The sequence below is a fragment of the Eupeodes corollae genome, chromosome 1 (assembly GCF_945859685.1).
Source record: "Eupeodes corollae chromosome 1, idEupCoro1.1, whole genome shotgun sequence".
Lineage (NCBI taxonomy): Eukaryota > Metazoa > Arthropoda > Insecta > Diptera > Syrphidae > Eupeodes > Eupeodes corollae.
The window spans coordinates 294,901,982-294,974,070 of record NC_079147.1 but is presented as its reverse complement, the minus strand read 5'-3'; the positions used below and the strand labels follow the sequence as shown (position 1 = coordinate 294,974,070).

At 33.0% G+C, this 72,089-nt stretch overlaps 4 protein-coding genes across 5 annotated transcripts; 2 read left to right on the top strand and 2 right to left on the bottom strand.

The window, feature by feature from the left end:
* The first annotated feature begins 22,173 nt into the window (after positions 1 to 22,173).
* LOC129941896 (uncharacterized) lies at positions 22,174 to 23,712 on the top strand. Its single transcript, XM_056050665.1, has 2 exons — positions 22,174 to 22,407; positions 22,473 to 23,712. The coding sequence occupies exons 1-2, from the start codon at positions 22,287 to 22,289 to the stop codon at positions 23,615 to 23,617; spliced, it is 1,266 nt and encodes a 421-aa protein (XP_055906640.1). The 5' UTR covers positions 22,174 to 22,286; the 3' UTR covers positions 23,618 to 23,712.
* Positions 23,713 to 28,506: 4,794 nt separating this feature from the next.
* LOC129951510 (uncharacterized) lies at positions 28,507 to 49,976 on the bottom strand. Its single transcript, XM_056063707.1, has 3 exons — positions 48,672 to 49,976; positions 29,723 to 29,897; positions 28,507 to 29,666 (listed from the first exon to the last, which is right to left on the bottom strand). Exons 1-3 carry the CDS (start codon positions 49,929 to 49,931, stop codon positions 28,540 to 28,542), a joined length of 2,562 nt encoding a protein of 853 aa, XP_055919682.1. The 5' UTR covers positions 49,932 to 49,976; the 3' UTR covers positions 28,507 to 28,539.
* On the top strand, positions 37,762 to 39,325 carry LOC129942374 (uncharacterized). The gene is made up of 2 exons (XM_056051272.1): positions 37,762 to 38,054; positions 38,124 to 39,325. The coding sequence occupies exons 1-2, from the start codon at positions 37,796 to 37,798 to the stop codon at positions 39,245 to 39,247; spliced, it is 1,383 nt and encodes a 460-aa protein (XP_055907247.1). The 5' UTR covers positions 37,762 to 37,795; the 3' UTR covers positions 39,248 to 39,325.
* Positions 49,977 to 59,261: 9,285 nt separating the features above from the next.
* Positions 59,262 to 70,425, bottom strand: LOC129940692 (aldo-keto reductase family 1 member B1-like). Of its 2 annotated transcripts, XM_056049111.1 has the most exons (5): positions 70,206 to 70,425; positions 60,443 to 61,069; positions 60,162 to 60,370; positions 60,025 to 60,078; positions 59,262 to 59,310 (listed from the first exon to the last, which is right to left on the bottom strand). In XM_056049111.1, exons 1-4 carry the CDS (start codon positions 70,278 to 70,280, stop codon positions 60,033 to 60,035), a joined length of 957 nt encoding a protein of 318 aa, XP_055905086.1. In that variant the 5' UTR covers positions 70,281 to 70,425; the 3' UTR covers positions 59,262 to 59,310; positions 60,025 to 60,032. The 2 variants fall into 2 exon arrangements, with proteins under 2 accessions (XP_055905086.1, XP_055905087.1); XM_056049112.1 differs by lacking the exon at positions 60,025 to 60,078.
* Between the last annotated feature and the right edge of the window lie 1,664 nt (positions 70,426 to 72,089).

Genomic DNA, 72,089 nt, shown 5'->3' with positions numbered 1-72,089 from the left:
AAAATAAGGCTGTGTTTTGAAAATGTTAGACAAGATATTTTTATCCACATCCTTAGTGAACTGAAATTTTTTATTTAATGCGAAAGAAAGAAGTTCAAAAGATTTTATGAACCAATTAATTAGATTCTCAAAAATATGTTTAAACATTTTTGATTATACCTTGTTTCCTAATGTTTAGGACAGTTAAAAAACGGTTGGGGTGCTAACTGAACTGATAACTTCTTAAATAGAAATTTACGGAATTTCTAAGCTTCTTCTTGTCCTGTATGTATAAGTTTAACATTTAAAATATTACCACGTCCCTCCATAAACGCGTTAAAAAACGGTCTTCGGTTTTTCTGTAAGATTGAACACAACGTTACAAAGTGTATTATATTTTCATTCCCAATCCGATTTCAAAAATAATTAGTTTTGCAATCGCAAATGTGGTCGTCCCAGAGTTAGATTCCTCATTTACGGTTAAGAAATTAAAATCATCCCTTACAAAAATGAAAAATAACAAAGCGTCTGGTTTTAATGGTATCTCGGTTGCGTTCTTTAAATATTTCATTCTAAAGTTTTTGGAGTACAAGTTTCTTTAAGAGAATATATAGTGAGGAGAAAGTTCCTGAAATATGTATATGCCCTAAAATTGCAGCTGCTCTTAAGAAAGATGAACAATATCAGCCAGAAAACTGTATGGTTTTAATTGTGTTAGTTAAGTATTGGTTAAATTTTAGTTAAATTCTTCGGCCAAGCGATTAATTGATACAAACAAATGTTTATATACTTTTTTTGTTGAACTGAAAGCAGCACTCGACACAATCAATAGGCAACCATTGATCTACAAGCTTTCAGTAATAGTTATCAACGAAATTCATAAAATTGCATGAGAAGATGCTTGAGAACAATGTTGCATTTGTCCACGATGGCTCAAACAAATCAAGAGACTTCAAATTTCAAATAGAAGTTCCTCAAGGCTGTGTTTTAAGTCATTTGTTATTTTCATTATTTATTAATAATGTTGAAAATTACAACCCAGAAATTATTATACGATAGGTGATGTTGATATTAAGGTCCTCCTTTATGCAGACGATCTCTTTATCATGTCAGTTCATTTTGGGATCCCAAAATAAATACCACGAAGTGTAAAAGTATGGTTTTCAGAGCATACAATAGATCTAAAGGTTATCGTCGCAACTGGTCTCTCGGCGTCGTTATTATCGAAGTTGTGGAAAAACTAGCTTGAAACAGTTTTCAAATTTAAAGTCTTCAATGTTACAGTGAATAACTGCATTTGCTATTGCATATTTTATTACGGTTGTTATGAGAATTTTGAAGAACTAGAAAATGTCCAAAGATATTTTTGCAAACGAATTTTCAGGCTATCTAGAACACCCCTTATTATACCATCCATACGGAGTCTGGCTTACCTTTCATTTTTCTAAAAAAAAACTTAAAGGCAAATAAGGATTACATTATAAAGGTAATAAGTCTATTCCATCAGAAACGAATAGTGGTTACAGCCCAGTCAAAAACTAGCTGTTTTGAAAAAGTTTCCGGTCACATTGTGAACCGATAATTTTGAAGAATTAAAAATGTCTTGCATAAGCAAGAGGTTATTTCAGAATTTTATGGAAAAAGTTTCTTTCAACGTCAAGGAGTGCTTATCGAACGTAGCTAAACACAGTTATTTCAGAGAGTAGTTTTCAGTTTTAGAAATGAGTATGATTTTTAAAATCAGAACTGAAATACTGGAATTGAATTAAGGACCTTAAAAATCTGTTTGTAAGCTTTGAAACTTTAAATTTTTCCAAATTTTCAAAATCAAACATAACTAAACAGTTTCAAAAATCATAAAAATCTATCCAAAACATTTACATATATTATTTTGTTATATTTGGTCTTCAAAATAATGACAAAAAAAAACACCTCATTTCCAAGTTTTTAATTTAGAGTCGAGGAAAGACAGATAAACAGGAACTCAAGATTAATTTCTAGAAATAAACCTAACCTAGAGCCCTTACTTCGAAACCATTTGATAATCCTAACATGGGATCAAGCACCAAGATTTCACATCAGAAGTTTTTTATAATGTAGTTTTATTTCAAAAACTTTGAGATATTGGACATATTGCATATGTATTTAAACCTTTTTGCACTAAATTTTAAGCCCAAAACTTACTCTTCAATTCCTCATATTTAGTTTACTTTATTTGATGTAGTGTTTCCAGGTCAACGACGTCAAGCCAATACCAAAAGTTTTCATAAGTTTTTTAATGAAAAGTGCTTGATGTTGAGCAAATTCGTTAAAGTTTCTTAGACTTCCATTCTTTCTTGATTGACTAAAACCTTATTCATTCAATTTTAGTTAGATTGTCCTAAAAATAGGGAAATTGAAAATCGTTATTAAGGAAGTGAGAAAGAAGGAATCTTAAAATTTGCATTAAACAGCAAACATGTCAAACCTTTTTAGATTTAAAATAAATACCAATCTCACATGCTCTTCTCCAAAATCACTTTTTTCCAAAAAAACATTCTTCAAATATTTTTAATACTGACTAAATATTAAAAGCAAAAATATTATATTTAGATACACATTATGAGCACCAATTTTAAACACATAATAATATTTTTATATATGTAATTTAAAAACACTCAACATTATTTATTTCCCTCAGACTCGAATTTTTTAATTTCAAAATAAAAAAAGGAAAAATATGTTTAACATTATAAAATAAAATTATTACATCAAAATATCTATATAATATAAAAAACATAAAAACAACAAGGCCCACAACATTTCCCCTCTTATAATATTTCTATTTAATCTACGATGGAAATGAGAAAATTAATTTTTCAATCTTTTGGGATATTTTGTGTTTAATCATGAACATGATTGATGGGATATTTAGAGCAGAAAGATGTGTAACATCTGCAAGGTGTCAAAATTCTGGCAATCTAATGGACTGTGATCATTTAGATTACAGAAGTGTAAAAGGGGGAGTTGGCTAAGACAAGAAACAACAAACAAAGGAACCAAAAACGCAATAGAAAATTATGTTTTTTAAAGTACTTTATGTTAAAAGAAAAATATTATTGAAAAGTTGGATAGTTTTTTGAGTGGAAATATTGAATTAAACGAACATCTATTAAAAGATGAAAACTATACCCATATCAAAACTATCAGTTACACTTTTTGAGATTACAATATATGATGTATGAGGACGTACTACTGACAAAAGTGTGCCTATGTTTATCTTTGAAATGATTTTGAACTTCTGACTTAATTTAATTACAATTGTGTATGGTAATCCATTTCAATTTGAAATGATACAAAATTGTAGTTTTGGTCTGGTTAATTAATAAAATTAATTTAAATCTTGTCATGTACTTAAAACTTTCAAGCTCTCTAGTATAGAGACCAGGAAATGTCTCTTGCAATAAAGCCATATTCGCTTGAGTTGTGTGGCATGTTGCACGGTCTTGTTCAAACCACATATTCTGTAAGTCGTGTTCTTCAAAAGCAGGAATGAATTCAGGAAAAGTTTGTTATCATATGAAAATAACGCTTCTAATTGACGGTGACAGTCGTTTCATTGTCGTTTTCGAAGAAGTAAGGTCCAATCACAGCTCCGAAACAAAGAGCGCTAGGGGAAGGACAACTCTAATCCGGCGAATCTCCGGTCGATAAATCTTCTGCTAAGTATCAGTAAGGTATTCGAGAAGGTTATAAATACAGCTCCAAGTGGGCTGAGAACAACAATATAATTCCAGATAATCAGTTCGGCTTTAAGGCGGGACATGACACTATTCATGCGGTGTTTAAGCTTCTTTCTGATATCCAGTCGAAGAAATCTCAAAGACAATGTACGGGTGCTTGTCTGGTTGACAAAAGGGTCGGTAAAAGGGTCTGTATCTAAAGTTAAATAGACTTGACATAAATAAACCACTGTTGTATATGCTTTTTGATATGCTAAATGGTAGACGGTTTATTGTCAGAATTGGCAAGTAACATCTACCAAAATCTTTGATATTAAAAATGGGCTTGGACAGGGAGCGGTTAATTTGCCAATCTTGTTCAGCATTTACACCAGATAGCAAGTCTGACTCAGGCAAAAGCGTACGCCGACGAACCAAATGCGTACAGAACGGCCTCAAAAATTGAGGTTATCAAGACACTTTTGCAGCGTGACTTCGACAAGATTCAGCAATACTGCGATGACTGGAATTTGAAAATAAACTTTCAGAAATACGAAACTATTCTGTTCAGGACTGCGCCGTATGGAGCTTCAAGGGATACGAGAAATAATTGGAAAAATCTAGTGATAGTTGGACTAAATCGACAGCCATTGGCGAATAAAAGTGTAGTATCTTGGCATCTGGTTAGGTCAGTACTTGTATATTTCGACAGATATATGTGTGCTGCTCTGGCCAGAGCTAGGGGAGCCTTTTCCCTGACAAAACGGTTCTTTTTTAGCAGCCGCCTTACCAGCAGAGTGAAGGTGATTTGATACATGGCATTTATCCGGCCGACATCTCAAATGGAAAAGATTCGGTTATTTGAGAAACAATATCTGAGAAGTAGCCTTCGACTACACACAACACCAGAGACGGAGTACAAACATTACTATTCCAACCAGGTTCTATACAACAGAGCAAACATAAAAAGAATAGATAATTTCTTGCTGAAGCTTGGTAGAGGTCACATTGTGAGCGATGTCGTCGACTAACAGCTTAATTTTTAGAGCTTACTACCCCAACAATGAGTACTACGAAAGAGCACGTTTAAGTGGTAACATTCCGCCCGAAACTTTTCTTATTTACACATTCGACGGCTGATACAGGATATAGGTAGGCGGTTCCGCTAATCTATCACGTCATTTACAGTTGAGATGTCCTCGCACTAGATAGAGACGAGCGCTTCAATTCAGTAGGACTGTTCTTGATAGGGACCGAAGAGATAGGGTGAGGCAGGAGAACCAGTTTTGGGTGATTCAAATTGAGAGAGTCATTTAAAGTTGTCTAAATAGTTTCGTCTTGGCCGGCTTACATAGGTTTAAGGATTAGGTTAGGGATAGTCAGGGTGGCACCAAACAAAGTTTTAAGTAGCTTAAGTATTATAATGGGTTTTGGTTTTTTTTTAATTTAGTTTTAAGTTTTATATAAAATATAAAATAAAAATTAAAAATAAAGATAAAGATACCAAGTTTTTTTTAAGTTCTCCTTATTTAGTATTAAAATTGTTCCTAGGCCCAAAGGCAGTAGTTATAAGATAATGGATTAACTTAGAGCACCCGCATAGGGCACGCATGCCCATGAACGACGAGGAATAGACGCATTTTCCTAGGTACGATGATGCACAGGCCTTACAATGTCTGTAATTAATCAAGTCTCCAGGAATTATAAATTCCTTCACAATTTTGTCATTTGCTTGCGTAGTTGGACGATTATGTAACCATAATCTCCTCTTATAGCACGGTATGTGGCTGTTGCAGAATCACCATTTTTGTAGTAGGTTTTAACAGTTTTTCGTAAATGTCAGACTTTCAATTGAAATCAAAATTGGTTTAACAAACTAGTTTGACAGATGTCAAATTCCAGCAATATACTTTTGAAACCACAGAATAGATAACCCGTTACCCGTCCAAACACTTCTATTCGTTGTACTGATCTAAGCACGCGTAATTTTAAGACCTTAAAAGAAATGAACACGTTATTTGCTAAAAACATATAGCCTTAGTTTGAATTCAAATTCTACAAGTTTCTCAGGTATCAGTTTAAAGTTAAAAAGTTAAATAACAAAACTCTTATAAAAGGCTTTTTAGGGATATTTATGTACATTTCTGAAATAGTTTTATTTACTTACAACCTTTTGGAACTATATATGACAAATGTTACTTTAATAAGAAATTTAAAAGTTCACATTAAGCATGACATTGAGAAGCTTATTTTCTTCAAGAGTTTATTTTTAATATTTTGAGATCAAAAATGAAATGACCCGACAGATTCCTTTGCAATTTTTTCTAATTTTGTTATTTTCAATTTTGTTTTAGTAAGAATAATTTTATTCGGGAACTAATGACCCCGGAACTAAATATCCGGACAAGCTCTTATTTTCTCTTAACAGTATTTAATGATCCAAAATATATAATTTTTTATTTGAATTTTTAAAAAAGCAGGTATGCATTTTTTATATACTAACTAAGTGCACACTTAGTTAACTCTATAACGATTTTCAAAAATAAAATTCAAAAATAAGGGTTTTGATAAAATAAATGCAATTCATATTTTTGAAGATAAACAGACTCATTGGAAACTGGTTTGATAACTTGTAGGTAAAATATTTGCAGTATGTCATAAACCATTCGAAAATCCTCATTAGTTGTTAACCTTCACTGTCATTACAAAACTGAACCATTTATGCACATATTTTTTTGATACGTGGTAAGAATTTTACAAAACTCGAATTCATAGTGTTTAATAGAAAATTTAGGACATTAAAAAATACCACTTGACTCGAATATCTTGGTGACGAATAAAAATATTGACTTCAAAGTTATTTCATCGAAAACTAAAAAACAAAATTAACTGATACCAAATACTACGTAATTCCTCTAACCACCCGAATATCTCGACAGACAAACTTTAGTTATAATTTTTAAAGTTCCTTAAACGAAAATTTCGATCATTATAACCATCATTTTTTTAGGGGACTACAATGGATAGTTATCACGGCCTCGTTTTATAACTTTTATTTTTGATTGATTTAAGAATTTCTCAAAGTTTCAAAACTTTTCTGTGATTCTAAAAATCTGAGCTTCCACTAGTTCTAAATGGTTTTTGATTTTTTATTTTCTGTGAAGTAAAAACGTTTGAAGACAATATTTCTAATTTTTGAAAAGCTATTTGAGTCGAAAGTAAATTTTTACCAAATTTTTTTTAGGTTCTTATTTTTTTTTAAGAAATCTGTCAATTAAATTTTTTTCGAAATTTTATTGAATTTTGAAAATAATATTTTTTAAAAGATAAAAGTAGTTTAAAGCCAATATCCCAAAGTTTTGAAAATATTTGAGTCGAAAATCATTTTCATCAATTTTTATTCATTTTTTTACGGTTTTTATTTTTGGTAAGAAAACTGTCAATTCGATTTTTCTCAAAATTTTTCCGAATGTTGAAAACAATATTTCTTATAAGATAAAAAGTTTAAAGCCATAATCTCAAGTTTTTGTAAAGGTATTTGAGTCGAAATTCAATTTTACCAACTTTGAGTAGTTTTTTTAAGTTTTTATTTAAAAAAAAATCTATTTGATTTTACCAGATGTTGACGTTATTTGTCAGAACAGAAACAGAATTGTTTTTGAGATAAAATAATGTTTATAGTTAAATTTTTGAGGTGTCAATTTTTTTTTTTGTTTTTTTTTTTTTGATTTATAAACAAAAAACCGTTATTTGGATTTGTTTTCAAAAGTATACTTGTTTGGTATCACGTTACAATATATAATAAAAACCTTAATTCAAGTCTCTAGCGTCATTGGTTCGTGATATATTGAGAGTTAACCAAAATGTTCACCTTCTTTTTAAACTGCTATGGTTAAAACCCCAGTCAAGCAATTTTCTTGAGAACCCTTTCTGCATCTTTCTGCCTTATTATCTGTATAACAAAATTTGTTTGAAGTCGATATCTTTACTGGTTCTTGAGATATGGACAGTGAAAAAAACATCGCAAACGTACGGACGTACATCTTTCTAAAAATCTTTTATTTCGACTCTAGGGACCTTGAAAAAATTTTCAATTCGACAAATAAGACCCATTACAATAACTTCCTATGAAAAGTTCATAAAAATCAAATCTCTGTCTGCAAAGTTCAAAAACCCGAAAACAATATATAAATTTTCGTATTCAGTCAAAAAGAAAAATACAATTAATTTTGAAGGTTTTTTCAACAAGTTTATGTTTTTAAAAAACACACAAATATTTATTTGTTTAAAACTATGAAATTCTAAGATCGTTCTAACAATAAATCGTAGAAACGTGAAATTAAAAAAAAAGACAACATTAAAAAAACTTGTGATTTTCGAGGTCTATTAAAGATTTTAAATACTATACATAATTATAACAATCTACACAGGCGTACCTACAACCTCTAATAGGTCACTTCAAATGTAATCTCAATTTCGTTTTCAGAGTGTAGTTTGACAGGCATAGCATTGAAAAAGATTTTGTCCATCTTGAAACACCTGATTAAAAGTTTTTTCCACAGAAAAAATATTTTAAATTTTGTTCACAAAGTCAAAATAATTGAAACAAAACAATCTCTTACTTTGCGTCGTCGTTCTTTTTATGCTAGGCACGTAAATCTTTGCAAAAGCATCAGATAGAACACCCGTATAGTTAAAATAGATAATGTACCTATAGGTTTGACACAAACTGTGCAAATAAGTCACACAATAAAATTGTGCAGCTGCCAAAATTAGAAATAAATAAATTGCTTTTTTTTATCCGAAACTTTAAGGGAAATATATTTATTTGATTTTGTTTTAAATAGTGTTTTCTTATCTTTTCAAATACTCAAGACATAAAAATACACAAACATCTTGTAATTTTTTCAACAGTATTGCATAAATTACAATTATTACTAAAATAGACAATATGCATCAAATATTTAAATTAGAAACTAAATATATTTAAGGAGAATCTAATTTAAAACAAAAATAAATGGGAATTCCCAAATAAGTACTCATAGACTTTATGGTTTTCTTAGCTTCTTTCTTTTGTAATCTTGTTCAAAAAGAAAGACCAATTTTATGTTCTTCAGAGTGTTGATGACATAATTTTGACACCAAAATGTTATTTTTCTAATTAATCGTTTTTAATTATGAGTGACAAGCTTTAGATACATATTCATACTAATATTAAAATATTTTTGTATATTCTTGTAGATACAATTTTGTTTTGGGGAAATTCGTGTTGGTAAATAATTGAGCTAATTTGTTTAGTGCAGATTTTTTAAATGGGGGTGTGTAGAAAATTATGTGTGTGGGAGGAATGATGCGAAAATCTTCTTTTCTTAAGAAGAAACGTTTTCATATGATTTTTACTTTTCATATTATTTATCATATAAAAAGCCTCAAATATACATATGTTCGTCGAATTTTGAGGAATAAAATTAAAATGCTGATTGTAATTTATAGAATCTATTTAATTAACTTTGAAAGAGCGTTTGAATAACATAAAACACTTTTATGCGAATATTTAAAAAATATCATCTTGTTCGCAAAACTAGATTTACGGATTATCAAGTTATTCATACATTTGATTAAGTTGTGAATAAATTAAAAAAGTTTTTGACTACCAATTATTTTACATTTAAATGAAATTTATGAAAAACGTAAGGCTCAATTAGTTTTGACGTTAAACAAGTTTCAAAGAAACTCAATAATATAAACGTAACTATGCCAAAAACAAAAATGTACATATTTTTTCTTATTTTTGTTCCACTTTCGAAATCAAAAAGGAACGAGCATTGAAGTTGAATTACTATAAAGTTTGAGTTATAAACTTATAACTTAAAGGTTTTTACATTTTGTTATATAACCGTGACGTGATGGTTAGTACATTGGACCGTTTTATCAGATGTCTTGGGTTCAAACCCTGACTGTACCATCTACAATTATTTTTCAAAGGTACTGCCTCTTGCGAAGAATTGACAAATCCTCCAAGAGTAATTTTTGTCATAAAAAGGGATCTGTCAAATTAGCCGTTCGGATTCGGATTAAAACTGTAGGTGCCCTTCATCCCTGATAGCACGCAGGAATGGTTGGGAGTTGTAAGTCACTAGGTCCTTGTTCTCAACGGACTGTTATGTAACCCAATTTATTTTTATTAAATGTCGACTTTTGTTATATATCCTAGAAAACTGCGAGAGCATCATTTGATGACTGTGAAAAGCACATTCGATAGCACAAACTTTTTAAATTACGACTTTCTTAAAAGTACTTTGACATGAGTTCCTAATCGAAAAAGGAAATAATAGCAATTTAGAGTTAAGATTTAGTAAAAAAATCCTTACTATTCAAACTTTGGTGTATTTTCTGTCCAAGTGAACAAGTTTTTCTTTTTTTATTATTTACATTTTTTGTATTTCTCAATTTTCGACATACGTAAATATGTCATTAAACTGTTGTGATCAAAAAGTAGTTGAATGAAGCTCCAACTCAAGAGAAAGTTTGCTCTTAAAGGTTTCCGAACAACTTCTAAGAACACCATACTTTGGGAAAATTTGTTTGTATTAAATTTTAACAATTCTTTAAATTCTAATCATTTTCCACTTGTTTGCGTTTATAGGAACAAAATAATAAAATTTGTTCGTTTTCATCAAAGATGATATTTTTTAAATATTCGCATAAAAGTGTTTTATGTTATTCAAACGCTCTTTCAAAGTTAATTAAATAGATTCTATAAATTAACTAGTTTAAAGAAACTAAAGTTATTGAGTTTTAAAGAAACTCAATAATATGGGTGTAAGGAAACTTAATAATATAGATTACAAAATTACAAGTCTTCATAGAACCTTCGACATTCGACAATTTTCTTTACGGTTTTTAATTTGCTGAATTTATTGAATCCAAAATCCAAGCTCTTGGACAAGACTTATGAGCAGTGCCCTGGCTATGACATTAAAATTATATTGGGAGATTTTAACGTCAAGCTAGAAAGAGAAGACATGTTTGATGGCACAATCGGGAGATACAGCCTGCACGACACCACCTCCGACAAAGGATTTAGGCTGATCGATTTCGCTGCGGGGCGAGACGTTCTGGTAGCTACTATGCAGTTCACGCATCTTGATATCCACAAGGGGACATGGAACTGTCAACCAGATTGACCACATTGCGATCGACGCATGACACTTCTCCAGTATACAGGATTTCCGAGCATTCAGATTGGCCAACATTGACTCGGACCACTACCTCGTTGTTGACGGCTCGGATATCCCTATCCAAGCCAAAACAAGAAAGTATTGTGAGAAGTTTCGCAGTTAGACGGCTACAATCGCAAGAGACTGCCATGTCCTTTTTCGATCGAGTCTGACTTCATTAAGCATTGAAAACCAGTACTTTGCAGCCATAATAGATGCCGCCTCTAGGTTTCACACGGCCACCACATCGAAACCCCTGGTTTGACGACGAATGCCGGCAAGCGCACGCAGCGAAACAAGAGCCATACAAAACGGCGCTGCACAAAAGGAACAGAGCTGCTACAAGCCATGAACCGAAGCCTGTAAATACGATCAGGGGAAAATCGTAGGGGAACCGCAGTCTATGTTGAGAATATGGAAAGACCACTTCTCCAAATTATAAAACGGCGATGATGAACCAAATTCCGCTGTAAGGGAGATAGAACCACCTACCTGACCTTGACGAAGTGAAGATAGCCGCGTATGACAGCATCTATAGGGAAGAGCTCTACAAAGCAATGTCTAGTTTTGGCATCCCTATCAAAAAAACGAAGAATAACTCTTGCAAATCGCTGCTTCTTTGGACTTAAAAGGCAATTGAGAAGTAAAGTACTCTCTCGGGCATCTAAAATCACCATCTTTAAGTTTGAAGTTCTTTGAAGTTGTACGTACTTGCTTATTACCCTTTTTCATGTGCTTTTAAAAACCTTTCAAATAATCCGTTTACCATAACTGTCGGAAAAATTATCACCGATAATCGCTTATCAACGATACTCTGCTCTATATAATTTTAAGGGGTGTGCTCTTTCTAAGGTTCTCTTAGCACTAAATAAAAGTTGAGTATGTCCGTCACAAGATCTCACTGGCTGATATTAACTTTTCAAAGAAAAACACGGCCTTTTCTTTTAAAATTGCGATAGTTTTTAAAATTAAATTTCTTACTGCAAAACATTCTATTTATTTAAGACACTTACAAAAACGATGATAACCCAAAAATATTTCTTAAACATCTAAGCATCTGGACGTTGTACATTAAAACTTTAAAAACGCCCACATTATTGAGTTTCTACGAAACTAGTTTTACGGCAAAAGTTATTTTTAAAGAGTCAAGAGTTTTCAGTTCATCAGAAATTCTTGATCTTAATCTAATTTTTGAAAAACTTTAAACTCCAAACCTCTTTGTATTGCATTAAAAGTAGTTTTAAACATATGCGTGTGAAAAATATTGTATAAGAGTTTTTTCTGACAAAATAGAAATTGATAATTTTGCCCATTAGTGCAACTCGTTAATAGCTGCTAACTTAGTGGTGTTTTCAATGATTTTTAAGAAAATATTTTTAAAATTTTGACATAAAATAAACAATGCTAATGTACTCTAAGTAGCGTATTTAATTCATTCACTTTTCCTAAAGTTTCATATTGATTTGAAGATACATTCCTTAGTAAATTTAAAGTTTTTTAGTTCAAAAATCTTTCCAAAATATAGATAATTTTAAAAATATTACGTACACGCCACATTGGCATATTATTTTCAATTTAATTTAAAACACTGACTCACCAATAACCAAAAAAGTTGTCCAATGTATTTCCATTTTTATTCAGTTCAACAGGCTCAACAACTTTGACATCAGGAAAACTGGAAAGTTCCCTTTCCCGTGATCCCATTTCTTCAGCTGATTCTTCAGCAATTCCACTATCATCTTCAGTATCGGTAGCTTCTTCATCGACTGGATAGAGTTTTCTATCGTTCCAATGGTTTCGACGTCCAATTCTTCCCGATGCATGTCGTGGGTTAACATTTAAAAAGTAATCCATACTCACTTTTCAAAACAATAGCAATAAAAAAGCACTTATTCACAATTCAACGAGTATTTTAGGCAGAAAATTATTTATATCAATCTAGCACAATATTTCCAAAAATATTCACAATACCAGCGAAAATTTTAGCGAATCTTTTTCAAGCTAAAACACCTAAACTTGCACTTTTATAGATATAAATCACATAAAAATAATTATTTTACAATTAAATTGTACACGATTTTAGTGCGAGGAAAATTTATATAAAAATATGAATAAATTTATTTAGTTAAATTTTGCACAAAAACTCAACGCGCTGATGCTGCTGATCTATTTCACAAGCAGTCGTCCTGCCAATTTCTAAACTCGGCGAATAAAATTTATATTTTTATTTTATAAAATAAAATTCGTTGCTGCTTTTCGCAGCTTCTTTTTGCGTGTATTTTCTAGATCCGTTTGTTCTAACACAAAATGCTCGTTTCTAACTTAGAGAATTTATTTCACACTCAAAAATTCGATGGAAAAAAAGACGCAGAAACAAATTTTGTTTTAATAGTCTACACACGACATAAGACGTCACAGGTAGTATAGTGTAGTCGCTATTCTTCAGATTGTCTTGAGATCACGCAAAAAAAAAAAAGTTGTTGTAAATTATATGATATAATTAGATATTTTCTTCTTGTGTATACAACAACAAAAAACAAATGTTTTTGCAAAATTATGACAACAGGAGCGAATCTGAATATCGTTCCAATTATAGATGACACTGTGCGATTGAGTATGGAGACATTGATCGTTTCTGTACACGGATTGGAAGATATGAAACTATAAAGGCTAACCAGAGTTCCACCGCCAGATCCACACCTAACTCGATGCCAGAAATTGATGAAGTAAAATGCCATCAGAGAGAGTGCAACACACTTTGTGCAATTAGCAGATCTTTTGGCTTAAATTACAATAAATTTTTGGCACTTTGATTTATTTTTGTATATTGAAAGAGTTCGTTTGTTTCTGTCACATCGAATTGTAGATAGAATTTTGTTTTCATTTAAATATTTATTTTTAATTATGCTTGATTTTTGTTTTTCTTTTTTATATAGTTTTCGTTTTATAGTTTCGAGAGAAAGAAAATTGTATTGTTTTATATAAATTTTATTTTATTTTTTCATTTTATTAATCAGATTTCAATGTCACCACAAAATAAGAAAGTTTTTCTATCTGTCGACCACATTAATTGTTCATAAACTAAAAATGTTTTGTGATTTTGAAACAACTATAACAGCTTTAATAAAATAGAAAAATTAATGTTACAATGCGTTTACCTTGGCATTTTCCTTGAATATATCGAATATATAGTTTTCACTGATCACCAAACAGGTGTAAGACATTAATCTTTTGATTCTATGTTTTTGTAAGGATTATGCGCCAAACAGGAAAACAGGTGGCACATTACGTATTTTCTAATAATTTTGTTTGGTAAAAATAATTTGGTTTTCAAAAATACTCATTATTTTCATACATAGAAATATTTTTGTTTTCCTTTAAATACTACGATGACTCAGATTAAGCTCATTGAAATTGAATTTCATTTAAATTTAAAATTTTCAGAAAATAAAACAAAAATCATTTCATCATGTTATTTGTTTCGAGGAATATATTTCTTTGAGTTTTATCTTCTTTGAATTTGATCTCAGTTTTTAATGTTTATGTTTCCTTATTTATTTCAGATTAAAATGAATGCATTTGTATTTCACTGAACATGCCGATTTTCTCTGTTTGACAGAGAAAACAGGATTTAAAAAACCTTGAAGTTACAATCTCAAAAGATTGAGAAATGTCAACATTTTGAATTTGACAAATCGGACAGATTTTTATATAACCTAGATGCTAAAAATTTTTAAAGATTATATTGAACATCCGCTTAATGGCGACGAAGCCTACAATCCACCCATCGCAGTGCCGACAAATCCATTTGGTTAATGATCTGCAGTTCCATCCAACCAACCGAAGTCAAACAAAACTGCCGGTGATAAAAGTTTACAGGCGGGGCTTTTCAAGCACGTGGGATTTGATCTGTCTAGCGTTTTTTGTGAACGACTGAAACCATTAACAGAAGAACTAATTATGCAAGTGTGGTTTCAGGCCTGAAAAAAACTACCATCAACCAAATTTTCACTCCACGCCAGATTGTGGAATATAACATCGATACGCATCATCTTATCATCGATTTCAAAGTAGCCTATGACAATGGCAACAGGAACGTTACCGTTGAGTAACGAGCAGTTACGGGTGCCTTTTGCGGTATTAAGTCTGAAGCGAACAAGATAGTTCTTGTGATTAACGAGGACAAAACGAAGTACGAGGTGTGTCCAAAAAGTAACCGGTATTTTTAAATTTCGCGGGTTATTGTGTAAAGTATGATGCTAAAGTTCGACGTGTTTTTATGAGCTTGGCGGTATTTGCTTGTTAAAACAATAGAAGAATATTGAACAGACCAAAAAACAATCGCATGAACATCGCTCAGGAGTTATTAAATGACCTCAACGATGATCCAAGTTTGCTTGAAAGGGTCATAACTGGTGATGAAACATGGGTGTTCGGTGAAAGCATCCAATGTCACCAACAGCGAAAAAAACACGCCAAGTTCGATCAAATGTGAAGGTTTTGCTTACTGTTTTCTTCGATTATAAGGTATAGTGCATCAAGAGTTCCTACCACAAGATCGTACGGTTAAGAAGGAGTATTACCTTGAAGTTATGCGACGTTTGCGTGAAGCAATCTGAAAAAACGCAAAGATTTGTGGAAAAATAATTCATGGCTTTTGCACCACGATTACGCACCTGCTCACTCGTCGTTGCTGGTTCGTAATTTGTTGGCCAAAAAAATACCGTACTCATGCCCCAACCTCCATATCCATCGATATGGCTCCGAGTGACTGTATTCTGTTTCAAAAGTTGAAGAGGCCCATGAAGGGACGGCGTTTTTCCTCGACTCAAGGACATATCAAAAAGCGAATATGAAGAGTGCTTCAAAGATTGGAAAAAGCGCTGGCATTTGTGTATTATATCTGGGGGGACTACTTTGAAAGGGACCACATTGATGTAAACGAATAAATAAATATTTAAAAAAAAAAAAAAGAACATTCCGGGTACTTTTTGAACAAACCTCGTATTTACTGAACTTAGGCATTGATTGATATAACTTCGAGGTGGTAAATTAATTTATCTAAATGGGTACTGCTGTTAACTATGCAAATGACATCTTCGCTGAAATTAAACGCAGCGGTAATCTTGCTAATAGCAGCTTCTTTAGGCTGAAAGGGGAATAAGGCCGTGTCGCGAAGTACTAAGGAGACGCAGTACAAAACCTTGATCATCTTACTCTTACTGTATTGTGCAGAAGCATGGATTCTTTCCAATCACAAACTATACGAGCTATACACCGACAGTAGGGTATGTATAGAGCGAATGAACATCGAAGCTCTAGCCCGTATGATACTAAACGCTAAGCCTATGGGAACCAGAAGTAGAGGCAGATCTCATCTCCGGAGAAGTGATCAAGGTGAGGCCGACGCACGCTGGCTTGGTATTCAAAACGGGAGACGACAAGGTAGAGCTCGAGAGAGCTGGCGGGATCTATTATTTAAGGCCCAGGTAAGGAAATGAGGAAAATTGAAAATAAGAAAAGCCTACCTTTAATTTCGAATTGTTCAAATTAGATTTTCAATGGAAAAATATATTTGTCACTATGGTCAAAATATTAATTGGTTTTAAGTTTTATGCAAATGTTTTGTAAGCCCTTGAGTCACTTCTTTCTAGCCTATTGTTAGCCAAGTCCAAATAGACATTTCACATCTTAATAATTCACATGTCAATCGAAATTGGTACAGATTCTGAAGATATCGTTAATAACAAATTACAAAAAGTTCCCAGAAGTCTCAAGTGAACAGAAACAGTTAGTTAAGTTTTTTGTCGACAACATGCTTGAAAAAAAATTCTCAGGTAGACTTTGTAGACGTACTACTAAGGTGCTGATGTCAGAGGTTCGTTAAGGTCATAGGATATGTGGTGAGATGGTAAATAGAAGAAACTAGGGCTTCTCAGGCTGCAGGTGTTATAGGCTTTTCACACCAAGTCCAAAACCTGGTTTTCGCGAAATTATCGATTTTGGCCGAAAACCTACATCGAAAACTCAGGTTTTCCCATACATTTTTGGTAAACCACAAGTTTTATATAAAACGTCTTAAAAACTAGTAGCAATTCAAAGTTGAACTAAACAAACAAACCTTTCGAAACATTCAGCGCTCAAATTAATGTAAACAAAACAGCTGATGGCTGCTGTCAAAACAAATATTTCATTTTGAAATAAATTTAGTCGTTGTAAGTGATATTATTTATACAATTTCCTTACAAAATAAGAATTATTGCTTTTTGTTTTGTATTTACAGAATATGGTGCCAACATCAAGAAGATCCTTAGTGCGTTGGACAAGCCAGGCGAGTCCTCAAAGGTAGAAGCCAAAGAGATAGTCATGAAGAAATTGCAGCCCATCATAACAGCTTCAGTCATCGCTCTGGATGAGTGTAATTTTGGTACGAATCTGGAACTAAGAATTGACCTTTTCTGCTCCGGCTAAAAGGACCTACTCGAAATCGATCAGAATCTTCTCAGCCTCGCCTATAAGTTGCTTGGACGGCCACAATATATTGCGGTTCTGAAGGCACATTTCGCCAACAGAAGGAATAGTCATAAGCTCAGTATTTTGGACTGAATTTGTTGTGAAAGAAAAAGAAAGTGTTTTAAATAAAATTAATTTTTATTGTAAAAGTTTTGTTTGTTGTTGATGCTATGATATATTTCATAGACAATTAGCTTCTCCTTAGTGAATTGTTCGGACCGGGATGACGAAATCCCATTCGTTCTTTTGGAGCTCGTATAGATCATTGTCTTTCTGAAAATCTGCTTGATAAGTACCTACATACATAAGGCTTCAGTTTATATCTTGCATTTCCAAATCCTTTAGTTCATTGCAGAGCTATCGAAAGTTCTGCGGCTTATTCTGAAATTTTGTTTGAGATACTCATCATCGTTTACTAACTTTTCACGTTCCCGAAAAGTACTGGCATGTACCTGCATAAAATATACATAGCTTCGTATTAGTTGAATTATTATAACAATGTCGATTACAATTTTCAATTGCATCAAATAAAGCTTTTCTTTTCTTTCGAAGTTCCAGGATTTGCAAAAGAAAAAGACGTTTTTTTATGATAGAGGATTGAAAAAAAGTTTAATAAAATCTTCATATTATGTTCAACTTTCTTTTTATGGATTTAAATCAATTTGAATTGCTTAGAATTTATTTTATTTTCACAAATAATTTGAGAACAACAACATTCTTTACTCAAAATTTTTTTCATCAATACAAAATTTGACAGTCGCTGTTAAATAAATTTAAATGTCAAATGGAAACGTGTAAATATTCGGTTTGACGATTTTCGGGTTTTCGAAAACTTTTTGCCGAAAACCTGGTTTTGGGTTTGTAGAGAGAGTAGTAGTCAACTGAGCCAGAGAGAAGCCGATGTATGATCAAGACTTCTCTACGTTCCTATAATGAGTTGAACTTAAACAGACAGAGGTGATCTCGGTAAGGCGTTAAGATCAAAGGATTTCCATATGGAAGGTATTGAAGTGCAAAACGAAGAAATCTTCGTTGGATACTTTCTATTCTTGATATGTGTCACGTAAAGGTCTGACAATTCTTTGAACCATCTTTTGACAAAACCAAATACAAGATTGACATTATAAATTATTTCGTCAATGTGAATTTCACCTCACGACCACATAAAGGGCCGAGATAGCTTATGTTTTCTACTGTATTTACGGGATGATGAAAGAACATTATCTGGCATTTGCCAATGTTGAGCTCTCAGGAATGTTGGGTACATTAGATTGAGAAATTGTCAAGATCTGTTTAGAGCAGAGATAAGTCGTCATGAATTGCAATGGTTTTGAAAAATTTAGTATCATCAGCGTAAAGAGATATTTGACAATATTTGATGATGTCAAATATCTCTTTACGTAATACATGATGTCATGTATTATAAAGATCAGACATGTCATGTATTATAAAGATCATACATTATATTGACGGCTTTCAAGGTAAGAAGTAATCCATTTCATAAAAAGAGTTTCAAAACCTAAGGTGAGAAGTTTGAACACTGTAACATTATGAGAAATGTTGTCCAACATATTGCTTAAGTCAGTATAGACTAAGGCTCTTAGAGTGCTCGAAACGAACTCTTCCAAGTTTTTGGTGGTAGATCTATTTTTTAAGAAATATGGTTATATATGCGCGCGTTAATTATGACTCAAAATTTAATATTTGCTATTATTAAATTGGCACGACCAGTACGAAAACGTTGTCTCAAAAATGAATACATTTTTTCGAAGTATCTATAGGTATAGATACTGTCTTTGTCCAGCCAACAAATTTCGTAGCTTTTTCAATTCATTGAGATATCAATTTTTTGTAAATAGTCAAAAAATTTAAAAATTATTTCTCAAAAACTATATTAATTTCACAGAATCAAAGCCCATGGTTCTTCTTTTTGTCTGATAAAATTAAATTAAATTCAACCAAAACTTAAAACGAAATTAATTCGAGAAACAGAAGATTTAACCTTTAGTAGCAAGGCCTTAACATATTAATTAATGTTTTTCGCTAATGAATTAGTAAATTGTTTTTGAAAGTATGAAGAAACTAGGAATACAGGTGAAAATACAAATACAAAAACGAAAAACTGAATTTATTGGTACTAAAATAGCCTTGCTAACAACTGCGACAAACGCAAAATAATTTGACGTTTATTAACGTTCAAGAATAATTGGTTAGTTGTTCACTATTCTGTTAACTTTTGTTTTTCAAAAGAATACAATCATTTAAAGAATAAAGAATTTATGCGTCGGAAAAACTTTAAATCATCTGCAAATAAAAGTGTACTAGAATTTGAGAATATATCAGCCAAGTAGTTGATAAATATTAAAAAAAGAAGGGGACCAAGATGGCTTCCTTGCGGGACAAATGAGGTAACAATAATTGGACAAGAGAGCACTTGATCAATACAAACGAATTGTGCACCCCTTAGATAGGACTGCAACCATTTCAACATATTTGAGTGATAACCAAATTGTTTTAGTTTTTCAATCAAAAAAGTACTAACTAACTAACTATTTCTACCAAAAGCCTTCGAAAAATCAGTATAAATAACATCAATTTTTGTAGGCTTTTTCGAGTTTATTTAAAACGAAATTGAAAAAGATATAAAGATTAGTGGTTGTGGATCTTCCTGTAATAAAGCCATGTTGAAAAGGTGAAATATGCTTCCTAAGGAGAAATGTCAGCTTTTCCCATATAATTTTCTCCAAGAGTTTCGGTAAACTTGATAATTTACAAATAGGGCGGTAGTTATATAATTCAGGGGCTCAGATATAGCAAGTGTACATTTCTTCAGAATGATTGGGTGAATTTCATCAGAGCCTTTCTTGCAAACGTTATTTAAATTCAAAAGACTCTTTGATTTCCGAAATATTAATTTTTAACTGTCCTATGTCAACCTTATAACCATAATTAGAAATTGATCTGAACTAGATTTCGAATAATTTGATTCAAAGTAATGGGCAAACGAATTACAAATATTTGAAAGATGCGAAAATTAAGAACCAAGGTAGTTCATACTGCTAGAAATACCATTAGACAATTTTGTACTAATAATAAATGACCAAAAACATTTTTCATTAGTTTCTATGTTTGATTCAATCGATAAAATGTAATTTTTATATAGAAATTTGTTAAGAACATCGAGTTCTCGCGCTAGCCGAATGTAATTATTTTTTAAATCGATATTATTTTCGAAACTGCGTAAACTTTTGTAAGCCTTGTTTTTTTTGCTATTACTTAAGTTTCAAAGCCTCTTGTTAAACCAAGGAAGCTTTGAGTTTTTATTAATTTTTTACTTTTGGGACATGCATTTCAATTACCGCTTTCAAATTTTTAATGAAGAAATTATAAAATTTAAAAAAATTCATAGAATTATAATTCAAACGCAACGGAATACCCGACAAATAACTCGCAATGTCTAGGTAGTTAGCTTTTGCGTATTTAAATTTAAAAGTATTACAATTTGTGCTTTTAAAATAATTATAGAATGTAAAATTAACATTAAGAGCTAAAGTGTGAATAGAGTTAAGAAAAATTGGATAAAGTGATTTATCAACTGATGTGTTTAATTCTCTATTTTGAAGTCATACCTTCATTTATTCAGTAGATATGCAAAACCAATCAATTTTTACCAATTATGCCTACTTATTTATGTTGATTTTAATTTTTATAAAAAAACGACAGTTAGTCAAAATGTCACTGAATGTAGAAATCAATATTTTCTAATAAGATATTTGTGTCGAAAATCAGTTTTTAACAGGTTTTAGTAATGTTTTTTTTAGATTTAGGTTTAGGCTATCTATGAACTTCGCATGCAGATTAATTTTGTTCAAAGTAAATTTTGACCATTAGAACCTTTATTATGTTATTAAAATGTTCATGATTATGCAAATAAATGAACAGAAATTTAAACACAGTTTAAATTTCTTATCTGTTAAATTATAAACAGCGATAATTATGCAACAAAAAAACACCCTATACTTTCTTCTTTAAATGTCAATTTGGCATATTACAACAACACAAATATCAGATGTAAGTAGCAATGATTTCCAAATGGTAGTTATTCAATATTTTTCAATTGACATCAGCATAGAAAGACTACGAGTAGCTACTTGGATGTTCGTAACTTAATTAATATGTTATGTTACATAATACATCTATTCAAACAAATCATTTGAAAAATAAAACCCACAATATCAATGCTAAAACTATGCATTGTTTTGTCTACTGTTTCACTAATTTTATGACGTAGAACTCCAACATTCTCATCTCTTTCAATCTACATAAATTTCAATGTCAGTGACATTGGAAACATTGTTCCAATAGTTCTCAATAGCATACTTAACTATAACAAACAATAAAACTTCATTTCATTTACTTTAGGAAGAAAGAAAGATAAGAACCCACAATTAAGGCTGACATTACCAAAACAAGAAAATAAAATATCTAAAAACAATTAATGAGAGATGGAAAAACAACATTAACAATTAGTGACTCACTTAACAAATTCGATTATCTCTGTGACGTTCTTCGCTTAATGATATAAAATCTCATATCTCAACCTTTTGAGCAAGAACACAAAAAGTTAAATAAAAATAAGAAATAACAATAAACTTGCCTTGACCCTGTTTATAAGCGAGTAGGTATAACTTTCAAGCTTTCTAAGTAACAGGTGAATGTATCTATCTGTACAAATTTTCGCTCTTACTCTCACCTCACATTGAGATTTCAGATATATTTCGGACTTCATTCGAATCAGTCGCACGAACAACTTAGAGCAGTCGCTCAGTTTAGTATAGTTTACCATATTCTCTGTACACAAAAAGATACAATTATGTGTATCTTAAAGATTGTTTTGATTTACGCTATTGTATCGCTGAATAACGTTTACCTAGTTAGTTCGAGAATTCAATTAAAACAACCAGAAGAAATCAAAGTGGAACGTATTCCGAATGGTATGTAGATTTAAGATCAACATTAAAAATAAAGCCTTTTTAAAGTATTTTTGTCTCATTTTCAGGTCCACCATGTATTCTGGATATTAACAAAGACCTTGCCGATCCCCAGCCTTTGCATCTTCATCCTGGCTCAACAGTCTTCTGGCCAGTTCGTGATAAAGGTCATCTAGAAATCCCCCGTGGAGAGAGTGTAGAACTGCAATGCACAAAAGGTTTTCGATTAAAACCCACTGATAAATCTATCAATGCAACTTGTTCCGAAGACAAGAGCTTCCTAGTGAACAATGAAAAAGTACCTTTTCAGTTGCTCAATTGTACATCACCGGTGAGATACACAGTTCGTGAGGCCAATTCCACATGCGCCGATAATGCAAGACTCTACGAAATCGGTTTCGATGTCACTTCGAATCGATTTATCAAGACAATCAGCGTTTGTCATGATAAATCGAGAGTTAATACTCTGTGGACATTCAATAAGCTCGAACCGGCAAATGTTCACTTTCAGAAATCCGTACAACGCTTAAACTTCAGCAAGGCAGGCTACTTTGAAAAACGTAACATGAATCGTTTGTATTCGAAGGAGAACCAGAAGCAAGTCTTTGAGAATCTTCTCGGGAGCAATTATGTGAAATTCTTCAACAATCGCACTCAGTTTCTGTCTCGGGGTCATATCTCACCGAAGGCCGATCATATCTATGGATCCCAACAGAGGGCGACATTCAATTTCTTCAATGCCGCACCACAATGGCAGATTTTTAACGCTGGCACCTGGAGTGCGGTGGAAAATGGAATTCGACGATTAGTCGCTAGCAAAAATACTGAGTTGGATTGTTACAGTGGAACATGGGGAGTTATTTCACTGCCAAATTCAAAAGGTGAACCGAGGGAAATTTATTTGGCTACGGATGCGAATAATAATGGAGAGATTCCGGTGCCGAAATTGTTCTATAAATTGATTGTTGATACAAGATCAACACCACAGAAAGGTGTTGTGTTGATTGGAGTGAATAATCCTTATGTGACAATGGAGGAGCTCAAAGAGGACTATCTGATATGCAATGATGTGAGTGAGTGGGTGCCTTGGATTCGGTGGAAGCGGGATAATATCGCTAAGGGATATTTCTTTGCTTGTAGAGTTGATGATTTTATACGAGTTGTGGATGAATTGCCAAAGAGTTTGAAAAACGTTCACGAACTTTTAGTGTAGATAATTTTAAGTTTTCTTGTTTTATGTAGACGGAGAGTGTGTGAGAAATTTACTGTGGAATAAATCTCTCTTTTTGTGATGTTCAAATATTTATTTACATATGTACACATATTTTTTTCATTAGATAATATTGCAATGCGGAAAAATAAACACTAAAATACAATTATTAAACACAAAATGTTTTGACAGCTAGGTTCGGTTTATTTTTAAGTTTGAATTTGTTTTTAACCATGTTTTTCAAGGAAAGTTTGAATTTATTTTCCTAAAAAAAACAAACTATTAAAATAATCGAGACTTAAAACCGTCGGGATTTTTACTTTCAAATCAACCTTAAAAATATGTCAACATTCAGTGTTAAAGGAATTATTTTCATTACCTTAAAGCTTAAGAACAAGTAAAATTCAGAGTCACTAAAAACAACTTTATGAACATTAGCGTTAATACAAAATTTTTGTTTAACTTTGCGGTAAAGCATTTTTAGCAAAACGGAACGTGTTAATTTGTGCCTGCATTTCAAAAGTTAGGTTGAATGAATAAGACTTGCACAAGAGAATGAAATCATTTGGGAAAGAGATCTTTTTACTTCTTTAATCGAAATCAACTTTTCCAATCACCAATTTTTTGACATCAAAAAGATTGTTATCATTTTTTCCTCCAATCTTAACTTGACTACAATGGCGGATCCAGGTGGGCGGGAACCATAAATCGGTTTGCTATTAAAAACAACTTAGATCTTCGTTTCACACAATTTATAATTTGAAAAAAAAAATTATTAATGTTTTAAATTGTTTTCCATAAATCTTTTCTGAGAGAAAGAGAAGTAGTCAGGTTCTTAACAAGTACCCTATAATAAAAGATCGGAAATTTAATACTAAGTTGCCTTTAAAATCCTTAAACTCGTCTTCAATTCTTGCTTATTTCTTTGACGCACATAAATAGTTAAGGGCTATCTTAAAGTGTTTTTTCTTGCAACATATAGGAACAATGTACATATATAGCAAGTTTTGCATTCGTGAAAAATTTCGAACTCGAGATTTTAATCAAACATGATATTACGATGGTAGAGAAGTCAAAAAAAGTGGGTCCCGCGTCAGTTAAAACTTGGAAGTTAAGGTTTTGATAAGATTCATGTTAGACGTTTTTTTAAGATCAAAACTAACAGTGGCCCCCATAATATTTATTTTGTTCTTAACACGAAAATTCGAATGTTTTTAAAAACAAACCGATAGATTTCTTTTTAATTTTAACCAACATTTTATTTTTTAACTTGTTAACTTCCCATGGGAAGTTATTTTAATGGGTCCCATTTGTCAAATTGAAAATTTTGACATTTCCCGACGTTTCAAGGTTCATAGAGTCGAAATAAAAGATTTTTAGAAAGATGTCTGTGCGTGCGTGTGTACGTCCGTACACGTTCGCGACGATTTTTTCGTCCTCCATAGCTCAAGAACTAGAACTGTATAACTTCAAATAAATTTTGTTATACAGATAATAAGGCAGAAAGATGCCATAGCAGTTTGAAAAAAGGTGAAAATTTCGGTTAACCCTAAATATCTTACGAACCAAAAACGCTAGAGGCTTAAATTAAATTTTATACAATATATTTTAACGTGATATTAATGAAGTATATTTTTTGAAAAAAAAAATCCATTTAAAGGTTTTTTTATAAATCAAAAAAAAAAATGAAAAAAAAATTTTTCACCTCCAAAATTTTACGACTAAAATATGATTTCATCTCCAAAACAATTTTGTGCAACGAAGAATAATGTTTTTGACATCTGATAAAATTTTGAGGAAAATCGAATTGATAGTTTTTTTTATAAAAAATAAAAATCTAAAAAAAAATTACAAAAAGTTGGTAAAAATTGAATATCGATTCAAGTATCTTTTCAAAAACTTGAAATTTAGGCTTAAAACTTATTTTATCTTATAAGAAATACTGTTTTCAACATTCTGAAAAATGTTGAGAAAAATCGAATTGACAGTTTTTTTACAAAAATCAAAACCTAAAATAAATTAATAAAAGTTGGTAAAAATTGATTTTTTCCTCAAATATCCTTCAATACTTTGAGATATTGGCTTTAATTTACTTTTATCTTTTAAAAAATATTGTTGGCAACATTCATTACAATGAGATAAATCAAATTGACAGTTTTTTTTACAAAAAATAAAAATCTAAAAAAAAAAGTATTAAAGTTGGTAAAAAATGATTTTCGACTCAAATATCTTTTCAAAAATTGTAGATATTGGCTTTAAACTACTTTTATCTTTCAAAAAATATTGTTGTTCACATTCAGTAAAATTTTGAAAAAATTGAATTGACAGTTTTTGTACAAAAAATTAAAAACCTTAAAAAAAATTTAACAAAAGTTGGTAAAAATTGATTTTCAAAAAATAAAGATATTGGCTTCAAACTTTTTTATTTTACAGAAAATATTGTTTTCGATATTCAGTAATTTTTATATAAAAATCCAACAGTCCGTTTTTTCATAAAAAATAAAATCTACAAAAAATAGTACGCAAATTTGATACATATAGACAAACTTTTAAGGAAGACAAATCGCATTCCAGCCTCTTTTATTAAATGTAATCCCCTCCTTTCTCACTGTGCATGAGCCCGAAAGAGCACAGTATTTTGAGAAAATTTTGATTAAATTCCTATCTGTTATCCAAATTAATGCATTTGGTACATATTTATTTTTTTAGATATTTGAGTCTAATATTTATTTTTACCAACTTTTGTTAATTCTTTTTTAAGGTTTTAATTTTTTATAAGAAAAACTATCCATTCTATTTTTTTTTTAAAACTTTACCGAATGCTGACAACATGTTTTTTAAGGGATAAAATTAGCTCAAAGCCAATATCTCAAAGTTTTGAAAAGATATTTTTAAAAACTTTTATAATGTTTTTTGTAAAAAAAACTGTCAATTCGCTTTTTATCAAAATTTTTGCGAATGTTGAAAACAATATTTCTTATAAGTTAAAATTAGTTTTCAAAAATTAAAAATATTGCCTCCAAAATAATTGAATGTTATAAAAAAACGTTCAGTTAATTTTGTATAAAAATCCAGCAGTCAATCTTTTCATTAAAATTAAAAACTACAAAAAATTGGTAAAAATTGATGTTTAAATCACGATATCTCGTAAATAAATGAGATATTGAATTTACAATAATTTTATTCTGTGCTAAATGTTCTTAGAAAAAAAATCAATCTGTATTTGATTTCATAACAAATATAAACTTTCAAGAAATGCTAATTAATTAGTAGAAATTGGTTTCCACTAAAAATGCCATTAACAAAAATTGATTCTAAAAGCAATATATTTCATAGGATTCGAATTGTAAGTTAATTGAGAAAAATTCAATTGACAACATTTTTAACAAAACACAAAAACCTACAAAAACATTAAAATAAGGAAAACAAATTAAGATATTGATTTCAAATAATTTGTCCCGAATCGAATCCCAGCCTCATTTTTTAAAAGAAGTTAAACGAATACGACTTTCTAAAGGATGCAATCCTTTGAGAATGCTATCTTTTCAAATCTTTATTTGAATTCAGCTTCAAATTTTGCAATCATCAATAATTTGACATCAAAAAGATTGTTATCATTTGTTCCCTCAATCTTGGCAATAATAAATTGACACGTCAATCTTATTTAAACCTGGCACTAACTCAACTCTTCAAATGCGCCCGTGTAAAACCAAAGAGATTAGATACACAAGTTGTTTTTATATAAAAAGAAAGGTTGCATTTTGAAAAGCCCTTTTTTACAGTTGTTACTTAAAAATTTAATCTTTTGCCATTTTACAAGTTGGAACTAAACCATTTCTAAAAATTGAGGGATACATGCTTTCATAGTGCACTGAAATTGATAAAATTCACTACAGAAATGGACACAATTTTAGAGTGACGATTTGGAAAAGAAAAGCACTTAAGGGTCATCATAGAGTATTTTCGACAAGCAAAACATAAATATTGGTAGGCAAAAAATGAGCTGTTAGGTCATCAGAATCAGTCCAAACAATTGAGTCCAAACAACAGAGCTCAAGAACTACTGAGAACATTGATGGTGTAGACCGTAGTGGTGAACTGGTCATAAGGTGAATATATTTCGGTACCGATCGCGATGGCAATTTTGCAAGAAAAGTTCCCTGTCTATGTTATTTTTTAAAGAGGGGATCACAATATGCTATCGAAAACATGTGATATAACACGTTAAGACTTTTTTTCTGTGTTCCAAGGATAAAGATCAGGGTTTTCCAATAATTCACTTTGAATTTAAGACCTTAAATGTAGAACTGATGTAGTAATCGGGGACTTAAAGACGGAAATAGGATATGGTGTTGTAAAAGTAATAGTGGCGACCATTTAGCATTTTCCTTTGTTAACAGCATACTTCACGGTGCTTTTTCTCTATAAAAATACTATTTGTTTAATATCAAAGTAAATCCTCTTACTTTACACCCATAGTAGAATTTTCAAGGTATCTCAAATCCCTATCGAAAAAGTCTAGTTAGGGAAAGTAATAAAAACATACAAAAGTACATAAAATGTTCAAAAAAGTAAGAAAATGTCACACTGCTCAAACCAGGTGCTTTTTTGATTAACTTAGAGGTGCGTACACCCTAAATAATTGTTTGTTTCTATTATAAAATCCGAAACATCTGTTCATGCTTCTTACTCAAAATAATAATTGTTGTACAAGTAAAGTTTGTTTTTGATATTTTAAGTCAACTCAAACATAATTATATAATCTCTGTCTGAACAATTGAATAAACATTTTCCTTACCCCCTTTTGTTTATTTATAAAGAGTGATTAAGAGTAATCACTTTGGAATTCTTTAATTTTTGCTCATAATTTTACCAAATTTCGAAGAAAACAATGTTAAAAAATAAAACATTTTATTTCACTATTTTTAATACAACAGCGACTTAACATCGAACTTGGGCATATTAGGATTCACCTTGGCAAAATCTTTTACTTCACAAGCATACGAATAACCAGCTTTAAGATCTTCCTTCTTCCAAGTCAAGAAATCAAGTTTATCACTGACATCTTTACACACGATGTAATCCTTCTTTATTTGTTCCATTGTCAAATAGGGATTATTTACTCCCAACAGAACAAGACCGCGTTTTGTCGAAGGTTCAATTATTACACGATAGAACAACTTTGGCACCGGAATTAAACCATTATTATTCTTGTCATAGTCCAAGTACAGTGGAGTTTCAACGCCGTCCTCGTTGGGCAGAGTTGTAATACCATAAATTCCAGTCCAGCAATTGACTCTTAAATTTCTCTTAGCCACCCAATTCCTGGTGTTATCTTCAACCCTCTGCCAGTTGCCAGCATTGAAAGCTTGCCATTGGGGAGCAACGTTTGAAAAGAGGAAAGTTCCTCTTTGTTCGTTGGCTGTTATAAAATCAGCCTTTGCTGCCATATGTCCTCGAGCTAGGTACAGATTTTCCTTGGCTTTAATATATTCGCTTCCCTTATCGCCAAGAGCTTTCGCCAAATTCTTGGTCTGACTGCTTTGGGTGTATAGTTTGTCGATATTCTTGCGACCGAAAAGACCACCCTTGGCAAAAGTTGGACGTCCTACGTTGCTCTGGAATCCCATATTCTCGGGAGACAAAGTGTGGAACACATACCGGGTTGCTTCTTCGGCCTCATTGAAACAAATTTCCAATTGTTTCACAAAACGAGTACCAACTGTGAAGCCAGTTTCGTAGATCTCACCACCGTTGCATTTTTCACCGGTTTCACGGGTTGTGAACGATGGCCAAGAGGAACAAGTAACTTCGGAGATATTGTAAGTAGATTTTCCAATTTTGAAATCAAGCCCTGAGACACAGGTGGCAGTTTGACTGCCTGATATTCCCGATGGATTGGCAAAGGTTGACGAACAAAACAGTTCCAGAGAATCTCCAGCAGCCAGTTCCATGTCACCGGATACACTAACTGGCCATTGAGTGCTGGCACCGGGTGTAAGGAAGAGTGGTTGAGCATCCAATCCCAGTTCAGAAACACGGACATTACAACCTGTAGAATGGGTATGAATTGTATATAATCTTTGAAATTTGTTTGTCAAAATTAACCTTCTTTCCGAGGAGCAGCACGACTCTTGGGGATTACAGGTTCGTCTAAGGTTTCATCTATTAATTCTGATGATGACCTTTGGATGTCTCTTGCATTGCTGATGTCTGCAAAGCTGATAGCAAGCAGTATCAGAGCAGTGGAAAACTTCATTTTAAGTTTGGTCTTAATCAAAGTCTATTTCGCACTGAAGGGCTTATCGAACTTTTGCTACCTCTATATAGCTTTTAAATCATCTTGTTTTCTTAAATTTTGGCTGTTCAAATTCGAAACAGTTATTCAAATATGAGAAATGTTTCCAATTTTGTTTTATGTACCGACACATCGTATGGCTTAATTTATCTTATATCAAAATCAATAACACAATATTTTAATAATAATAATTCAACATTTAAGAAATGTTGTTCTTGTTTCTGTTTTTTGGCACTCGAAGTTGTTAAGTGTCTAAAATTCTATTATTTTTGCACGTGTATACACAAAATAACTTAGTACTTTAGAGTTTGTATCGAACACTTTTTAAGGGCTTGATAATTAGAGATAAAATTTGTATATCAAATATTTTTTCAGAATAAATAAAAAATAATACAAATTTTTGTCTAATAAGGGGTAAATATTGATTTCATTTTGAAAACAAAAAAGACAAAAGATTGAAGAAGTCCCAATATGTGGATTCAATTATAACTACAAAATGTGTTCCATTTGTTTGTAACTTGGTTATTTTACATTTTTTCAGCTCACCTAAAACTGGATCAGTGCTATTACTTTTTTAGACAGATAAAACCCTATCAAAAGCATTTGATAAGGTTTGGCATCAGGCTCTCTTATCGAAAATGCGTGCTTTGGGTTTTCATGAATCCCTGCTTCATTGTATTAGTAAATACCTTTCGGATCAATCAATACAAGTTGTATTGGATGGATTCAAGTTTGAAAACCATAAAATAAATGCTGGTGTGCCCCAGGGCTCTGTTTTATCTCCAACACTCTTTCTCATTTTTATTAATGGTCTCCTGTCTGCAACATCTAATCCAATACATTGACGCTTTCGATAGTACTCTTAGCTTTTCATATTCGTTTTTAGACTCACAAAATATGATAAGCTCATAAAATTCCGACCTAAACAGCATTGGTCAATGGGGATTAAAAAACCGCATGGAATTTAATGCTTCGAAAACCCAATGCTGTCTTGTATCGTTTAAGTGAGATACACCCCCATTTCCATTATCCATGGGTGGCACTTGCATCAATGAGACTGAACAACTCGATATTCTCGGTATGCGTGTCACAAACCATCTCTTGTGGAATAATCACATACGCGATGTTGCCAAAAATGCCGCAAGGTGTTTGGGTTTCCTTAGGCGATGCAAGAAATATTTCACCCCTTCTTTTCTGGCAGTTATCTACAAGATTTACATACTCCAAAGCTTGAGTATAACTCCCATCTCTCATGCAACTTACTTAAGCCTCTTGAATAGAACGTAGAGCATTTCAATTGAAGAAAAAACACCCACGCAATTTTGTTGAGAGCCCTTTCTGCATCTTTCTGCCTTACAGATCAGATTCTGTTGTAAAGGTACGTCGGTGGTCGTGTTTGCATGACATTATGGAGCATTATTAGAGTCCTAAACGAGAAAAGGTTATAAAGAGAAAAACCATATATTAATCTTGCATATGAGGAAATGTGAACATATTTCCGTAGTCCAAAAATATATCTTGTCACACTATTATAGACAACATTAAGTTTCCATTAAGAATCTCAATTACTAAAAAGGTCACACCCAAATATTAAGAGCGGAATAAGCAGCGACTTACCAAGTTTCATTCTTGTTTTTATTAGAGTGATTCTTTGGGTGTTCCGTTACATACGTAAACTTCCGTACACTCTACCTATGATAAGTTGTATATGATTTGTCCAAGTGAGTATATTATTAAATACTACTCCAAGATTCTTGGCTAAATCAACAAACTGAATAGGGTTATCATTGAGTAATATTGGAGAAAAGCACGATGTGTCTATAGGGTCTTTTGAAATGACTAAGCATTTTGACTTAGTAGGATTTGAACAAAGACCATTTGATCGAGACCAGAGCGAGAGAGTATCTTATTAAGATCTTCGTTTATCTCGCAAATACCAATTTCAAACAACCCTAGTGGACAACTGTACCTAAGTTGTACATCATCGACATACATATGCTCATTAACATACATAGTCAAAAGTAATGGACCCAAAATAGACCCTTGGGGAACACCTCGTGTTAGCGGAAGAAAATTTGAAGTTTGGTTGTTATCAACTACTGCTTGGTGATTAGAACTAAGATATGAGAAAATTAGTCTCACTGATGATGACGTAAAGTGAAACGGGGGTTGAAAGTGTCAAAGGCTTTGGAAAAATCCAATAGAGTAAAAAAAGACATGAAATTCTTATCTACACTTTCTCTTATTTCTTCCACCAAATATATAAGAGCAGTAGTGCAACCTCCATTCCTGACAACATCGCACACAGGAATGGTTAAGAGTTGTAAGTCACTAGGCCCTAGTTCTCAACGGACTGTTACGCCTCCCAATTTTTAACTTCCCATAGGATTGTAATGGTTTCGATTTGTCATATTGAAAATTTTGACATTCCTCGACGTTTTAAGAGCCCTAGAGTCGAAATAAAAGATTTTTAGAAAGATGTTTGTGGGTGCGTGTGTACGTAAGTTCGTACGTCCGTAATTGCGTACGTCCGTACATGTGTATGTCTTAACTTTGTTTAACCCTAAATATCTTACGAACCAACATCGCTAGAGAGTTGAATTAAATTTTATATAGTATATTGTAACGTGATACCAAACAAATATATTTTTTGAAAGAAAATCCAATTAACGGTTTTTTTATAAATTAAAAAAAAACTGAAAAAAAAATTGTCACCTCGAAAATTTTTGCGAATAAAAACGTTTTTATCTCCAAAACAATTTTGTAAAACGAAAAATAACGTTTTTAAAATCTGGTAAAATTTTGAGAAAAATTGAATTGACACTTTTTTTATAGAAAATAAAAACCTAAGAAAAACATTACTCAAAGTTGGTAAAAATTGAACTTCGACTCAAATATCTTTAAAAAACTTTAAGATATTGGTTTCCAAGAAAATATATTTATTTTATTGGCTCATAAGAAATATTGTTTTTAACATTCTGCAATTTTTAAAGAAAAACAACACTCAGTAAAATTCTGAAGAAAATCTATTTTTTTACAAAAAATAAAAACATAACAAAAAAACAATACTAAAACTTGGTAAAAATTTACTTACGACTCAAAAAGCTTCTAAAACTTAGAAATATTGTCTTCAAACTTGTTTTATTTCACAGAAAATATTGTTTCCGGTATTCACTAGTTTTTTTTTTTATAAAAATCCAACAGTTCGTTTTTTCATAAATATATAAAATCTACAAAAAATAGTACGCAAATTTGGTAAATCGAAATTACAATTTCTCAAATTAATTTCATTCATCCAATTTGTTAAAATCTAAGAAATTGGTAAAAAAAATGTTTCGGCTAACAATCTATTTAACAAAACTAGATTTTCAAACTTAACTATTTCTCTATGTGAACAATAGTGTTGGTAAATTTAAAACTTGTAAGAATAATTCAACTAACAACTTTTTTAACAAAACCTGAAAACATACAAATCTTTTAAGCAAGACAAAGCGACAGACAAGATGGGAAGTTATTAGAGTGGGTCGCATCCCAGCCTCTTTTTTTTAATAAAAAAGTTGAGCTGTGGAAAAAATACAATTTGAGAATGTTTACCGGGCATCAATAAAAAGTTATCAGTGTGGATTACATCCTCAGCCCCACTTTTAACTATTGTTCCCAATATTTTTAGAAACTTAAGTTAAAAAAATTAAATGAAAAATGTTAGGCAACAACGTGACAGGTTCATATCAGTGAAGCTTAAGACCAGGAAAGTCCACTACTGATCAAATTTTTACATTAGGTAGGTAGAAATGGCGATCTCAAGGCAACCTTGCCTGAGATCCAATTAGCGCTATAGTGCGCCACCCGTTTTGATACCAAAAAATCGTTTGACCTTTGATTGAAAGGGATAGATTTATAGAAAATTTTCATAGCGATTATGTTAGAGCCATTTTGTCGCATTGAGAAAAAAGATTAGGTCTCTAATCTTTGTCTCAGATAGCTTATCAAGTTCGTGAAAGAATGCTTTTCCAAAGCATTTCATTCTAGTTTTTTCCAAAGCAAAACGTTTGTTTCACTTTCTCTTTTGTCACTACAACTACGGCAAGAGGTGTTGTAGGAGAAAACGCAACTTCTCCTCATGAACTCCTATTGGCCAATGTCCGGTACAAACCGCAACTATCCTGGCTATGTCTTGCCTTGGCCTACATAGAAGATCGTTTGTACGGGTTTTGTTATCGGTGGGCCATATCCTCCTAGATATAATGCAGGTATGTAAATTGCTCCACCTTCGGTTTGATTCAGTTTGGTAGATAGAAAAGATATTACCCTTCATAGCACCAAGAGGAATGTTAACCATTTCCGCAAGTGAGCTATGAAGGGCCGATCCTTGCCTGGCTAGCTCGTCAGCCCGTTCATTTCTCACGATACCACTATGGCCCGGAACCCAGATCAGGGTGACTTCGAGGTTAATAGTCAGGCTCGCAAGCTCATCGCGACATTGCCTGAAAAACGCTAGCAAATTCAGGAAGCCTAAAGGATTTGGCTACATTTATTGACTCAGAAAAGATCCCAAAACCAACTCCACACTCCATCTTTGAGCCGTCAGTAAAGATGGTTGTGTCGAAACCTATCGACACAATGTCATCCTCCCAATCTTCTCTGGATGGGAAAATAACCTTAAAACCCTCACTAAGGCTCAAAGTAGGAGTGCAGTAGTCAGTGTCTACCGAGATAATATCTGAGGGAATCAATTTCGTTGTGTTGTTGTGACCATAAGATTTTGACAACCAGCTGTTTGACTCCTTCAGCCTAATAGCGCTGCAGGAAACTATGTATTTAATAAAAAGGCGATTGGTGGAAGATCCAAAATAACGTTTAAGGCGTCCGTTGGGCAAGTACGCATGGCCCCTGTTTTGCCCACGCAAGCTGTTCTCTGAACCTTCTTTAGCTTATTAATATTATAGGCTTTGCTAAGAGCAGGCCACCACACAACCGAACCATATGTGCTGTGTACATCCATAAAATCATCTTCGACTGAAGTCCCCACTTTTTACCGAAAGTTTTGCTGCAGGCGTAAAAGGCAACACAGGTCTTCTTAACCCGTACTTCAATACTTAGTTTCCAGTTTAGTTTAGGGTCGAGTATAACTCCCAAATATTTTGCACTGGAAGACAATGATAGGATTTGACCGTTGAGTCGAGGTAGCGTGAAGAGCGGTACTTTAGTTTTGGTGGTAAAGAACAACAGTCCAGTTTTACTTTGGTTAACTCCTAGTTCACAACTCGTGGCCCAGTTGCTAACTTTCTTCAAAGCTGACTTCGTAATTCCACTAATCACGGAAGTGTACTTTCCTGACACCAATTTTTACATTACGCCAGATCTTTAAACAAAAAAAAACGAGGAACTTTAAGGTCAGAAAAGATCTTAACAATAGTTTTAATGTTCAAAAAGGTTTTAAGCCAAATGATACACTGTCATATGACTTCTTTAAAATCGTTTTGGAAAGAATTGTGCAAAACTGAATCGTATACTCTTAAGGCACAATTTTTCAAAGGTCTCGAATAAGCCGATGAGTGGCGCATTCTTGAGTATAGTGACAAAACAAGAAAAGATGATATAAATGGGCAATGATATCAAGACCAAGTGTATGCTGTCCTCAAGAATGGACATTGAACAACGACGTGTTGGAGAAAACGTCACTATGAACAGCTTTGAGATAGTTGAGGATTTTGTCTTCATACGCACCATTTTAAGTTTAGACTACAACAACAGCGCTGAAATCAAACGGAGAATAACTTTCGGAAACCGCTACTTCTTGTAACTTAGAAGGTAATTAAAAACGGTGGAGTAAAAGTGGAGCTTGAAAACAGCAAAAACAGGAAGAGCTCTACAGAGCAATGTCTAGTTTTGGCATCCCTGTCAAACTTATCCATTTGTGCAGAATGACGATGGAAAATGCACGCTGTTCTATCAAGGTCAGAAAAGATCTTACCTATGCATTTGATGTCAAAAAAGGTTTTAGACAAGGCACTGTCATGCGATTTCAATATCGTTTTGGAAAAAATTGTGCAAATCTCAACCGTCAACACTAGAGGCACAATCTTCCAAAGGTCCATCCAATTTCTCAGACACGCAGATGATTTTAATATTAATAGAAGAGAAGAAGATGGGTTTAGCGGTCAATGAGGGCAAGACCAAGTATATGCTCTACTTAAGCACCGCTATTAACAAAGACAACGACACCTGCGCTGAAATCAAACGAAGAATAACTCTTGCAAATCGCTGCTTTTTTCAACTTAGAAGGCAATTGAGAAGTAAAGTTAAGCCTCTCGAGCATCTTAAATCACCATCTATAAGACACTCATCATCCCGGTTGTCATTTATGGTGCAGAGGCCTGAACCCTGTCAAAGAAAGATGAGAGCGTCTTAGGATGCTTCGAGAGAAAAGTTCTTCGGGTGATTTTTGCTCCCGTACTCATAGATGGAGAATGGAGGAAAAGATATAACGACGAACTGTACGGGCTGTACAGCGACACTGAACTAGTTAGCAGAATTAAAGTCCAACGGCTTAGATTTCTAGGTCATGTAGAACGAATGGACATCAACGCTCCAGCCCGGAAGGTCTTCGAATCCAATCCCAAGGGACGGCGCAGTAGAGGGAGACCGCTACTCAGGTGGCGCACCCAGGTGGGAGAGGACCTCAACCAACTTGGCGTACGAAACTGGAGACAGCTAGCTAGGAACCGAGCTGGCTGGAGACGCATGTTGGTTGAGGCCCAGGTCCGCCCCGGGCTATAGCGCCACCTTAAGTAAGTAAGTAACAGTGTAGTACATAATTTAGTTTTCCAATTACACCACCATGCCATTACGAAAGTCACACCAAGCAATAACATGTTTAGAATGAAAGGCTTATTTGTTTAAAAGATCCCAGACTACAAAAATTCTACTTTCTAAAGTTATAACCGAGGTGAATATAGCCTCATAACTGAAGATCATTTTTCGATAAAAATTCGGATCCGAAAAACTGAATTTTGAAATTTGGGTTTTTGTCAATCCTGTGGGCTTGAACAGCTATATTCTCAATAAATAAGAGAAGCACACGGTATTGATTTCTTACATTAAGAACATGTTCCATCAGCTCAAATTTTTCTAAAAGTTTCACTTTTCCACAAACGACACAAAAGTGTGTTTGTATTGCGAGCTGTTACTCTTTTATTTTTACCATTTGTATGGCAAATTTATATAAATGCAGCCGTCATCGACCCTTTTACGATAAGAGCTCCAAAAGTGACAGCAGTGCAAATAGATCGATATGCAAAAAGAATCCCCTCTTTTGGAAAACCTTTTCTTAAGAAAAAAATGTTACTCATACGCCCCCAAACACATTGAAAATAATATTTCAATTTCTAACAACAAAATTTGTATCTCTATGTTAAAATTAATTTTTCGATTTCTGGTAATTTTAATTCTTTTCATAACCTAGAGTTACTTAACTTAATTCGCCCTTATACGACTCAGCCTTAATACTTGAGCTGTCCCAATTTAAGACTTTTTGACCCTGAATTTTATTAGGGATTGATGAACATTAGAAAGCCTTATATTTACCTTTTTCGTTCTTCGAAAAAATGTTTTAAGTTTGTACGGTTACTTAACTTGCCCTTAAACTAGATTTGCTAAAATATTGAAACTGAAATGATATCCCTAAAGCACTCTTTAAAGACCACTTTATTTTTAATTAACAACAAAAAAAAACTTAGAGTGAAACTTAGATACTCAAGATTATCTCAAGATAAAGGCCTTGAGCCTTATCTTGTAGACAAATACCCAAGAGTCAATTGATATAAAATTATAAAAAGTATTTAAACAACATTAATCGGTTAAACTTTGCTAAAATCAACGCAATGAAGTTCGTGACAGTTTTGGTGTTGCTCGTCGGAAGCTTTGCGCTCAGCTGCTCGGGATATTCTGTGGATCCTTCTTTGAAACTTTCAGAGAAACTTAAAATAAATGCAAATCAAGAGGATTTAGTGGTTCCAGAATTGAATTTTGAAAATGAAGACACTGATTTTGATGATGACGACGAGGTGCCTGATGTGGAAGAACTTATCGAAAGGCCTGATGATATAACAATCGAGCAATCTGAAATCGAACAACGATCAGGTAAAATCACACAATTTACAAATTGTTGAAAATTTCAGCTTATGTTTCCATTTTCCCTCCCATCTTTAGGTTGTAGTTTTAGCTTGATGAATGCGGGAAGTCCCCAGCCACTATTCCTTAACCCTGGCACTTCTAAGATCTATCCATTTAACGATGTTGGAGCTATGGAATTCACACCTGGACAGAATGTTGAAGTTTTCTGTCCATCCACCTTCTCCAATCCGTCAGGCAAATCTGGTAGTCTCACAGCAACTTGTGTATCTGGAACAACTTTCAAGATCGGTGGATCCAATTACGATTTAGGCAAAGTTCTTTGTTCATCTTGGATTAGTGCTAAGGCTCGTAAAACTGGTGCAAGATGCAATGGAGGAGTTATTGTCGAAACCGGGTTTTCTGTTGGATCCCGATTTGTCAAGCAGTTGGAAATATGCTTTGACGAAGAATTAGAAGTGACTCGGTATGTCTTCCACACTCTACAACCTGGAAGTAACTATTTCCAGAATAGCGTTGCTCGTCCTGATTTCGCTACTGCAGGATTCTTTGGTGGCAAAAATGTTGACAAATTGTATAAGCAAGCAACTCAGACGCAAACCCTTAACAATGAACTTGGCGGAGTAGCTGATAGTTACATAAACACCAAGACAAATGTTTTCCTCGCTCGTGGTCATATGGCTGCCAAGGCTGATTTCGTCTATGGCACCGAACAAAGGGGAACTTTCTTGTTTTTGAATGCAGCTCCTCAATGGCAGGTGTTCAATGCTGGCAACTGGCAGAGAGTTGAGGACAGTGTCAGGAAATGGGTGTCAAACAATAAACTTTACGTTAACTGTTGGACTGGGGTCTATGGTGTGACGACTTTGCCAGACCACAAAGGAGTTCAAACTGAAATTTACCTGGACTATGATAGGAATCATAATGGTTTGATTCCAGTTCCAATGCTCTACTTTCGAGTAGTGATTGAATCTTCAACAAAGAGGGGAGTAGTCTTGATTGGTGTAAACAACCCACATTTGACAATGGAACAAATCAAGAAAGATTATATTTTGTGCAATGATGTAAGCAACAAGATCACTTGGATAAACTGGAAGAAGAACGATATTAAAGCTGGATATTCGTATGCATGTGAAGTTTCTGATTTTGCCAGAAAGAATCCAAACTTGCCAAGGTTTGATGTTACTTCGTTGTTGTATTAAATTTGGCTGAAAAAGCAGGCATGATTATGAATATTATGTTTAAGGAAATAAAGTTATTATTGTGATTTGTATTATTTATCTAAGTTGTAAATCTCATTTTTGACTTTAAAAAAAACGTGTTCTCTTATCTTTAATTTAATTGCAAGAGAAAACGACCAATTCTAATTAGACTGATATCTTTTAACAAAACACAGAATAAGCTATCCTCTTAAAGATTAATATCGATAGATTAGGTTTTTGTATCATTTGTACATTGGTCGTAAACCAATTTTATAAATCACGATAGCCGAACTACAATCTCGAAACCTGATCGAATTTTTTTTAGAGTACGTCATACGAAGCAACGAAAAATGATTAGGTTTACCGTTTTTCTATAAAATTGTTCTGACACTTCAAAAACCTCTTTAAAAATCGCTAACTAATGTTTAAGTTTGTAAGTATCTCCTTTATACTTATCTAAAGAGACTTTAAGATGCCGTGTTATATTCAGATAATGAATGTAATATAAAAGGGTACAATTTAAATTTATCAACAAGACAAAACCAAAATTTAGCAAATCATCACAGCAATTAAAATAAGGGCAATTTTGTTCACTAAAAATTACACAAATACTTGGGATCTTTCTTTACATTTTAAGAAATATTTTTAATAAGAAACGGAAAAAGGAGTTAATCAACTTCACATATTAAACAAGTCTTAAATAGAATAAATGTTATCAAAACAAACTCCGTCTTTTTTATTGAATATTAAGTGATATTGATGGCCTTCTTATTGGAAAAAAATAAAATTTAAAATCTTAATAGAAACTTTAAAATTGCTCAAATTTTGAATGAGTTAGAGTAAATCGAAAAATAAAAAGAGTTAAATCGTAAAATTTAAAACTCAGGTAACACACACTTAAGAATGTTGATCCATTCGGATTCGGATTCGAAAAGTAGTCGTCACGATTTTCATTCATAAGAAAAAATATAGCATTTGGGGATCGAAAAATCTAAGAACTTTTGTTGATTAGTGAATGCCTTGAGCTACCGAGCTATGCTTAATGATTTTTTACACTGCCAAGCACGTTAGTTTGTGGAGGATGACAATGGAGTTTTTAAGCTGCTTAAAAAAGGTCGACATCAATTAATAAAAAATTTCGTAGTCAAAAAATCGCTGTCATGCGATTCTTTAACTCAAATCAAGTTCAAACAACATAAAGCACTTGATTTGCAGTAAACTGCCCTCTTTGAATGTACCTTTTGACCAAGGCAACTAGTTAGTTTTTCAAGTGTCATAAATCTCAAAATTGGAAACTTACTTTACAAACCTCTACCTGTTGATTGGGCAACAACATAGAAAGCATTATTGTCAACAAAATGCTCCTCAGGTAAGCTACAAGTCCAACACGATTTGTATTTTGTACTGTACAGAAATATTACTTACTCATTTTACAATTTGACTAGGAACTCTTTTATATATGTTGAGATGTAGGTGGCACTTAATTCAAGTTCACAAAAATATTTGTTAAGGTTGTAGGTTGTTTTTTGCATTGTTTAATTTTTCTACTGGAAATTCGCATTTTTTTATACTGTAGCAAAATATAGTTCATAATTCCTTTCCGTCAAACAAAAATTTAACAAACTCTATTGATCTCGAAGGAAACTACAAATTTAAAGGATATGTGTCGGTTATTCAAGTTATTCGGAATGCAGTAAAGTTTCTGAGAGTTTTGCAATGGCAGAAATGTCAAAATTGACATCTGATTTCTTTCGTAACGAATTCGAAAGAAATCAAATCTTTGGATTCAGTGCCAGATTAACCACTTAACAAGAGTAGCAATTGTTACGGGCTCCGCATTTTCAACCCCACTCATATCTGCCTGAGCGTAATTTTGTGACTGAAAGTTATTTTATATATTGAGTTATAAAAGTGATTAGTAAAAAAAATGTTTATTACTTTAGCAGAGGTTTCCTTCACAATGCATTCATTAATAAAATATTTAAAGAACCAAAGAAATTCAAATTCTTGACACGATATTTTCTCGTGTGTTTTTTTTAAGCTAATGATCAAAGATTAACTAAGTAAGAAGATCAGAAACTGACTTAAATTTCATTCCCTAGAACCAGCAATTTTTATTTTCTTTAACTTCATTCATTTTCTTTAACTTTTCGTTTGCATGAATAAATGTGAGTTACAAAAACAAAGAGATGACTTTTTAATACATAGCATCACACAAAATGTGAAAACCAAAAGTTAAAAACCTTTCATCTTCATGCCTCATCGCCACTCTTAAATTTTTGTGAACATATCAATTTTCACACTTTTTTCAACAAAAAAAAATCAAATTTAATTGACAAATTTATTCCCCTTTGTTGAAACGACGGATTAAAAGAATGTTTTAGTGAAAACACGCACACATTTATGCAATCCGTAAATTTAAGCTTGTAAGCATTCAGCCTTAATAACAATTAAACGGTAATGTCGACTATTAGTTAACTGGAAGGGTAAAACAAAGTGCTGAGTTTTAATAAAATGCTACCAAAAAAAAAAAACAATTTAACCCTCTCACTAACTAGTCTCAAGATTTTCCTTGAATCTATTACAAAATTTACTACAAATAAGAACAAAAATTCCTTGAACTGTCAGAACTGTCAAAGATCAATTTGTTGTTATTCTGCAAAAGCAAAAATATAAGTTTTGAAAAATGAGTTCAATTGACGAAGGTCTGTTTCTAGATTTTGAAATAATCGCAGGAACTTCTTCATCTCGTAAATTAAAAATATCGTCTTCTGGATCAACTCTTCTGATGAAGCAACGGTCGAAAAGGCTCTTTTTCTGTTGGCGACTGTTTTTTTCGGTGATGTCACTTTATCCATCATGTTTACATCTTTTTTTGGTGTTTCAAGTTTTCTTAAGCATTAAAGAGAAAAAATATTAATATGATTAAATAAAGAAAGCGACAGATTTTTGTATCATCTTCCTAATGCTCCTCCTAATCATCGGAAACAAAATAGTATTAACAATTTCTCAAACACCAAACCATCCAACGGTTTAACTTTATTTGGTGATTCGTTTTCCCTGGAAGTAATTTAAAATGCTTTAGGTAATGTTTTAAGAGTAATCTTATAAATTTTATACATACATTTCCTCCTGTTCATAACCATAATCGGCATCGCAGTCTTACGCTGAAAAATCTTCTAAGAAGTCGTCCCCTGCGATCACCTCTATCTCGTAGTCCATTTCACTGGGCTCTTTGGGAGGAGATCCGCCACCAGTCTGCCTTTGCGCCCTTTTGAATAATGATATTTTATTCCGCGATAATTGTTTTTGTCGGTTCCATTGATCCCTCAATTGTTTGATTGAATACTGATGCCCATTTGTCTGGAAGGTTTGTTTAATTTTGTCCAAAGCCTCACTTTTTCCCTTAGTCATAGGCAGGCTTTTAAGCTTGCTATCGATTATTTGACCGAGGGTCACGTGTTCAGTTGCTGGCTCGTTTTCTTTTTATTTATTTATTCATAGTAAGCATATATAATATTTCCTTGAAACAATTTATTTTTCGCGGAAAAATACAAAACAAAAAAAAAAGAGTCTGGGATGCGACCGACACTGATAACTTCCCATCCCGTCAGTCGATTTGTCTTGCTTAAAACACTTTTTATGAAAAACGGACTGTTGGATTTTTATATAAAAATTACTGAATATCGAAAACAATATTTTCTGTGAAATAAAATAAGTTTGAAGACAATATTTTTAATTTTTGAAAAGCTATTTGAGTCGAAAGTAAATTTTTACCAAGTTTTAGTATTGTTTTTTTAGTGTTTTATTTTTTGTAAAAAACCTATCAATTCGATTTTTTTTTCAAAATTTTATCGAATGTTGAAAACAATATTTACTATAAAATAAAATTAGTTTGAAGCCAATACCTACAATTTTTGAAAAGATATTTGAGTCGAAAATCAATTTTTACCAACTTTTATACATTTTTTTTTAAGTTTTTATTTTTTGTAAAAAACTGTAAATTCGATTTTTCTCAAAATTTGTCCTAATGTTGAAAACAATATTTCTTATAATTAAAAATTAGTAAGAAGATATTATCTCAAAGTTTTGAAAAGATATTTGAGTCGAAAATCAATTTTTACCAACTTTTATTAATTTTTTTAGGACTTTATTTTTTGTAAAAAAACTGTCAATTCGATTTTTCTCAACATTTTTCAAAATGTTGAAAACAATGTTTCTTATAAGATTAAATAAGTTTGAAGATTAATTTATTTGAAATCGATATCTCTTCTGGTTCTTGAGCTATGAACGACGAAAAAACTCGCGAACGTACGGATGTACGAACGTACGTAAACCCGCACGCACAAACGTCTTTCTAAAAATCTTTTATTTCGACTCTATGGACCTTGAAACGTCAAAAATGTCAAAATTTTCAATTTGACAAATCGGACCCATTACAATAACTTCCTATGGGAAGTTAAAAATGTATACACTGATGCAGGTCTAGCACATGTTGATTAACTTTTATTCAATATATTTTTTTTGTTTGCATTTTTTATTGAAAAGTTAGCGGAATTGTTTAGGTCAGGTACTTTTGGCCAAGGTTGCATTGTGAATCGTGATTTAGCTCGAATTGGTCCAGCTGGTGAAATAAAAGTTACTGATTACAATTTATTTTTGAAATTATTTTAAATAGTGGAATTGTTAGGAACAGGTATGACTAGGTTAATTTATTTTCTGAAGTAATTTGTGGTTTTAGGGAAGTAATTAAAAAAAACACCTACTTTAAAGGAATTTTTTCACTTAAGTTAGTCTTTTGAAAAAAGTTTTAGAAAGTTTTTAAGTCCTTGAATGTAAATATGTCGTATTACCATTTTTATGCTACTTTTTTCTAACCTTTAAAAAATTCAATTTTTTGCAACCATTAAAAACGAACAAATTTATAAAAAATGGTTTCGTCAAAAAATCGAGAATTAAAAATATTTTAACTTTAATTTTGACTGACTTAAGGGTAAATAATTGTCCCGTTATAATGAAAAATAATTTAAGGTTCAAAATTAAAAACTTTGATGGAAACTTGAAACACAAATGGATGCTATGTTCAAGGAATCATACTCTTTTCAAGAACCGACACGAGGCTTGGCTTAATAATAATTTTACACTTCGTGTCGGCATTTGAAATCAATTACAGAGTGCATCCATTTTTAGATGCGTCAATAAAGACGAAAAAAAGGGAAATTGCGAATCTTTTAGTCTCCAATTCAACTGAAGAGCTGGGATTCGCAGGGGAAGTTTCCGAACATTCCTCTGGTATTGAAGTTGGTTTTTGTAAGATGGAAAAAACATTACCACTTAAAGATACGTTAGCACTATACTTATGTAGATCTTGATCTTTCCTAAAAAAAATATAATGTATTGAGATCTGTCGTTGATGATTTTTATAGGGATTTATTTCCTAATTTATATAAGTTGAGAAATTTCAAAAAGCAAATGCTTCCGAAAAAAAGAAGTTTCGGAAACCACTGCCTCTGTTGAACTTTAGGAACTTCTCGAAAAAACTGTTGAAAGTATTGCCGAAGTTTCTGAAGTAAAGGTCGACACACATGCCATTCTCACTTGTAAACAGGGCTTTGACGGAAATTCCGGCCATAGCCAATATACATAAACAAGTTTTTTTCCGAATAGAAAAACACAGATGAGTATCTTTTTTTGATAGCATTATCACCTTTAAGATTAGTTGAAGAAAGTAACGGTGTTGAATATATAACATTTTATCAAACACCAATTGTGCATCAAAATGTTTTTTGTGGACCAACTCCTAAGAAAACGAATTTGGTGGAAGTACATGAAAAACCAGTAATTGAAGAAAACTTCCGATTTGGTTTATCCAAACTCCATTCATGAATAAAATGTTTCGAATGCTTGTTGTATATAGCGTACAGACTTCCATTTAAATCATGGCGGGTTGGAAAAGACTCCGAAAACAAAAATGTGTTTGATGAAAGAAAAAAAATAAATTCCAACCATGTTTTAAACACAATTGGGTCTAAATATCGACAAGCCTAAGCCTGGTTTCTGTTCAGCAAGGACATTTTTCAAGAACTCCCAGTTAACAGCGGATATTACAGGAATTGAAGAACGACTTATATACATATTTTTAATAGTCTTCAGAGTTTTAGCTTCAGGACTAAGTATTGATATAATTTGGCACTAAATGCCAATAAGTGTGCATAAACTTTTAATTCATGGGCCAGACATTATATCGTATTTCGAAATCCCAATTGGTTTACTGTACGAAGAAGCGCTTGAAGCAACACATAAGGAATTCAGAAAAAATGGGCTTGGTCACGCAAGAAAGTCATCGCGTTTTAACACTAACCAAGACATTTAGACGATCTTGCTTCTATTTTTAATTTATAATCTTAGAAAAAAAGTTTTGAAAATATTGAACAATTTGACTCGGATTCCTAAATAATTATAATTTAAATAAATACACACATATACACTCCACGTCAACTGAATACGCACAAACATTTTTTAATATATTTTATAAATTTTTTCCAAACAGTGATGGTTATTATGCCAACTGTTGATGGGACAAATTTTACTAACATACAAATAACAGAATTTCAAAGTTTTATCCAAAAACAACCGTTAGTTTTTCCTTCAACCACTTCCAAAGTGTAACTTATGCAAAGTCAAGTGAGTCAACTGAATAGGTACAAAAATTAAAATTGGTATTGTAGTAGTGGGTAATTCCACCTTTATTTTTAATTATTTCGTAAATTCGATCCGGCATGGAATCGAATCGCTTTTTAGTGTAATTTAATGAAAATTTCGCTCCACGCTAATTTGATTGCAGAAATTAAGGTTTCTTTGTCTTCCCCATCCCCAGTCATTTTCTATGATGTTTAGATCAGGTGAGTACGGCGGCCATTGAAGCAACTGCACTTGTTGCTCCTCTATCCATGTTTTTATTATACGCGATGAGTGAATAGGGGCATTATCATGTTGGTAGGTCCTGTTTATGGGTCCAAATATTTTAGAAAATTTAAGAAAAATTCTTTCCAAAATTACTTTATACACAGCTGCTGTCATTTTTGATGTTACAACCTCGAGCTCAACTGTTCTATAATAACTGACTGCTCCCCATATCATGACACTATGATGGCGCTTTAAAAATCGAAATAAAACTTTTTTTCATCTGAAAAAACTACGTGATACCATTTTTTTTCCAACTCATGAGAAGCCTTGAAAAAACTAATCGCAACATTTTCCGTCTCTCATCAAGTCGTGGTTTTTCCTTAAGTTCCATTCGTTTAAGATGGCTTGAGTTGTTGATTACTCTTAAAACTGTTCAGCAACTTGCGTTTACGACGACTTTTTGTTTTATTTTTGCCACAGAATCAGAATAATTTGATGCACATCTTAAAATTCTTCGTCTCTCAGCTGCTGTTGTTGCTGTTTTCTTATCTCCCTTCATGTTTTTGCCGTATGCATCTTTATTTTTCAAGTAAGAATGAACTACGAGTACATTAAAACTTCGAACAACTTTATCAGCTACTGCACGTCCAGTTAGGCCTTAGGCTCTAAGTAAATCGATGTTAGCTTTATCAACACTGTTAAGACACATAGATCTACCCATTTACTACAATCGTTAATTTAAACTCTCAAGCACTCCAAAAAAACTTATAAACAACGGAGAAAATTCTTTCGGAATTATCTGCTTAACATCTTAAGGCAATAGTTAGCATCAACAGATGGCAAAATAACCATCACGGTTTGGAAAAAATGGATAAAGTATATAAAAAATGTTTGTGCGTATTCAGTTGACGAGGAGTGTATGTTTGATATATTTTTTTTTTTTATTTTTCTTGTCTTTTGTTTTTATTTTAAAGTTTTTAAAAATATATATTTGAACAATGTTTGTTGTATCAAAATCTTTAAAAGTGGGGTGTCAGTGATTGGACTCACTCAACTTAGTGTGTCAAACTGGAGATATCTAGCTAGGGACCGAGCTAGATGGAGAAGTTTGTTTGGTGAGGCAATTTTGTTATTTCTTCAAAAGAAGATTGCAATTTGCAACCAAGGTCTTATTATTTAACACCTTTAGAACTTTTTCTGAGGGTCCACGTAAAATATGTCAAAACGTTTGGAAATAGAACTTTACGTTGTTTTCTTAACAATCTTATTTTTCTTACTGGAAATTTGATCCAAAACTTTTCATAATATTGCATCATATAGTTTATATTTCTTGCCTGTGAATCTGAAAATTATAAAACTCTATTGGACTCAAAAGATTAAGAAATTCCTTAAAAAATCTCTAAGCAGTTCAAGTTATTCAGAACGTAGTGCAATTTCTGACAGCTTTTTAACGTATTCGAAAAAAATCAAATCACTTAGTTCTGTAATTGATGTGATTTATACAATTTATATTTCTAAGATTTTTGAGATTTCTACATTTTTAGAAACATGAACAAAATATTAATACGAATTTCATGTTTTGGCTGTCAAACCTTTGAGAATTGATTCGATTTCTCGGGTATTCTCTAAACCATAATTGACAAGTAGAAAAATCGAATAGGATCCTAAGTGAGAATGATTAGGGGTGTTTACATGGACGAGCATGCTCGACAGCATGGCTCGACAACCATCGATGCTCGATCATTAAAACGCTGAAATAACTGCTCGTCCAACATGCTGGATGGATTTCAAAAATTTTAGTGCATTCTGTTTCATTTCATATTCATTCTCATGTTCTGTTCTCAGAAATCTTAAAAATATAAACTGGCCCAGCGATGGGTGCGTTCAACGAAAAAAAAACAATTGTGTATTAAAGATTTCTGAGCAAACTTTAGTAAGAATATATCTTTTGATATGAGTTTTTTTAGAAGTTTCTTATAAGGTTTATCCGAGAGTACCAAAAATTACAATAATATTAAGTTTGTCATAGATAATCGAACAAAATGGCAAAATGGACTATGTTGTGCCATTTAGAGGTATTTGGGTATTAGATATTTTAATATCCAAATGAATATTGTATCACCTCAATCAATTCTGAAAAATTGAAAATAATCTAAATTAAATTCACTCTCAGTGATTTGAAGCTAAAGTGTTCAATTCAACTGGCTATCTTTATAGTAAATCAACCTTACTTCCGCATAAAAGATAGTGCAAATTAGCAAGACGTCACAAAACGAAGATAGAGTTGTTAATCAATGCTCTTTTGATATCTCAAACTGTTCATACTTACTTATCTAAATTCAAAGGTTTTTGTACCTACATTTACTTACTTCAAAAAACTATAAGAATTTTAACATTGGTTAAAAAAATTTAATAGTTTATTTTTAATGATGATAAACTATTTTTATAATATTATACTTAAAATACCCTTGTTCAATATTTTTTGATCACTCTTACTATCACAAAATAATCAATTCAATAATTCAGTAACATCGAATTCTGGCAAATCCTGAACAACTTGTCTAAACTGTTGCACTTCACAGGCATAAAGATAGCCTTCGAATAGATTATTCTTGTCCCACTTCATCCATGTTAAATTATCAATAACATTATCACAAATGACATAGTCCCGCTGAATTTCTTCCATCGATATATGAGGATTATTAACTCCAATCAAAACAACACCCTTCTTCGTTGCTGGTTCCACCACCACCCGGAAATAGAGCTTCGGCACTGGTATCAAGCCATTATTGTTTTTGTCAAAATCCAGATACAGTTCTTGCTGAACTCCGTTAACGTCGGGTAAGCTGGATATACCCCAAGTACCCGTATAGCATTCGACTTCAATACCCTGTTTTGCTATGAATTTTCTCACTGAACTTTCAACACTCTCCCAGTTTCCGGCATTGAAGCACTGCCATTGTGGAGCTGCATTAACGAAGAAAAACGTAGCTTTTTGAGCAGGCCCATAGACGTGGTCAACTTTGGCCGATAGATGGCCTCGTGCCAAATATATATCACTGGCATTAAAGTACTTTGATGTGTTTTGTCCAAGAATTTTGTCAAGTGTCACCTTTTGCTGTACCTTTGTGTACAACTCGTTGACATCCCTACCTCTATAAAAGCCTCCAGTGATGAAAAGGGGCGGCCTTGCAACATAACGTTGATATCCTTGCGAAGATGGACTCATTTTAAAATGAGCATATCGGTTGACCTCATTGATTTCATCATGACAAACGTCAATGATTTGAACGAAGTTTCCATCTCCCATATGGAAACCTAATTCTATCAGCACAGTTCCTCCATTACAAGTGCGATTCGTCCGACGAGCTGAATAGATGGGCCAGTCCTGGCACGAAAAGTCCTTAAAATCATGGATAATTCCATCGACTAGATGGAAGGAGCCTTGCAGACACTTAGCCGTGATTTTAGTCTTATTCAGCAACGGATTGACGAAGCCATCGGAGCAGTACATATCAAAAAGTTGGCCATTTGAAAGGTCCACAATTCCACTTGAATTCGGCAACAAAAACTGTGTTGTATTATGTTTCAAAAACAACGGTTGTGGATCGGTCAAATCACCATTGACGTTATACGAGCAATCACCTTGTACCCGAACACCTTTTGAAAAATTAAACGTATCTAAAATGCGAGTGATATTTAAAAATTTCCCTTCGACTTGATTTCCAAAACACGCAAAAGCCACAAAGAAAAACACTAGAAATGCTTTGAAACGCATTTTGCCACCCAAAACCAACGACTTTTGAACAATAAATGTCGATAAGATAATTTGGCAAGAGCCTTAAATAACTTCGTATCGTAGTTTATTTTTGGGGTTTTTATGAGTATTTTTTGGATAATCAGCAACGATACCATAGACAGAAAATTGTTTCACCATTTTGATAAAATTCGAATGTGATAAGGTGCTTCATTATAAAAAGGCAGGTCTGCTACTTCGAGTCTATTTTGTGGATGTGATTAAGAGACTGAAGATTCCATTAAATTGATTGCAAAAAAAAAAGGTTTTAATTGAATTGTTTTTTTGAATAGAAGTCTATAGTAAGGTAGTCCGGAATTTCTAAAACAAAACTTCTACCAATATTTAATGCCTCAGTTTAAAAAAAGCTCAAGTAATAATAAGGTGTAGAATATATCAAAAACTACACAGAAATGTCGCGTCGTTTGCAAATTGCGTTTAAATGTTAGTTAGATTTTGACGTTTGGCTGAAATTTGGAAATAGCGGAGATTATAAGATACCTTATTGGATGAGTTGGACCTAAATTGTACAGGTTCAGACGACATAAGGGACCTGAAATTAAGGCAAGTTTCTGGTATCTGATTGGCTAGGTGCCAAAAAATTACCTTCCAATTAAGACAACTCTCATTCAACTGAAAACTTAACTTTATTACTCTATGATTTATTTATCTTCTGTATAAATCCATTTAATCTTTTGTAAAAGGGTTCCTTGTTGAGGAGTGTTTTGAACTGAGGAGAGGTTAGTGAAGTAAAGTTCCAAGTTTGAAATTTGTGACACTTAAAAACTAACTAGCTGACTGAGTCAAAATTAACGTAATAAAAACTATATTCAGCTGTTAACAAAAAGCAGACAAACAATCACATCGATTTCTAGGTCTAAAATGAATGTAGAACACAATTTTTAATGGATAATTTTGAAATCAATTTCCGTGTTCCTTTTATTTTCAATCATGTGTTGAATTAGCTGTTCTGTCAGATACCCACATACGTAAACCACAAATTCTTATATATCTTAGGATTCATTTTTTAACATCTCAGCTGTTTTGGATCAGCTGTTTTGTATCCTTTCTGTCTGAGAGTAAACGTAACTTATGTATTTATGATCCCGCGGAGAACTCAAATTTTGACAGTAGCTTTTGGTTTTATTTATTGAATAGGTTGACAGCTATCAACAAGTGTTCAAGAACTGAGTGAAAGTGCTAGTTAACTTATTAACGATTGTTCCTTTTTAATTTATAAAGGGTGTCCCAAAATTAACGCAAGATTTGAATTAAATAGAAAACGCCGTTTTCAGTCTTTTAATATTGACTTTATTGACTCGTAAAGTACATAGGATAGGGTTATGTATGAAATAACACATCGGACAAATGGCCTCCACGGCTTTACATGCACATGCGCACTCTTTTGTTGAAACTTTCCATGACCATTCTGCATAAATGTGGCTGAATTTCGTTGATGCAGCATTGAATCTCCTCCTTTAATGCACGGGTGGTTGTGGGCTTGTTGACATAGACTTGTGATTTCAAATAACCCCATAAAAAGAAGTCTAATGGTGTTAAATCACACGATCTAGAAGGCCAATTTTGATTACCGAAACTAGAGAGTACACGACCTGGAAATGTCTCATGCAGTAATTGAATTGTTTCACGGGCTGTATGACATGTGGCACCGTCTTGTTGAAACCACATATTGGACACATCAATATCATCCAATTTTGGCAGAAAGAACTGTGTAATCATGTCGCGATATCGAGTAACAGTAACTGCCTGACCAGCATCATTTTCAAAAAAATATGGCCCAATTATGCCTCCAGCCCAAAATCCACACCATCTAGTCACGCGTTGTGGATGCATTTGTTTTTCGACAGTCACATGTGGGTTCTCCGAACCCCAAATGCGGCAATTTTGGCGATTGACAAAGCCATCAAGATGAAAATGTGCTTCATCGCTTAGGATGATTTTGCTCGAAAAATCATGGTCCATTTGTTGATGTTCAATAATCCATTCAACGAACTCTCTTCTCTGTCCATGGTCATTAGGCTTCAATAGTTGTGTTAATTGAATTTTGTAAGCATGAAGACACAGATCTTTGGTGAGTATACGCTGTAGAGAGGTTCTTGAAATTGGCAATTCTTGTCCACGACGTCGAATTGAGGTTCCTGGATTGTCAGCAACACTCTCACGCACTGCTTCGACATTCACATTTGAACGGCTTGTTTTTGGACGACCAGTGTGTTTGACGTCTCCAACGGATCCAGTCTTCATGAAATTTTTAATTAATCTCTTCACAGTTGACGAAGTTAAAACACTATTCCGACCATATTTTGTATGAAATTTTCGAACTGCAGCCGCCAAGCTTTCACTATTTTTGAAATATTCTTTAATAATGAAGACACGTTGTTCTATCGTGTAACGCTCCATTTTTAATAACCCTATACTGTTAGCTGTCAAATTATTTTTTTTCAGGGTTGCCAACACTTCACTGCACAAATGGCGGCAAATTCAAATCTTGCGTTAATTTGGGACACCCTTTACTTTTTAGCTTGTTTAATTTCTTTAAAGTATTGATGAACCTTTGTTAGTGCTCTAGATAACCTTTAAACTGTGCAAATAACCATAAAAATCGGAATATCGAAGTTTTCAGTTGGAAAACTATTTTCACTAAAAATATTCACGGTATTGTACTTTTAAGAATTTTATCAGTTATCAAATTTTATATAATTGTTTGGCTAAATGTGATACACCTCAATGTATTCCATGGGTTTTCTCCAAAGTGTGTAAAATAACTTCAGGTACAATTTGAACTCACAATTTTTTTTTTAAATAAAAGTATATATGTAGTTATTGAGTTATTTAGATAAGACTGGTCTTAACCCTTTCTCGGGGTGCACGCGCCCACTTAAAATGTATTGCTACACTTTAAAAACTGGGTACTTTTGAGGAAGTTTTAAGGGCGTGGAAATAAAACTCTCCACCATTATTGTTGCAACTTGATTATTAGTGAATCTTTTCGCATGAGAATAGGATTTAAAAAAAAAATAAAAGTATTAATTTGAAAATATGTTAAGACAAATAATTGAATTTGACTGATTTTCCAGATTTTTATATCATAAAATAAATATCAAACATTATGTACTTTCTCTATATCAAAGTAGATTGTTTTAATTTGGTAGGTTGTTCACACTGGAGTTTGTTTGCGTTCAGACTGAAATTTTGTATTAGTTTGGGAATAATTTTTTAAAATACATTAAAAATTTAAGAATGAATAAATTAAATTAATAATTTTAAAGGAGTAATATAATATATATCAAAAATTTATTGAGTCCTGAAAATAATGAACCGTTCCAGAAGCTATGTAATCCCTGTGTCAACGTCTAACTAACTATTTTTTCAAATTATTTTCGAACCAGCTTATTTTTCAATGTAATTTTGCTCCACTATTAGCAAGTGTAATAATAAACAAAAAGTAATTTTTTTTATAGACGACTTACATAAGTTTAACGAAATAATAAGAATCACCCTAATAAACGGTATCTCCATTTCAATTTCATGGTTAAAAAGCAGTTTGAATGTTTTAACTTAAAAAGGAAATTGCATTTTAGTTATTCGAATTGGAAATGATTGTTGAATGAAATCTTATCTCGAGGTATTTTTATTGGAAAATAAAAATACGTTATGAATAAGTGGAAATGTATGAATCAAAGTAAAGCTCACATGTGTTTTGATACTTAACTTAAGCCGTACAACGTTAAATTCCAATATTGAATACTAGAAACAAACAGTGCAGGCATCAAAAGTAAACTCCTACTTATTCCATTTTGTTTTTGAATAAACTTAAATTTTCAGAATGTCTTATAAGTCCGATTTTGGAATACAAATACATATATGCATGGCAAATCTGCAGATAGGGGGAATGCAGTCATTACTGCTTTTTGTAATAACTTTAAATTAAAAGTTTTTAGGAACTGCGTCTATTTTCTTTCTTTTGATTTCTTGGAAATGCCTAAAAATGAATTAACTGCTAGTTTGCACAAAAATTTTAAGTCGAAATGAAAAAAAACAGGTGGAGTTCAATGCTGTGTCGCTAAAGCAAGACATGCCCCATATCTTCTATCTATGAGTAGATAAAAATGACCCAATCTTCAAAACCTACATACGTCCAACACTTGAATATAACTCCCATATTTGGATGGGGCAGTGTGCCAGCAAAATGACACTTGTCGACAAATATTTCTTACTGGCAATAAAATTGCACTTTTCCACTTTGCACGTTAAGTTTTTAAGACATTCATTTTTACAATTCGAAAAAAATACACTTGAATAAGGTTTTTTAAGGATATTGAAATTTATGATGTATAGTATTACAAAAAATTTAAAGTTTGAAAGTTAGTTCTGGGGTGGAATCGGCTAAGGTGATAATTGACTATCATATTTTTAATCATCAAATTTGACTATCATTTTCATTCCGTCTGTGTAAGATGATTCAACTCAATTCAATTCGACTGTCAAAATTCATCGTTGCCCTGGTGAAATTTAAAATTGATTCCTGTAAAATATTTAAATAAAATTATCAAATTGGCTGTATTTGAATAGCATTTTTACTATTCTTGTTATTTTTTCGAATGACGTAAGCTTTTGTCGGTCACAAGAATGTGTTTTTTAATGAAAAAAAGCTAACTAAGAAAATGTTCCACTAGTTTTTGTAAGCGTCTGGTAGCTTCATTCACAATCACATTAGCCGATTCCACCCCTGTCTTAACAATTCTATTAAATCATGTTTTTTGAAATATATTGACAAATATAAAAGTTACATACATATGTTTAAAACGGCTCTTTTTAAACGTTAAGTAAATCCTTAAAATTAAAGCTTAGAATCGAAATCAGTAAAAATTATCTCCAAAACATATTTGAAAACTATGAAAGTATTAAATTCAAGGTTTGCTTAAGTCATAACTAATGAGTACTTCCAAAAACTAAATAAGATACTAAAATGATGTAATTGATATCTAGAAGTGAAAGATTTGTACTTTGCATAACTATCTTACAAATAATTGTTAAGGTATATTTTGTGTTTTAACTTAGCCATAAAAACCGCATTTTTAATTGTTTTTAGAATTTTTAAGGGGTGTATTTTAAAATTTAAAAGGAATTGACAAATCCTTCAAGAGTAATTCTTGTCATGAAAAAGTCTCAAACTAGCCGTTCGGATTCGGCCTTAAATTGTAGGCCAATTCCATTCCTGACAACAGTAATCGCACACACGAATAGTTGAGAGTTGTAAGTCACTAAGCCCTGGTTCACAACGGACTGTTGCGCCACCCCATTTGATTTTGATTCGAATTTAGGACATCATAATCCTTTAAAAAAGTATTATTTTGTTTGTGCTTCCGAAAAAAACGTAATTTTGTCGACTAGTGTAATTAAGCACCTTGGACAGTTGCATTTCTTCTACAGTTTAAACACATTAAACGTTCTTCTAGGAATGTTGATCAGTTTATCCCTGAGCACAAACTAGAAACTATAGATGGCCGCTTCTTAGCCGTACGCGAGTGTGGAATGGTTTACCATTTAAACCTCTTCTTTACTTCATTCTGACACTGTGTTTCTGGAATAACGATATACAAACATTTCTTTGGAAATTCAGCTGATATATCTTGTTTTTCCTGGACGACTATTGAATACCGTGCAAGGTGCATTCAGGTGCGATGGTTTATATACAAGTCATACAATTCTGTTGTGATATTCGTATATCAAGTCAAGATTTGAGATTAGTTTTTGAGCCAAACAACAATAACTAAATACTTAGGACGCCTTATCCATCTACGTTCTCCATCCTATTTTAATACTTAAAAGTGTAACGCAACGGTGTACCGTTATCTCTTGAATTCTTCCCGGTGGTATTTTTGTAAAACGTCATTCAGATGAAACAGCTGTGAAAGTTGACTGCATCGAAGGACTTGATGACGTTGCCAGATCAGCAGTTTCTTATGAAAATTAATATTTATAAATAATTAAATTAAATTTAAATAATCATTTGATATCTTTATTGTTGTATATATACTGTTTTTTGTATTCTATTTTCTTCTTCTTGTGTATAATGAATAATTTTAGTTCTCTGCGTTCTATGGTTAAAATCCTGAGTAAGCAGAAATGTGGCGTCAGGATTTGTCATATTAATGCGCAAAACTCATTACCGAAAATTGATGAGTTCCGTGATATCGTTGTTAATTCAGATGTTGATGTCGTTTGTGTCACCGAAACATGGTTGAGAAATGAAGTAAGTGACGAGTTGTGCAGATTAGAGGGCTATCGTACTTTTCGGTTTAATGGACTTGATCGTGTTGGGGGTGGTGTGGCAGTATTTGTTAAATCTGTTATCAAATGCAAACTTAAGTTTACGTCCGACGCATATATGTTCATTGATCTTCTGGGCAGTGACAGTTGTCTACTTTTAGGGTTATTTATAGGCCAAAAAGGAACATAGACTTTTCACCTCTTTTGTCAGTTATAGAAGAAGTCTCGTTGGGTTTCCCTAATAATGTATTATGCGGCGACTTCAAATGAAACTTATTGAATACCAATACTTTGACTGATAGCATGCGATCGCTCAGTTTAAGTCCAGTTAACACCACGAATCCAACTCATTTTTTTGATAGTGGGACAACTCTGTTTTTTGTAAGTGACATAGACGATGTAGCCTTGTATGATCAACTTTCCGTACCTGCCTTTTCAAAACATGAATTTTTTTAACAATAAAATTTAATCTCGAATATTCTGACAAAAAAATATCATACCGTGACTTCAAAAACATTAACTTTCTGGATCTTGTAGAGCATACTAGACTCATCAAATAGGAGAGTCTATTTTCTATGCCCTCCACTAACGAACAATGGCAATTCTTGACAAATAATATCCAAACCCTTTTCGATACGCATGTTCCTTTGAAAACAAAAACTCTAAATTCTAATGATAAACCATGGTTCACGCAAAATATTAGACTGTTGATGCAACAACGAGATAATGCATATAAACATAACATTACATAACAACTGGAAGCGATATCGGTTGACCGAATTGCGACGCTTGTTTTGTTCACTAAGAAACAAAGTCACAGCTGAAATCCGTTTAGCCAAATCTCAAATTTTGTCTAATCAACTGAGTTCTTCAAAACGGACGTAAATTGTGGAGGAACTTGCGAAACGTTGGTATTGGTAAGGCAAGAAATATGCCCATGTAAATTCACTTAATAAAACTTTCATCCCAGTTCCATCAACAGGGTCGGCTTTCTCTGATAATATTTCATTTAGGAAACATTTAGATCACTTTTGTTTCAGTTTTTGTTCGGTGGATGCTGCCGATGTTGTTATAAGTCTGCTTTCAGTGAAGTCAAGTGCTGTCGGTCTTGACAATTTTAACCCCAAATTTTTAAAAATAATCTTGCCAATTTTGTTGCCTTACATTACATATACATTTAATACTAATTTGATGTCTGGAGTTTTTCCGGACATTTGGAAGTCAGCAAAAATCATACCACTTCCTAAAAATGCTGATCTGGGATCTGAATATAGACCTATCTCAATTCTACCCTATTTGTCTAAAGTCTTTTTGAGAATTTTACAGCGACAAATCAACGCTTACCTTACAGCAAACTCTTTTCTCACTCCAAACAATCTTGTTTTCGGAAGCAGCACAGCTGTACAACAAGCGCTGGATAAGGGTGATGTAACTTTCTTAGTCTTGCACGACTTTTCTAAGGCTTTTGACACTGTCAAACACGTAATTCTGTGTAAAAAAAAAACTTATGCAGCAGTTTAATTTTTCGGCAAGCTCTGCTAAGCTCGTTTATTCTTACTTGTCTAACAGAAAACAAGCAGTTCAAATTGGCGACTGTTTGTCTAGTTTTTTATCTTTTTCGTCCGGTGTTCCTCAAGGGTCGATTTTGTGTCCTCTACTATTCTCTATCTATGTAAATGAACTTCCAGGTGTAATCAAAAACTGTTCCTGTCATCTGTACGCTGACGACTTTCAACTTTATTTCAGTTGTCCCCTGGGACTTATTGAGCATGACTACTATTTCAAAATGGTCTCACTTAAATGGTCTTTTTTGAACCCAAAGAAGTCTAAATGCGTAGTAATCTCTAAAAAGATTCTTGATCTCTCTTACTTTCCTTCGATTTTGTCAATTGATTCATCCTCGCTTCTCATGTTTAACATCCGAACGTCAATTCTTTATAAACTCAGTCCGACTCTGGAACTCTCTTCCTCGCGCTATTACGGAAATCCAAAACGCAACAAGAATTAAAAAGGCTCTTAAAGATCATTTTTCACATAGCATTTAAAAACTTGAATTATTTTTTGCAAATGTATATTTCTGATACTCTAACTTGTTCTTTTTTCTTTTTTTGCATTACTTAGTTTAAATCGTGTATTATAAAATTAAATACAAATTGCTCTATCAATTTGTATTTTTAGCTTAAAACTATTTTATAAGATATTGTATCTTACAGTTAATAAGTATTCACGAATAAATTAAATGAAATGAAAATGTTCATGTTAAGGATAGCCATAGCTCCTTTAGTACCCGGTAGATATAGGGTATAGGAAATGCTCGAAAAGTTTCGATGGTTGTTGTCTATGGTTTGACAGTTGAGAATGCCAAACTTTTATTTTTAGTTCAACGTAGTTATCAAAAACATTATGGTCTACAAAATGCTCCTCAGGGAAGCCAGAAGTCCATTATGATTTGCATTTTGTATTGTAAAGAAATATGACTTATTTATTTTCCAATTTGACAAGGAGCCTTTTCCCAAAAATTTAAATACAATTATGCACAAAATAAAAAATAAATCATAGAAGAATAAAGTTCAGCTTTCAGTTTAATGAAAAAAAAAAACATTATCTACTGTCATTTTTACATAAGCTGACTTGACTTCATAAATTGAGGACATTTTTCTTGGCTAACATTCCAATCAACTTCCCAATGAAGTTGTCTTAATTGGAGGGCACTTTTTTGACAGTTTTTTTATTTCTGCCAAGGTATACTTTCGACGTTTTTCAAATTCATAATTTTTAAATATGGGACAAATTTTTTGAGGTTCTCAAGCTCTTAAAAATACACCGAATAAAAAATTCATAATTTTACTTTTAGTTTTCTTCTTTATTTAGAAATTTTAAATTTAAATTAACACAATTTATCTAAAACATACAAATGTATAATAATAATTAACTGATAGCGCAATAATAATTGTTATTGTTTTTCCAGTATGGAATTTTTATGATGGTAGTATTTAGTAAGTTATTTTTGTTGTTACAGGTCTAGAATTCATCAGCAAAAGGATAATGAGGATGGACTCCCTTAGCACTGTTAAAAAAAAGAAGAAAAAATGTATTTCAAAAATGTTTAAAATATAAAACATAACAAAAATGTAAACAATAAAAACAACAAATAAGTGCAAAAATATTGGAAAAGAGTGCAATAGAAGAAGTCGTACAATTTTTGGTAAAAAAACAGACATTTTTGTTGTTAAAAAACATAAACCAACTCCAATTAGTAAGTTTTTGAGCTCGGAGTTGAATGTCCCAATTGTTTTTGGGTTTTCCTCTTGAAGTATCAATTTTTGTAAGCGACTTTTGGTGGTCGTTGATTTCCTCCTTCCAGATCTTTATTTATTCCTAATTAACAACTACTATGTGCAAATACTAAGTTCTAAAGTGCATTAGCCTCTGGGGCAACATAAAAAGCAGCCATTACGTTCTAAGGCGGTTTCATAAGTAAACAAACAAAAATAATAAATAAAACTTAAAAATGATTTAAAATGAAACTAAATAATAATGAATACGATGTAATTAGTTATTACATCCCTAACGATTATGTCTTATGATTGTTATAAGACCTTCAAGTTCAAAGAGCTTTTGATTTCTTATCAGCTTCTAGCTCATATATTAATAAATAATATTGTTCTTATCAAAAACAAAAATTATTCAAGCATGTTGAACACAGAAAAACATAAAACAACAAAATAATTATGCAGAGGGGTTGTTTCAATTCAAACAGAAAACGAATATTTTTTCAAACCTTTAGCTTTAATATTCTTCGTGGAAGGGAAAGTGTGGATGTGCACCAGCCTCTCTATTTTTGTTTGCATTAAAATAATAAAATATAAATAAATTGAACTCAAAATAAGAAAACAATTTGTTTAAAAAGACACTCACTGTTCAATTGCAACAAAACGACCATTACAGTCGAAGCTGTCAATGGTCTTCTCGTCCTCATCGGTCAAATCGAATCCGAAGACATCAAAGTTCGAGGCGATGCGTGCCTTGGTTACCGATTTCGGGATTACAATGTTGCCACGTCTCAATTGATAACGGATCAAAATCTGAGCTGGTGTCTTGTTGTATTTCTTGGCAATTGCAACAATCTACAAAAACAAAACAAAAATAAAGAACAATAAAGAGAAAGTAAAGGATATAAGCAAAAGAAAGTGACAAACTTTTGGATCATCCATAAGAACGGGATCGCCAGGCTTTGCCCATGGCCTGTTTGGTGATCCCAATGGACTGTAGGCAGTTATGACAATGTTCTTAGATTTGCAGAAGTCCATCAATTTCCTCTGATTCAAATAGGGATGGCATTCAATTTGGTTTGTTGCCGGTTGGATGCGAGCCACAGCCAATACTCTCTCGATTTGCTTCTTGTTGAAGTTAGACAAACCAATGGACTTGCAGAGACCAGCATCGACAAGCTTCTCCATCTCCTTCCATGTGTCCACATAATCGACATCGGAGTACTGTGTCTTGCCATCAGGTGTCGATGGGAACAGAGATTCTCCTTCGGCGTAAGCCATTGGCCAATGAATCAAATACATATCGACGTATTTAAGACCGAGATTTTTAAGAGTTGTCTCACAAGCACCACGGACCAAGTCGGGACGATGGAAGGTATTCCATAATTTGCTGGTTACGAAGATATCCTCACGTTTGACAGCACCTTCGGCGATCTTGGCATTGACTCCCTCACCGACTTCGTGTTCGTTTTGGTAGACATGGGCACCGTCAATGTGACGATAACCGATGTCAATGGCATCCTTGACAGCTTGGGCGACCTCACCTGGAGGGCTCTAAAAAGTGTTAAATAAAAAAGAAGAAATGTAAGTAAGAAACTAAATGCACTTAGAATAGACTTGTTTATTTTTAGTGCGAAGTCACAAAATCTTTGTTTTGTTTTTCACACATTAGCAAGTGTCTCTTTTTTTTTCTTCTGAAGCGCGATATTTTAAACCCCAATTAGCTTTTGCTAAATTTATGACTGTGTTTTTGTACTTATTCCAAGGGAGTGTATATTTTTGATAATTAGAGCCGAGATAATGACAATGAGGTTAATCTTCAATGGAAATCTTCCGATTTAATGTGGTGTTCATTTAAGCAAAGGAAAACTATCATTATCACAATTTTCAGATAATAATGAAAATCACACCCCATTTTCACGCAAACACGTAATAACTATTCTCTCAAAGCTTGAATTATGAATATTAAAATGTTTATCACAGTCTTTACTATAATTTTGATAAAATGTGAAATTGCTTCAATAAAAAAACGTTAATTGGCAGATTTAGGGAAGGAAGAAGTTTTATTTGCTTTTTCTCTACCCTGCCCAGTTTTTAAAGGTATTTCTATAAAAGTTTTATGACCATCACAACTACGACCTTTATTTTATGTGAATGGTAATGAATTTAGTATTAAGATAGGCTTTTGTAGATGCAACCAATGTTTATGGTTCAGGGAGGGTTTTATAGTTTGAAGAAATTGCTTAGGAAGCTTTTCTGGTTTTATTACCTGTTGATGTTGATTTAATTGCTAGGTAGATAAGGGTGGAGTAATTTAATTAATGAAGAGGTTTTTATCTTTTTAGGTTTTTAATTATTAAATCTATTTGTGGTTAAGTTAGTTTATAACTAGGCAAGCAAACACATTTTCTAAGAAACGGCAAACTTAATATGTTAACTTTTCATAAAGAATGTTTATTTTAATAAAAATTGTATGCATGCACATAAAAGTTCAAGACAATAAACATCTTGAATTATTAATTCCAAATACCTTAATGGCATTTTATTCGAGGAATTGTCTCTAAGAGTCATCAGTTTACGAGAGAGAAAACGTTTTGTTTATGTTCAGTTCGTGTGTAACGAAATATGATACGATAAATGATTTTATTTCAAATGAAAAAAAAAGCAGAATTTGCTTTCGTATAAGAATGAGTCATTTTTATAAGATAACGAGGCTCTAAGATCTTCATGTAAGATATTTTGGGGTCGGTCGATAGAAGTGTCTCCATAAAGAAAAAAGTATGCAGATGAAGTTTTTTTTGGGATTCGTCTAATTCATCTTTTTTTATATTTCAAAGGGCTTATTGCCTGAAACCCAAATTCTTTAGAGAGCAAAGGGATATTTATTGACAAGGAGATCTATTTCCAAAAGTTTTGAGAAGAGATGGAATTGTTAGCTTTTTTTTATTATCTGGGAGACATTATCAAGTAATATTATTTTTTGTTTCAGCCTCGAGCTTTGATTTCATATTACCTAGTTGCAATATTGTTTTTTTCCAATAAGAGGTTACATTTTAAATAAAACGCAATTTGGGCATATTTAAAAATGGAACGCTATACAAACGCAATTTAGCTATTGGCACAAGTTTAAATAACTTTAAAAAAATTAAGTTTTAATTGCTAGTTTCGATCTTTGGAATAGCCCATCTACTAATTACATTAAAGCGTATTTTAATATAAAGACTTAGATATTAAGGATGGAGCAACCAAAAGTGAAACCGTGGGAGAATTCACATTTATTAGTAGCCAAGGACTGTTCGTTATTGACATTTGTGCAGTCTCGTCCGACTGGCTAAAATTATGTGCAGACTTCAAAGTGAGTGTAGCAAATTTGTTTGCTCATTTACCAATACAAGTTGAATTTATGTTTCCGGTTGAAGCTCCACAAAGAATTGCAAGTAAATTTCTCAAGCTCAAATGGAAAGAAAATAATGATCATCTTTACAAATATCGTTTAAATTACAACTGCAGTTCCTTGCCTTTTTCATCAACATCCGACATTGAACAATTAGACAAAATAATAATAAATGTGATTAAAAAATCAGCTCTATCTACTCAATAACACTCATTCATTAATTTTACGAAATATATGGTAGAATAACTTATCTTTTGTGTATCTGAAGCTTTTTAGATCTACAGATGCCTTTTTTTCAAAAATATCTACCTTCGGGTCAACAAGGAATACAAAGCCCTGTGTGCATCTCAAAGAAAAGAGTACTTGAAACATCTAGATGAAAAGATATCGGAATCTAAAAATTCAAAAACATTCTTCAATAACGTCCGTGAATTTTACGGTCGTAATCTAAATATTTTGAACATTCTTGGAGCTGAAAAGCTAGCAGCGCATTTTAAGACTCTTTTGTCGGCTGAGGTTAATCACCATACTTTTTCTTATGCTTTACCCAACGTGGTAGTTGATGAATTGGATTGTCAAATATTTTTGTCTGAACTCGATTCTTCACTTCATTAGATGAAAAACAATAAAGCTCCTGGCTTAGATAGAATTCCAGTAGAATTCAACAAAAATAGCACAGTTCAATTCAAGAAATACCTTCTATCATACCTCAACAGATTATACAGCGATTTTTATGTGCCACACAACCTAAACAAAGCAGTTATTTTTGCAATTCACAAGAGCGGCAATGCCAACCTACGAGAAAACTACAGAGGAATTTCTATTTGAAGCACTTTGAGGAAGATCCTTACTTCGATTCTATACAAAAGGCTCACCAAATGGATCGAAGAAAAAAAACCTTTTAAGTATGTTCCAAGCTGGTTTTCGGTCGGGCTTTTCAACCATGGATCAAGTTTTTGCTTTGACAAGTATTGCTAGAAAATTCATTGATAAAAATAAAAAAAATTCGCTTGCTTCGTAGATTTCAAGGCAGCATTTGACAAAATTAACAGACAGGCTTTGCTGTACAAGTTTTCAACGATAGGAATCTCCCGTAAATTTTTGACCATGTACTCTAAATTTCTTGCTTCATCTAGTACATCTTTATGGGATGGAACGGACTTCTCAGAATGGTATGAAACAACTGCTGGTGTTCCACAGGGCTGTATTTTAAGCCCATTACTTTTTGCTTTGTTTGTTGAAGACATTTGTGATATAATTAAACTTCTGTTATATGCTGATGACATAATACTACTCGCCGAAAACCCTTACACTCTGCAAATACAAATAAACAGGCTGAATGTATTTTGCGAGAAATGGTGGTTAGTCATCTATACAAGAAAGACAAAGGTGATGATTTTTGAAGCACGTCAAAGGAGAAGACAACCCGACGAAAAATGGTCTCTCAATAATGTAAACATTGACGTTGTGCATGAATTTAAGTACCTCGGTGTTTCAAAACATGCCAAACAACAAAGTAATGAAGCAAAACTAGCCTTGAGTATGATGTGGACTAGGTTCTTTGCAAACCAAGATATCGATCTCGCGTCAAAATACCGTGTTTTTCATGCAACGGTCAACACTTGTATGTGCTATGGTGCCCAGGTTTTCGGCTTTATACATCTCGAAACGTTTGAATCGGTGCAGAGATATTTCTTCAAACGATTATTCAGACTACCTAACTCAACGTCTAACTATGCTATGTATGTGGAATCTGGTATAATGCATCTGTACATAAGAAATCTAAAAGCCAACTATGATTACTTGATAAGGGTCATAAGAAGAAATGGAACAAGTCTTCACAAGTCCATCATGACAAGACTTTGAAAACTAACGCTTTTTCATTCAAGGGCTGGAATGAACTATCTCATTCTGATGCAGCTCATTTTCATGCAGCTTATCTATCGTTATTGGAGTCAAATGTTGATGAATGGTAGGGTATATTTTCGGAGATTACTGCGAAAATAGACGAAAAGATTTATAAACAACATCTATCCAGAGCGAATTCAACATTGTCTAGGAGCATTTATAAGAATCTGAATCACCAAATTTCTTCAGGAATGAACTATTTTCGTAATAAATACTCGGCTGAAATTATAAGCTAAATATTTAGAGCACGTGTTGAAGTTTTTAACTTATACTTTATGCCTCAACGAGCAGATTTACCCCAAATCTGTTGGCTTTGCAATAGAAGAGAAAATGATGATATAAACCATTTCATTGCCATTTGCCCAATACTGCAGGAAATCCGCCGACTCTATTTTGATGAGAGCTTCATTTCCCCAAGCAAACTTTACAAAATATTAAACGGAGGTCTAGGATGGTGTAAGTAGGTAGGTAGGTAGAAATGGCGATCTCAAGGCAACCTAGCCTGAGATCCAATTAGCGCTGTAGTGCGTCGTTTTGAAACCAAAAACTCGTTTGACCTTTGATTGAAAGTGATAGATTGATAGAGAAGCTTCATAACGATTATGTTAGAGCCATTTTGTCGCATTGAGAAAAAAGATTAGGTCTCTAATCTTTGTCTTAGATAGCTCATCGAGTTCTTGAAAGAATGCTTTTCCAAAACATTTCATTCTGGTGTTTGCCAAAGCAGGACATTTGCAGAGGAAATGGATTATGGTTTCACTTTCTCTTTGGTCACTACAACTACGGCAAAAGGTGTTGTAAGAGATACCCAACTTCTCTGCATGAACTTCTATAGGCCAATGTCCGGTACAAACCGCAACAATCCTGACTATGTCTTGCTTTGGCCTGCATAGAAGATCGTTTGTACGGGTTTTATTATAGGTGGGCCATATCTTCCTAGATATAATGCAGTTGGGTAATTTTCGGTTTGATTCAGTTTGGTAGATAGAAAAGATTTTACCCTTCATAGCACCAAGAGGATGTTAACCATTTCTGCAAGTGAGCTATGAAGGGCCGATCCTTGCCTGGCTAGCTCGTCAGCCCGTTCATTTCCCACGATACCACTATGGCCCGGAACCCAGATCAGGGTGACGCCGAGGTTAATATTCAGGCTCGCAAGCTCACCGCGACATTGCTGGACCAATTTAGATGAGGATATGGCCGAGTTAATGGCTTTGACAGCTGCCTGACTGTCTGTAAGGATGGTGGACTATACATAATTACTGCAAACACGTATTAACCTTCCGCAACAGTTTCGATATTTAAATCCTTAAAAAATCCAGTTACTACAGTTTAATGCATCCTATTTTTGTGTATCAAATCATTTAAAAATTGAAATTTTTGCTAATAAAATAATTCAAAATTGTTAATACTTAGCATTATTAGCAAAATTGAGTTAATGCCCCATTATAATTTTGGAAGCTAAGTAAATAAGCATAATTTTTGTAAACAGTCTTGAAAAGCCTTTTCATCCTCAACGTGTTGCTGTTTGGTGTGATTTTTGGCTGGTAGTCTGATAAGCACATACTCAAGGTGGTTTTAATACCTTTTAAAAAAGGGAAGAGTTGGAAAGGACGTCTTGATGTACATTGGTTTTCAATTCTTTAATATTGCAATTACTGGGAAAGACAGAGTTTTTAGCGATTCCACATTCGCGTAGTACGGCTAAAAAACGAAACTCTGTACTTACCACTACAGCCGAAATTGAACTCAAGAGCAATCTTATCAGAATTTTTAGAATTTCTTTTACACTTGCGCCCAGGATAACTTTCACCACTGAAATGAATTTTACCATTGAGTTTTACTGACCATGACTATGGTAAAAATAACTTTCAGAGAATGTGAATGAAACTCATCTTTTTTGCATTTGGACTAGTTATGGTATTCGCCTTAAAGCTTTGTCGCAGTGGACTAACAATAACATTGGCCACTCCGTAATTCTTAGGTAATTAGAATCAATTCCAAAGCACACAGACTACACCATCCCCAAACTGAAAATCGATAGAAATTTCCAGATTTCGGTACTTCCCAGACCATTTTGGGAGGATAGAACTTTCCTGGAAGATGAGTCAATTCATTTTTATACAGATGGGTCAAAAACAAAAGAAGGGGTTGGTGGAGGTGTGTACTCTGAGCGACTGAAATTAAGTCTCTCATTTCGTCTTCCCCATCATTGTAGCGTGTTCCAGGCGGAACTTTTGGCGATAAAAGAAGTTTTGTCCTGGCTTAAAGAAAACGTGATATCAACATCTGATATCCGTATTTTCTCAGATAGTCAGCCCGCTTTCAAATCTCTGGGCTCTGTCTCTACAAACTCTATAACAGTCCATAGCTGTCGATCATCTCTAATGGAGATGGCACAACAGTTTAATATTCACCTTTGCTGGGTGTCGGGCCATCGTGACATTCCAGGTAACTTTAAGGCAGATGAACTCGCCACGAATGGTACAGTGCAGTCCATCCTAACACGTTTGGCACACACAGGCATACCAACCGCTACTTGTAAATTGTTGCTTATGCAAGACACTAGGCAAACACCATCACCTCATCACGTGTCAGGTCACTAAAAACATCTGGCCAAACGTTCGAGGTGCATGCTATCTCTAAGAAGATCGCATATAAGCTCGATAATAGGTATCATAACCGGACACTGTCTAATACGAAAGCGGCTAGGCGTATTCTTAAATGACTTTTGCAGAAACTGTAAGAATTACCTAGGAGAATTTTTCTTTAACAATCTAAACGATCTAAATTATATCACCATAATCAGCCTTTCACGTTTCGTAAATACTAAAACTGGTTCGATTGAGCTTAGGAGGAAGCCTAAAGATTCATGTGGTACCACAAAGGGCCATTCAACTGGCCTAAGTGTGTCCGTGGTATTTTCCAAAAGTAATTTTGAGAGTGTACTACGACTGTTAGAATTATTGCATTGTTGAAAAATACTTTACTCCAAAAATAAAGAAAGAACAAGAATTACAATCTTTCCTGGTACAAAGTGGAGTTAAGTTTAATGTATATTATGAAAAAGAGAAGCAATATTTCATTAAATGGCACTGATGGTTTCGACGAGTTGTCATGTGTAAAAAGTTGCTTCTTTTGAAAAAATTATTGAATGGAAGGAGAGACAAATAAAGGCTGGAGATAAGTGGGTCGAAATTTTTAAGTTTATCATTACAAAAATGATACAGTATGAAAACATTTCAAAAATCGTAGAGCTTTGTTTATGGAGACTGAAAAAAGGTGTGTAATTTTTATGTTTGTTTTGTTTATTACCGATGAGTGTTCTTTTTTTGTTTATTTTATAAATATACCTAATAATACTATGTTTATTAAATTATTTTTATTATATTATATTTATTTACTACTACGCAATGAAATAAAAAAAAAATTGAAAACTGGTCAACATTTTGCATTTTTTTTGGTGCTGTTCATTATTTTGTCTCGGAAAATATGGTCACCCAAAACAATCAATTGGATTAGAATTGCAATAAAAATGATAAAGAGTATCGGAGACAGAACAGAGCCCTGAAGCACACCAGTTTTCAGACTTAAACTCATGAAATATTACTTTTACTGAATGGTAATCCAATGAAGGAAGAATTAATTTTCATTCATTCATAGGCACGCAGTGTCGATAAGAGAACCTGACATCAAGTTATATCAAATGCTTTTAAACCTAACATGTAGGTTTACTTGTTAAGATGAATGGATTTCATTGTCAATTTATGATTCTAGATTTTGTATGTACAAATTTGGATTATAATGATTAGGACGACAATAATTTTTAGCAATACAGCAACTGCCACGCAAGCAACGAAACAATCGCACTTTTGCAAGAATCAATCTTGTGATTTAATGAACCTTAGACTTTTTTCATTGTTATGCAACGTCGAAGAAAGGGTTTAAATGATTGCCCCAAACCAGTTTTAGGATATTTTAAAAATGGAATTTGTATGGTTCTTGACGACATGATAAGTCAAATGTGAGAAAAGACAAGTCATCGAAAAATTCTGAACTCTCAAATAAATTTTGAATATAAAAATAAAATCTCTAATTCGAAAATCTTATGCAGTTCGCAAATCATCCAGATCCTCGAAAACAGCAATGAGTTTGACATGACCTTAATACGAACACCCATGGCTTGTGAACACTTCAAATGGCTTTAAAAAAAATTGCTAACAATTTCAGCGTTATGAGCTCCTATCGATCAAATGAACACTAACGCTTTTGTCTATAACCGCAAACACAGTGTTACGTTTTGACGGTCCTGGAGGAGCGTGTAGTGATTAGTACTGGGGGCTGTTTGGCCGTCGGTTTTGGTATTATTTCTGAAGCTTATTAACCTCGATTTGAAAATGAAAGATTCAACATTTTCCATTCATTTTCAATATACCTATGACCATCTCCTATTTGCAATCAAACGAATCATAGATTTTTTCTAAACGATCTAAATTAAGTTGCTAAACCGATTTCTCCTAAGTTCAAGGTTAAAAGGTAACAATTTTTATAAAAATGTAGCTACTTCTCAATATTAATAATTAAAATAAAAAATTAAGAAAACAAACATTTCGATGATGTTGAAAGCGGAATCGAAATCAAATACAACTTGTCATCCCATGAACTACCAATCATTATCTTATCAATTAAAGTTTCTTATCAATAACAAATTGTGCATGTTTTTAAATTGTTTAAAATACAATATATTGACCATTCAAACAAGCTTTACCTACAAAATTAATAAAAGTTTCAAACATCAAATAAGAATACGTACATAATTGAAAATAATTCATTGAAGGAAAGGTAAATAGGAATCTACTCTGGACTCTTTTAGAATATTATAAAGTTCCATTTCCTTGATTGTCCATAATTGGAGAATGCTTCTCGAAAACGCTGCCTACTCCAAATGAATAATGCATTAGTTCACAAAGTACTTAGAGACTTAGACTCAAGTTACGTCACTAAATAGCAAATTACAAGGGTAATTTTCCACTCTACTTTTTGTAGTTATAATAAAACAAATAAATTGATAATTCATAAAAATTATACGCCACTTCAGCTAAATCCAAAAAACTACAAGGGTCTAGAAAACATTATTTGTTTTGCAGGTTTAAAATAAAACCTAAAGTTCTAGAAATTGACAGTGACCAAGGTCGTTTAATAAAATTTCAAATCAAATGAACACGAGACATCAAAGAGCGATGCAAGCAGCATTCACAGATCGCAGATGTAACAAGAATAATAATCACTTTTAGATTTATTTATAAAAATAATTTATGAAACTATCTTGACGTTCACACAGCTTAAAACAATTTTAGATAAATTATACAAAAGTTGCTAAGTACTTACACCCCAAGTTCCCAAACCAAGAATAGGCATTTTGTTGCCATTGTTTAGGACAACATTTGGTACTTTGGAACTCATCTTAGGATTCTTTTGATTTGATAAACAAAGAGAATTAGATAATAATTTAGTTAGTTTTTCTTTTTTTTTGTTAAGAACACGACACGTCTTTGATTCGATTTGTTGCTTTCAGAGAACCACAACCGGTAAAAAACTGTTAAATAATTATTTAATTCGCGTGCTTTTAAATGAAAACATAAGCAAACAAGAGAAAATTGTTGGTGGAGCTTTTTTATTTGATAGATAGGAAGGAGCTTTTGGAAGATGACGTTTATGAATGGTATTACGTTAAGTTATGGCTTTGAGTGATGCCACTTTATGTGGTTAATGTTATTTATCAAGTTTAAAAAAATTAAAATATTTTCCTGTGGAATTTAAAAAAAATCAGATAGGAATTTTAATTTTTAAAGATTGCTATTTCCTCTGACTTTTAACATGACTTTTTGTTAAAGTGAGTTTTCCAAAAAAAAAACAATTAGTCGTATTTGTCAAAAATCCCTTTCAATGGGCGAATATTTATGCAGTTCATAACATTTTTTAAGGCTCAGTTAAACACTGCTTAAAACCGTATTTAAAAAGCTTACTTACATACTTACTTAAGGTGGCGCTACAGTTCTGTGTGAAATAGGGCCTCAACCAACATACATTTCCATCTTACTCGGTCCCTAGCTAGATGTATCTGGTTTCGCGCTCCAAGTTGGGTGAGGTCACTTTCTTGTGCGAGCCACCTGATCGGCAGTCTTCCTCTACTGCTCTGTCCTGTGGGTGTGGATTCGAAGACTTTCCGGGCCGGAGCATTGGTTTCCATGCGCTCTACGTGACCCAGCCATCTTAGTCGTTGGACTTTTACCCTTCTGGCTGAGTCTACGTCGTTGTTCACCCCGTACAGCTAGTCGTTCCATCTTCTCCTCCACTCCCCTTCGATGCATACGGGACCGTAGATCACACGAAGAACTTTTCTCTCGAAGCGAGCCAAGATGCTTTCATCCACTTTTGACATAGTTCGTCCTTCTGCACCGTATAGCAGAACAGGGATGATGAGGGTTTTATATAGCTAAACTTTTTTTCCCTCGAGAGTGGTCTTTGCTACTCAATTGCTTTCTTAGACCAAAGAAACAGCTGTTAGCAAGAGTTATTCTTCGTTTGATCTCAGCGCTGGTGTTGTTTTCTGCGTTTACAGCGGAGCCGACTATTTCAAAGTTACGTCTGTCGATGGTGACGTATTGACCAAAACTCATTACCGTTAAACCAATTTTTGCCGCCTCTACCTCAATACTCACAAAAGCCCCATTGACATCACACTGAGTTCTTCCAATTATGTCAATGTCATCAATATATGCTAGTAATTGGAACAGACTTTTGAAAGATAGTGCCTCTAGTGTTGACGTGCGAGCTCTGCACTATCCTTTCAAGCACGATGTTAAAAAAATCACATGACAGCGCATCACCCTGTCTAAAACCTTTTTTGACATCGAAAGGTTCTGTTAAGTTGTTTACAACATTTATGGAGCAGCCTGAATTCTCCATGGTCATCCTGCACAAACAGACGGGTTTGGCTCTATACAGCTGGTCCCTAAAGATGCTGTCATATGCGGCCTTGAAATAGATGAAAAGATGGTTAGTGTCAACTTAAAGTTCTTGGGTTTTTTTCAGGATGTGCCGTAATGTGAGTATTTGATCGTCTATACACTTTCCTAGTCCAAGCCCACACTGATAAGGACCTATCAGTTTATTGACAATGGGCTTTAGACGTTCACATATTATGGCAGAAAAGATTTTGTAAGCTATGTTATGTTGACTGATGCCTCTATAGTTGGGTATCCTTTGTCA

What these genes read in the sequence shown, in the direction of transcription:
- LOC129942374 (XM_056051272.1), top strand. Translation starts at nt 37,796, where the DNA reads ATGAAGTTCGTGACAGTTTTGGTGTTGCTCGTCGGAAGCTTTGCGCTC. An exon ending in TGAAATCGAACAACGATCAG is followed by an intron (nt 38,055 to 38,123) that starts GTAAAATCACAC and finishes TCCCATCTTTAG; the next exon opens with GTTGTAGTTTTAGCTTGATG.
- LOC129951510 (XM_056063707.1), bottom strand. Translation starts at nt 49,931, where the DNA reads ATGCGTTTCAAAGCATTTCTAGTGTTTTTCTTTGTGGCTTTTGCGTGT. An exon ending in AATTCGATGTTACTGAATTA is followed by an intron (nt 29,898 to 48,671) that starts TTGAATTGATTA and finishes AGTGCGAAATAG; the next exon opens with ACTTTGATTAAGACCAAACT. An exon ending in TGCTGCTCCTCGGAAAGAAG is followed by an intron (nt 29,667 to 29,722) that starts GTTAATTTTGAC and finishes CCCATTCTACAG; the next exon opens with GTTGTAATGTCCGTGTTTCT.
- LOC129941896 (XM_056050665.1), top strand. Translation starts at nt 22,287, where the DNA reads ATGTGTATCTTAAAGATTGTTTTGATTTACGCTATTGTATCGCTGAAT. An exon ending in AGTGGAACGTATTCCGAATG is followed by an intron (nt 22,408 to 22,472) that starts GTATGTAGATTT and finishes TCTCATTTTCAG; the next exon opens with GTCCACCATGTATTCTGGAT.
- LOC129940692 (XM_056049111.1), bottom strand. Translation starts at nt 70,280, where the DNA reads ATGAGTTCCAAAGTACCAAATGTTGTCCTAAACAATGGCAACAAAATG. An exon ending in TTCTTATGGATGATCCAAAA is followed by an intron (nt 60,371 to 60,442) that starts GTTTGTCACTTT and finishes TTGTTTTTGTAG; the next exon opens with ATTGTTGCAATTGCCAAGAA. An exon ending in CGTTTTGTTGCAATTGAACA is followed by an intron (nt 60,079 to 60,161) that starts GTGAGTGTCTTT and finishes AAACAAAAATAG; the next exon opens with AGAGGCTGGTGCACATCCAC.